The sequence below is a fragment of the Salvelinus namaycush genome, chromosome 1 (assembly GCF_016432855.1).
Source record: "Salvelinus namaycush isolate Seneca chromosome 1, SaNama_1.0, whole genome shotgun sequence".
Classification (NCBI taxonomy): Eukaryota; Metazoa; Chordata; class Actinopteri; order Salmoniformes; family Salmonidae; genus Salvelinus; species Salvelinus namaycush.
Genome location: NC_052307.1, coordinates 63,969,110 through 64,041,198, shown reverse-complemented (window position 1 = coordinate 64,041,198; position 72,089 = coordinate 63,969,110). Strand labels below are relative to the sequence as shown.

General features: G+C 45.4%; 1 protein-coding gene across 2 annotated transcripts; it reads right to left on the bottom strand.

The window, feature by feature from the left end:
- Positions 1-21,460: 21,460 nt before the first annotated feature.
- LOC120047065 (hepatocyte nuclear factor 4-beta-like) lies at positions 21,461-51,035 on the bottom strand. 2 transcript variants are annotated; one of them, XM_038992624.1, is made up of 10 exons: positions 50,335-51,035; positions 47,323-47,488; positions 37,819-37,913; positions 34,752-34,858; positions 33,813-33,968; positions 33,525-33,612; positions 33,146-33,298; positions 29,954-30,217; positions 22,475-22,597; positions 21,461-21,751 (listed from the first exon to the last, which is right to left on the bottom strand). In XM_038992624.1, exons 1-10 carry the CDS (start codon positions 50,447-50,449, stop codon positions 21,624-21,626), a joined length of 1,395 nt encoding a protein of 464 aa, XP_038848552.1. In that variant the 5' UTR covers positions 50,450-51,035; the 3' UTR covers positions 21,461-21,623. The 2 variants fall into 2 exon arrangements, with proteins under 2 accessions (XP_038848552.1, XP_038848545.1); XM_038992617.1 differs by lacking the exons at positions 21,461-21,751; positions 29,954-30,217; positions 33,146-33,298; ... (4 more) ...; positions 47,323-47,488; positions 50,335-51,035 and adding an exon at positions 23,080-26,545 and having other exon boundaries at positions 22,519-22,597.
- Positions 51,036-72,089: the final 21,054 nt, after the last annotated feature.

Genomic DNA, 72,089 nt, shown 5'->3' with positions numbered 1-72,089 from the left:
CACTCCGAGGGCCCTCACCTCCTCCCTGTAGGCCGTCTCGTCGTTGTTGGTAATCAAGCCTACCACTGTAGTGTCGTCCGCAAACTTGATGATTGAGTTGGAGGCGTGCATGGCCACGCAGTCGTGGGTGAACAGGGAGTACAGGAGAGGGCTCAGAACGCACCCTTGTGGGGCCCCAGTGTTGAGGATCAGCGGGGTGGAGATGTTGTTACCTACCCTCACCACCTGGGGGCGGCCCGTCAGGAAGTCCAGGACCCAGTTGCACAGGGCGGGGTCGAGACCCAGGGTCTCGAGCTTGATGACGAGTTTGGAGGGTACTATGGTGTTAAATGCTGAGCTGTAGTCGATGAACAGCATTCTCACATAGGTATTCCTCTTGTCCAGATGGGTTAGGGTAGTGTGCAGTGTGGTTGCGATTGCATCGTCTGTGGACCTATTGGGTCGGTAAGCAAATTGGAGTGGGTCTAGGGTGTCAGGTAGGGTGGAGGTGATATGGTCCTTGACTAGTCTCTCAAAGCACTTCATGATGACGGAAGTGAGTGCTACGGGGCGGTAGTCGTTTAGCTCAGTTACCTTAGCTTTCTTGGGAACAGGAACAATGGTGGCCCTCTTGAAGCATGTGGGAACAGCAGACTGGGATAAGGATTGATTGAATATGTCCTTAAACACACCAGCCAGCTGGTCTGCGCATGCTCTGAGGCCTGGGCCTGCAGCCTTGCGAGGGTTAACACGTTTAAATGTTTTACTCACCTCGGCTGCAGTGAAGGAGAGCCCGCAGGTTTTGGTAGCGGGCCGTGTCAGTGGCACTGTATTGTCCTCAAAGCGAGCAAAAAAGTTATTTAGTCTGTCTGGGAGCAAGACATCCTGGTCCGCGACGGGGCTGGTTTTCTTTTTGTAATCTGTGATTGACTGTAGACCCTGCCACATACCTCTTGTGTCTGAGCTGTTGAATTGCGACTCTACTTTGTCTCTATACTGGGACTTAGCTTGTTTGATTGCCTTGCGGAGGGAATAGCTACACTGTTTATATTCGGTCATGTTTCCGGTCACCTTGCCCTGGTTAAAAGCAGTGGTTCGCGCTTTCAGTTTAACGCGAATGCTGCCACCAATCCACGGTTTCTGGTTTGGGAATGTTTTAATCGTTGCTGTGGGTACGACATCGTCAATCCACTTTCTAATGAACTCGCTCACCGAATCAGCATATTCGTCAATGTTGTTGTTGGACGCAATGCGGAACATATCCCAATCCACGTGATCGAAGCAGTCTTGAAGCGTGGAATCAGATTGGTCGGACCAGCGTTGAACAGACCTGAGCGCGGGAGCTTGCTGTTTTAGTTTCTGTTTGTAGGCTGGAAGCAACAAAATGGAGTCGTGGTCAGCTTTTCTGAAAGGAGGGCGGGGGAGGGCCTTATATGCGTCGCAGAAGTTAGTATAACAATGATCCAAGGTTTTACCAGCCCTGGTAGCACAGTCGATATGCTGATAGAATTTAGGGAGTTTTGTTTTCAGATTAGCCTTGTTAAAATCCCCAGCTACGATGAATGCAGCCTCAGGATGTGTGGTTTCCAGTTTACAAAGAGTCAGATAAAGTTCGTTCAGGGCCATCGATGTGTCTGCTTGGGGGGGAATATATACGGCTGTGATTATAATCGAAGAGAATTCCCTTGGTAGATAATGCGGTCGACATTTGATTGTGAGGAATTCTAAATCTGGTGAACAGAATGACTTGAGTTCCTGTATGTTGTTATGATCACACCACGTCTCGTTGATCATAAGGCATACACCCCCGCCCCTCTTCTTACCAGAAAGATGTTTGTTTCTGTCGGCGCGATGCGTGAAGAAACCAGCTGGCTGCACCGACTCCGTTAGCATCTCTCGAGTGAGCCATGTTTCCGTGAAGCAAAGAACGTTACAATCCCTGATGTCTCTCTGGAATGCTACCCGTGCTCGGATTTCATCAACCTTATTGTCAAGAGACTGGACATTGGCGAGTAGTATGCTAGGGAGTGGAGCGCGATGTGCCCGTCTCCGAAGCCTGACCAGGAGACCGCCTCGTTTGCCCCTTTTACGGCGAGGTTGTTTAGGGTCACCGGCTGGGATCAGATCCATTGTATTGGGTGGAAGGCAAAACACAGGATCCGCTTCGGGAAAGTCATATTCCTGGTTGTAACGATGGTGAGTTGACGTTGCTCTTATATTCAGTAGTTCCTCCCGACTGTATGTAATGAAACCTAAGATTACCTGGGGTACCAATGTAAGGAATAACACATAAAACAACAAAATACTGCATAGTTTCCTAGGAACGCGAAGCGAGGCGGCCATCTCGGTCGGCGCCGGAAGTTACCGTTCCGGCGTACAATGTACAATGACTACTACTGCTTGGACTGTAACTGTAATGACTGTACAGTAGTCATCCCTGCCAATAACACAAATTCGCAGGAGAGGCGACAGACGGGTGGTGTCGCGCACACCTGGAGCCCCTGGCACTACCGCCTGGCACTACCGCCTGGCCTCGGGGCAGGCCTCTGAATCAGTTCCATGTGACGTTGTTCCGCTGTTTAGATAACGGGGATGTCAAAGCAGAGGAGTGGAATTGTGGGTCGAGGTGCAGGGCTGACTGATGACTCTGCTCAGTGGTTTGGTGTGTAGGGGCTTGGTTAAAAGAAAGTACTGTACCCTTGGCCCTCACAAAATCAATGATAAAATAAACATTTACATTTTAACCTGACTTTTTAGTCTCCAGCCTTGGTTTATAAATGCATTAGTGTTTCGAGGGACATTTCCATAAAGTGTGACTGCGCTCATGACAGAGAAATCCCAAATTTTTTCCAGGTGTCCTTGTGTTGTCAGCGGTTTAATATAGATGTGTTTTTCCTATTTTCCTAATGTAAGTCTACTATCTCTAGCGTGCTAGCTGAGCTGGGCCCCTCGGAGCTGAGGACCTCGTGTCATGCAGAGTACAATATGAATTGGATCATGGAAGGATTGGTAATAAATCGCCCCTCTGGCACCCTCCCTCTGTCTCTGTGTCTGTCAGATTCCTCGCAGGAGCTAAAAAAAAGTGGTTCAAATGGGGAGAGACGTCTCCACAAGGTAAAACTCTCTGGGAAAAACAACCGCAAAGCCCCTTACCCCTCTCACATTCAGAGAAAAAACACCCCTTACTCTGAAACCACTATCCTCCCCTTATATCACCACCATGAATTGTGAGAGTACTCAATAAAAGTCATTGCATAAATGTGTTGTTTCCATTACGTTAAAGGATAGGCTTTGAGTGATAAAGTTTACATGGCTTCTTATGTAACAGGTTGTGTTAAGATGTTGATGCACCCCTTATGATGGGCTAACCCTCTGGAATGGCAGTGGGGACCATTATGTTCCTTTTTTTCAAACCTGATCGTAAAATGCAACCCAATGTTTTCCACTCCAGATATGGGTTGTATTTAAACACTACCGGTGGGGCAAGTAATATGTTTAGATCTACGTTAGACCTCAACCACACAGGGTATATGTTTCACTGTCCTCTCATGGCAGATTAAATGTCAGTTGAAGGGGGCTGTGGATCCGTCTTCTGAGAAGTCTCATCAGGCTCCCAGCTTTGATGTTCTGTTTTGGACATCTCTCTGTTCTCTAAAGGTTGCTCCCATGCCAGTCAACCATTCCTGCGTTTCTTTTATTTGCCATACAAGGCAACATTTGAATTGTCTCTTGTAATTCACCCTTACATAGGAACACCAATTCAGAATAATGTATGAGGTACAGCACATGCAGTACAGACCAAGTCCCTCATGTATGCACAGTATATTGTTGATTACTAAATTTTCTCATTGAAGTAGACTTAAACATGTCTGAAGTGCCAGTATTGGCCCCCATAGACAAGTACAGCCTTTTGCTTATCTGAGTCTGTGCATGACAATACTGCTTTAAGGTCCATTTTTATCTCAATATCAAATAATTTCTGGGTAAAAATGAAGTATCTTACTGTGATTGTTTTCAATTGAAATGATCAAAAAGAAACACAAATGGTTTCTTAGCAAAGAGCAACGGAAAATGTGCTGTTATTGGCAGAAAGGTTTGGAACTCTCTTTCTTATTGGTCTCTTATCTAATTTACCGACTGGTGATGTCACCAGGCAGGCCAAAACTTCCTCCCACTAAAACAAGCTGAAATTTCAGGCGACCTTTTCAAACAGTTCTTACACTAAAAGGGCATTATCATAATTTTCACAATTTCTCAGTATTATTCCAACCTCATATTGTGAACATATACATAAAACACAGGAAATCACATTTTTGACTGCACTGGGCCTTTAATTCTCTATCTACACCTGCAGTATGAATCATGTCTGTGTGATTTGAGGGTTTAAGTTCTGGCCAAACTAGCCTTAACTCATAACTTTAACTAATAGTCAGGATATTACCACTTTAATGTGTTGTCATCTAAGTGTTTATTGGACTAGAGCTTTTATAAATCATGTCATATGTTATTTGAAGTTTTTTTTTTACCATGTGAACCAATGTTTATATATTTCGTCAGTCAGTTGAGACACTAACAGGCTGGTGTTGTATGTAATACTTACCTAACGGTACCATGACAGATTTAGTTCCTTAGCCTTGTTGTCTCATTAACGTAGGCCCTCATGGGAATGCCCCCTTATCAGCTTGGCTTAAGAAGGCTGATGGTAATCAGAATCAGAATGGGAGCAGTGAGGCCACATATCCCATATTACTCACTGAGGCCTGTGACACTGATGCCTGCGGAGTGTTGGCACTAGCTGCCCATGCCAACACAAAATGTCAGTCAGTCTGGGTCCCGCTGTCCCGTGGTATTTTAGTTAGCTTTGTGATGGATGTGTTATATCAAGCTCTGAAAATCCTTACTCTGACCTTGTAGCAGGGTCCCTTCCTGCTATCCAGGGGTGGGGCTCTGGGAAAGGTTGGGTTCCCAGGCAGAGAGGGACAGACTGGGTGTGAGACGTGTTTTCCAGGCCCGCTGGAGGCCTCGTCCCGGGAGCCTGGAGCAGCGGGACGATGGGAATGTGGGAGAGAGAGCGAGAGACCACCCTCTCTCCTGACTCTGGGCTAGCGGAGTGTTCCCATTCCTCTCTGTCTCTCTCCCTGGGCCACTTACCATGCTATATGTCCCAAAGCCTTTACAAGCAAACTGCAGCTCAGATGATGTCCTTGTGGTTCACAGGAGAATAGCACTGTCTGAAATGTCATGTTCTCATTGAGGTCTTACACTCTGACACATCTTCCCATCAGGGTGAATGTACGTCATTTATACAGTTGCCTGTGCAATTATGTCTGATTATTGTATATGGACAATTTTGAGTTTTCATCACAAAGAAAATGTTTTCCCAACTGATTTTGGACTATATAGGGTATCTGGATCAAATGTAAAATGTGCACTGTTTTTGTTGCTAGAGCGAGCCAATAAGTTATCATGGTATAAAACACAAACTGGATTTTTTTCTATTTTACCCGGACTGTAATTTACAATCACAAATCATGAAAGTGGTGGATGGCTTTATTTGCTCTACAGTACATAGTTATATATCAAATCAGCCCAAGACAACTGGAGCCTGAGGGGGAGGTGAAGAAACCCTTGTGTCTTTTGAGTCCGAACCATCAATTATATTTTGGGTTGGTGTGGTTGACTTTGACGTCTGAGCCCACTCACTGATGGTGGTAGCGGTTGTCTCCTCTAGCCGTTGAGGAGTTGTAGTGGCAAGCCAGTGTTGAATCATTTTATATTTCCTAGGGAGAGAAAAACACGGACTGACACGAGTGCAGAGGCGTCACGGCGGACTGCTGACGTAGGTCAACAGCACAGGACTGGTGGCTCCGGCTGCTTGTACTGCTTTGTTGCCACTACTACTGCAGCCAAGAGAGATGAGTGTTCCTGGAACAGACGGGTTCAGTTAGACAGACAGACAAAACAGAACTGTTACTGCTGAAGAGAGCTGCACATTCTGCTGCTCTGATTATGTGTCTACCGTCCTAGTACAGATCTATACACTCCAGATCTGGATAATACATTCTTACTGTTTGTCTCTTTTTTTAAATGTTCCCTTAATTTTCTTCTTCTCTGTCTCTCTCTCCACCTAATTTTCCCCCTCTCCCTCCCAATACGATCCACTGATCAGATTTGATTTACTCAAGCCTCACCTCCCTTTTCCATTTTCCTCTCTCCATAGTTCTCTCTGAAAAAGCCCATAACTTAAGCATTGTCCGCTCTTGCACATCATATCTCAGTGTCCGGAGGATGTTCTATGTATCAGCTCTATATAATGACCCTCTGCCATAATAAGACAATACACAGCTCAGGACAGATAACATACACTGAGTGTACAACACATTAAGAACACCTTCCTAATATTATGTTGCACCACGCATTTTGCCCTCAGAACAGCCTCAATTTGTCGGGGCATAGACTCTACAGTGTCGAAAGCGTTCCACAGGGATGCTGGCCCATGTTGACTCAAATGCTTCCCACAGTTGTGTCATGTTGGCTGCATGTCCTTTGGGTGGTGGACCATTCCTGATACACAGTGGAAACTGACGAGCTTGATAAAACCCAGCAGCGTTGTAGTTCTTGACACAAACCGGTGCACCTGGCTCCTACTACCATACCCTGTTCAAAGACACTTACATCTTTTGTCTTGCCCATTCACCCTCTGAATGGCACACATACACAATCCATGTTTCAATTATTTTAAGGCTTAAAAAGTATTATTTCACCTGTCTCCTCCCCTTCATCTACACTGATTGAAGTGGATTTAACAAGTGACATCAATAAGGGATCACAGCTTTCACCTGGATTCACCTGGTCAGTCTATGTCAGGGAAAGAGCAGGTGTTCATAATGTTTCGTACACTCAGTGCATATAACATAAGGATATAATATTTATCTTTTTGATTAATTTATATTTCCTCGCCAAAGAACCATTTGGTTGAATAATGGTTGTTGGCTTGTGTTGGAGCCAATATGTTCTATAGATCTGTATGAAATCTGGGTCGAAAGACTTCCCTTGTTCGCCGTAAAGAGCCTATAACTAAAGCATTGTTGGTTTTGGCACATAATGTACATGTGTGTTAGTGCCATATCAAATTCCTCTACCAAGTAGAAGAGTCTCATTAGTGATTCTGTCATAATATTTAGGTTGGCATTCACTAGCTGGCACAGCCACAAAGTCATAAAATCTGATTTTAAACATAAACAAAACCCTAACCTTAACCACACTGCTAACCTTATGCCTAACCCTAACCTTAACCACACTGCTAACTGTATGCCTAACCTTAAATTAAGAATAAAAAGCTAATGTTTGTTGTGTTTTCATGAAATGTTAGAATATATAATAAAGCCACTTTTGACTTTGCAGCTGGCCCATCTAGTGGAAATCACTCAGCTCTGCTTCCAGGACAAGATTCATCACAATAAACGTCAACCTGCATAAGACTGTTAACAGCTTGGGATGGCTTTGCCCCATCCAGGTAACATGTACACTTAAACTTCTATTGATTCATTAGAATGTTTTTTTTGACTTTCTTGCCAATGTCTGTCCAATAAATCTCACAGAAATCTGGGTCATGTGTCTTCCTATGTAGGGCGAACTAAGGAAATTACACTGACAGATTTTGAACGCAAGAAGATGAGACCTTTCCTTCCCTTTATGAATCAAATGTTTTCACTTGCCAAGATGCTCCACCGGCCATTAACTGTTAAATAATCAAAATCTAATTGGACTAGTTTTGCTGTACTTTCATAAGGAAACAGAGAACTGCATGAGAAGACTACAGTATTTAAGGTACTGTATTTCCACCTGGAATTCACTGGAGGCTGTTTCCTCTTGAAGGCACAGTTCTCTCCCCTGTGAGCTGCTCTGAGCCAAATGTGATCATCCTGTGTTGGCAGTGCTGGGTGCTGAGAAATGGTGAACAGTCGCCTGACTAAATCAGACCATTCAACGAATCAGGCCTTTCTGCCAGTCTGGGTCAGGGGAGGGTTATAGCCAAACCCTGAGGTTGACCAAGACACAATCTGATGCAGGGGGTGGTGTCTACATCTGACATGGTCATGGTATGGTAGGTCAAAGGTTACAGATTCATGTTATTTATGCTACTCTTAAAAACACCTGAATATAGTAGAGCTGAAACAGGATCATTTGTCATATCTGTTTTCTTGTATGAAGGTTGTTGTTTTGTAATGCTCATACATATACATGAATGCAAATCACAGCTTAAAGTTTGCTACAAAAAAAGACAGAAAAACCTAAATAAAAGACCATTATTATTCCCCTTCTCCACCTTTCCAGGGACTAATTTGACCCTTCTCTTCACTCCCAATGTGACTCCACGTCTGGTATCCAGCTGTACTGCTAATGAGCCCAAACCACACCGTTTTAATACTCTGCCATATTTGACATTAAAGAAACTCTGGGGGGGCTGACCAAAACGGAATGCCTGTTTAGCTTGACGTAAATATACATGTTAATTGATTTTAGGAAAGAGGAGTGTACATCGGAATACTTTATTCTACGTACTAAAGGGCACTTCTGCTCTATGTACCATACAGAAAAGGCCATGTTTCCTTTCCTCTGAGTTCTCCACAGCTATACTGTATAGTACAGTACCTGCCATAGAGCGCTTTCCATGAGTGGAAAAACCCTGTGCAGTGTGTGGACGGAGGCCTGCTGTGAGGAGTAGAGCTCAGCCTGTGTGGGTTTGTCCCTGTGGACAGTCTATGTGATCAGGTGCACAGAGGGCTCCCCCCTACAACACACCACACTGTCTCTGCTGCCAAGAGGCTGTCGCCGCGCAACTAGACTCCCCTTTTTATACTGCATTTCCACAGGTCTCTCTCTCTCTCTCTGTGTGTGGGTGTTTGTGTGGTAGTTTGTACGTGCAGACGTGTGTTTGTGTGAGGCAGGGAGTTTGGACTCCAAAGAGAGTTGACCCACTTCAGAGCTTTATTCTATTCACACACAGTAGTTACAGGGTCATCAACGTGGATCTGGAGACCTGCTGTATGAGCACTGTAAGGCAGAAGACCATGAAGACTATGTAAGTTCACCCAGTACTGTTGATAAGAGATGGACTCATGATTCAACTGGTTTACCTTTATCTGATCATGAAACTAAATCTGCAGTGTGGCCTAAGAATAGTGGCATGACATCAGTGAATAAAGCTAATAGTGGGATACCTCCTCCACCACCACCATCTCCACCACCATCTCCACCTCCACCACCTCCTCCACCACCATCTCCACCTCCACCACCTCCACCACGACCATCTCCATCTCCACCACCATCTTCACCTCTACCACCACCATCTCCACCTCTACCATCTCCACCACCACCACCCCCTTCACCTCCACCCCCACTACCACCATCTCCACCACCTCCAGCACCACCATCTCCACCACCATCTCCACCTCCACCACCTCCAACACCACCACCTCCATCTCCACCACCATCTCCACCTCCACCATCTCCACCACCACCACCCACTTCACCTCCACCCCCATCTTCACCACCACCCCCTTCACCTCCACCACCATCTCCACCACCACCCCCTTCACCTCCACCCCCATCTTCACCACCACCCCATTCACCTCCACTACCACCCCCATCTTCACCATCACCCCCTTCACCTCCACCATCATCTCCACCACCACAACCTACACCACCACCATCTACAACACCACCACCACCACCTCCACCACCTCCACAACTACCATCACAACAGACTATCTATTGATAGAGTATTCGCAGACTGACTTGTGGATGACATGATGATGCACTCACAGTACACTCTTAAAAAAAAGATGATATCTAGAAACCTAAAAGGGTTCTTTGTCTGTCCCTATAGGAGAACCCTATGAAGAACCCTTTTCGGTTCCAGGCAGAACCCTTTGGGGCTCCACATTGACCCTTTCCACAGGTGGTTCTCCTATGGGGGCAGCCAAAGAACCCTTTTGGAACCCTTTTTTGATGAGTATACAGTGCATTCATTGGTGGGATAAATAGCCTGTCTAAACCCTTGCATTTGTATTTGCATTTGGTTTTATTATGGATCCCCATTAGCTGCTGCCAAAGCAGCAGCTACTCTTCCTGGGGTCCAGCGAAATTAAGGCAGTTTATACAATTTTAAAAACATTACAATACATTCACAGATTTCACAACGCATTGTGTGCCCTACAGTACTACAGTACTAAATCCATGTGTATGTATAGTGTATTATATATTAGCTCTCTGTGTACAACCAAGGGCCAGCCGTGCTGCCCTGTTCTGAGCCAATTGCAATTTTCCTAAGTCCGTTTTTGTGGCACCTGACCACATGACTGAACAGTAGTCAAGGTGTGACAAAACTAGGGCCTGTAGGACCTGCTTTGTTGATAGTTTTGTTAAGAAGGCAGAGCATCGCTTTATTATAGACAGACTTCTCCCCATCTTAGCTACTAATGCATCAATATGTTTTGACCATGACAGTTTAGAATCCAGGGTACTCCAAGCAGTTTAGTCATCTCAACTTGCTCAATTTCCACATTATTTATAACAAGATTTAGTTGAGGTTTAGGGTTTAATGAGTGTTTTGTTCCAAATACAATGCTTTTAGTTTTAGAAATATTTGCTCAAGAGTAAAAGAGTAAATAAGGAAGAGGTCTGAACACACATCCCTGCCCTGTCTGATTAAACACCGCCACCGTGTCCCCATGTCACCTCTTCTAGTTTGGCTCTATTATGTTACCCCGGACAAACAAAAACTGGGACCGAGCCGAAATGCAGATTCCAGCAGCAGTCTTCATCTGATGCTAAACTGTGACGGACAGGTCAGTAATGCTTGTAAACAAAACAAAGATGCACACAGTGCCCTCTGTGGCATCTCGCCCCCAGAGTGAGAGATACTGATGCTCAGCCATGGACAGAGGGTACTAGAGCCCCCCTCAAAGGCACAGGGGGCACTATAAAGGGGGGACAAAGCCCTCTGTAGTGACTGATGTTGCCGCCCCGCTCTCCTCTCCTTCCTCTAGACCCAGAGATGCGTATTAATGAGCAGGGATTACACTGAGGGGCCGGGGCCCAGACTGGTTCCCTCCTGTTTCCAACCACAATGATTGATGAATGGTGACCACTAAAACACTGTGTTGCTCACTGTACACAAGGTCCTATTCATTATCTGCTTAATGACAGGTCCAAACCACTTTGACTAAAAGCATCTAATGCCTACAAAAGGCCTTGGTTTTATTGAAGCTTGGGTTTTAATAAATATTTTGTCTGCAATTACACAAGAGAGGAGGGGGAAATTCCCCTGTGAAATCTCAAACAATGTCTTTACAATGGGTAACCACTGACTCAGGGCTCAGTGATGGTGCTGTTGCTGTCGCTTCACCCTCTGTTGTTACTCAGAAATGAAACCATGACCCAAGAAACCACAACAAATCCCAATAGCAAGGAACGTGTCGTCTCCTTCAGTATTGCCTTTGGTTAAAGCAGGGAAAGGAAAAACATGAATACACGTGACAGAGTATATTATTATTTATTGTCACTATTATCTATTATTATCATGCATCATTTGCCCACAATCCTCTAGTCTGTGCTCCATAATAGTGACATTTAGTCCCCTAATGGAATTACCAGCAATATTAAAGGAGCTCATTGTAGTTATAGTGTTTCTCAGTCAAGCTTGAGAACATTATAAAAGTCACCTTCTCAGTACGTTAACTGAGGTGAGAGAAGATGACTGACATCTAACAGTACACACTCATCCTCTTACTCATGTCATTTTAATTACAGTGGCTGTGAAACAAAGTCACACCTTTTTTATATATTTTTCGAACTAGACCAATTTGTCGATGGCAGCAGCCTGTTCACTCTGAGCGCTACCTGTGGTCATCTCTCATTAAAAAGTTCCCTGATTGAAATTCAGGCCACGGAAAGAGAGGCCCTCTCCCTGGCTATATTTAGGTAGGCTGGTTTCCTGTCATAAATCCATAACACAGAAAAGACTGCTGTAGGTTAGCTAGCCTAGCACTACCTGAGAGAGCAGTAAAAACATCTGGATGGCTGACTGCTCTGCTCTGGCCTGACCAGAGAGAGGGAAAGAGGTGTTCTCTCTCTCTCTCTCTCTGGCTAAAGACTGGGTTTCTCTCTCTCTCTCTCTCTCTCTGGCTAAAGAATGGTGTTCTCTCTCTCTCTCTCTCTCTCTCTCTCTCTCTCTCTCTCTCTCTCTCTCTCTCTCTCTGGCTAAAGACTGGTGTTCTCTCTCTATCTCTCTCTGGCTAAAGACTGGTGTTCTCTCTCTCTGACTCTGGCTAAAGACTGGTGTTCTCTCTCTCTCTCTCTTTCTCTCTCTCTCTCTCTCTGGCTAAAGACTGGTGTTCTCTCTCTCTCTCTCTGGCTAAAGACTGGTGTTCTCTCTCTCTCTCTCTCTCTCTCTCTCTTTCTCTCTCTCTCTCTCTCTCTGGCTAAAGACTGGTGCTCTCTCTCTCTCTCTGGCTAAAGACTGGTGTTCTCTCTCTCTCTCTCTGGCTAAAGACTGGTGTTCTCTCTCTCTCTGGCTAACGACTGGTGTTCTCTCTCTCTCTGACTAAAGACTGGTGTTCTCTCTCTCTCTCTCTCTCTGGCTAAAGACTGGTGTTCTCTCTCTCTCTCTGGCTAACGACTGGTGTTCTCTCTCTCTCTCTCTCTGGCTAAAGACTGGTGTTCTCTCTCTCTCTGGCTAACGACTGGTGTTCTCTCTCTCTCTGACTAAAGACTGGTGTTCTCTCTCTCTCTCTCTCTGGCTAAAGACTGGTGTTCTCTCTCTCTCTCTGGCTAAAGACTGATGTTCTCTCTCTCTCTCTCTCTCTGGCTAGACTGGTGTTCTCTCTCTCTCTCTCTCTGGCTAAAGACTGGTGTTCTCTCTCTCTCTCTCTTTCTGGCTAAAGACTGATGTTCTCTCTCTCTCTCTCTCTCTGGCTAGACTGGTGTTCTCTCTCTCTCTCTCTCTCTGGCTAGACTGGTGTTCTCTCTCTCTCTTTCTCTGGCTAAAGACTGGTGTTCTCTCTCTCTCACTCTCTCTGGCTAAAGACTGGTGTTCTCTCTCTCTCTCTCTGGCTAAAGACTGGTGTTTACTGGCAGGAATATGGATGATTAATATCCTGTTATAACCTAAAAGCTTATTTGTTGGATTCATTCTGAATTTCCCCTCAATATGGCATCATGTGGACGGATGATGACTTGGTAAAAAGTCCCACAAAAGAATACATGTACGGCTAGTAAATTAGAGTTCCAGAGCAGCACCACTGATGATTTGGACCTAAATGTGCCAATCACAACCAGATGTTGTGTTGCCATGTTATCAGACTCTGGTAGCTAATTTTCGTCCTGCTTTGATATAGTTGGGCCTTCTCAGAGAGGGGTTGGGTTAGGGAGGGTGAGATGAAATGCCAGTGTGGAAAAAGCCTGATTCTGAAAGAGAGGGGAAGCTATTGATGCCATGGCTCAGCAGTGCTTAATTGAAGTCACGCAGCAGTAGGTCCTGCCCCACTGGCTTAGTGTTTGAAGTCCTGTGTCTGTGATGCTGTGCTCCCTGCCCTCCCAGGCGCCAGAGAAGCGCTGTCACACCGGCCAACTTTCTTTGATTCCATCTTGGTTTCTGGGGTTTTCAGTCGCCTGGCTGCCAATTGTTGACCCACCCTTATTCTCCACCCTTCTCATCCTCTTCCCTCATTCTCCCTCTCTCTTGTTTTCTTTATCCATCCCTCTCTCTCGCTCTCTCTTTCTCCTAGTCTGTTTCTGTTTGTCTGTTTCATCACTCTCTCCTAGTTTCTCCAGTCTTACTTTCTCTTTTTCCCGTTCCCGTTCCTGCTTGGCTGTGGTAGGATTACAGTCTCCTCTCCCATTGGCTAACTCTTCTGTCTCTGTGTTTACTGCTGTTACTGTGGGATACAGGGGATTTGCTCACTCCTTCCCATGATTAGAAAATGAGACCCATCTTAATGATGATTTTTCATTTTTAGAAAGGCGTCTTATGGCTTTACAAGTCATTTGTATGGTATTTATATGGGGTTGAAATGTTTTTTTTTTTGGTGCATATAATGGTGTAATGACTTCCTCTATTTAGGTTTGTCTTTATGCCACAAATGTAAAGCATCTGGAGAGGTTTCATAACTTGAGAGGGGGGTCATTTGAGATGAATCATTCCTGACTTGTTCGGGACAATGTTGATGTCCGGGATCATCCTGTCTAGTGACGCTCTTTGTTTTTCCACTTCTTCTGCATACTCCCTGTCACTTGGCATCCAAGCTCAGTCAGAGTGCACTATAGTAGTAAGGCCTTGGATGTTTGTGATTCATGAATCAGCTGAAGGAGCTGCTAACCTATTGCACAACAGTTGTGCAATACTAAATTGCTGAGAGTGGGCCTGGTCCAAAATGTCTGTCTGGTCGTGGTTCCAAACGGCATAGTACTAGACAGCTGGTCTGAGTTGTTGCAGGAGTGATTGACATAAAGAGTGTGTCTAGTTTTGAAGAACTGCTCCACATCCTGGCTTCTTGGAACAGGTTCTGGACTTTGCCTGAATCCACATAACCCAGAACCCTGTCTTAAGTAAAACCAGAACAGCGGGAGAGGACAGCCCAAGTGTCTGCTCTGGGTTTGATCTCCACTGTGATGCATTGCGATGGGCTGAGGTGCTTTGCCACGTGCTGTTGGTTTATGCATCCCTCCCGTCAGAACCTTCTGGCTCTGGTCTTTTCACACTGAAGAGCTGGGCTATTGATTGCTGAGCGTGACGGTTCACTTTAACACAGATCAATGTGCTGGCTGGCTGACTGACTGGACAGATCAATAGACTCACTGCAGTCAGAGTGGGCCCCTAGGAGAAGAGGATATAGCAGTATAGTAGTAATGTCACTTTGCTGAACAGGAGGATCTGTCCTCTCCTCCTGCTGCTGAACAGTGACAATGAAACTTGAGGAGAAGAGGGAACCTATTAGGGCCTGTCTCCTGGGCCCTGTTTAAATGAATAGTCTCGTTTAATAGGCTGAGTGAGTGGATGTACTGCTCTATCTCTGGTCTGAGGGCTTTATCAGTGTAGGACACTAGTCATGTCTTCTCAATGGACTGAAGATGACCTTAGTGCTATGGAGCTTTCTGGAAACTCATCCCAGAACTAGTGTTTCAGTGGAAGTAACACAGTGGATCATGGGATTATCGTCCCCAAATAAGTATTTATTAGTTCACAAGATTGGGGTTTCCATGTGTGTGAGTGTGTGTGTGTGTGTGTGTGTGTGTGTGTGTGTCTGAGAAAGAGCCTCTGTGAACTGCAAGTTTGTTTACATAAGGGATGCTCGTTATGAAATCTTTCCAGTCATTGCTATTTCCCTGAATCCCATCACTGCGGAAATAGTGGAGTTAACTCCTCAATCCTTCTCTCTCCCACTGGAGATTAATCCAGGTCCTCCCAAATAACTTCACCTGGAGGTGAGACGCAGAGCCAAGTCTGGAGCAGCAGGAGGGTACAGGGGGGCCTGACTATCTGTACAGGGCCTGGAAAGGAAAGGAGAGGCAGGCTTTGGGTCAGCAAGCTGAAAGACCCAATTTGTGCTGTGTGGGCTGCCTGATGGTTTGATGTCTCCCTCTCTTTTTCCCAATAGGACAGGTTTGAGGACAGGGCTGAAGGGGTGTGGAAAAGCCCAGCTGTAACACATTGGGCAGGCAGGCAGGCTGCAGGGTCGGGGCTGAGGAGCCAGCTGGAAGAGAGAGAGCTGCTCTAAAACGTCTCCTAGCACGCTGAAAAATGGCTTTTCTTCACCAGTCAACAGTCCCGTCATGAAGGAAAATATGGAAACACAAAATACTAAGCCCTTTTACTGAGAAAATCGACATCCATCTAACAATTCACACCAACACTGAAATTTGCTGTGACTTGTTTTGAGAATTCTGTTTATGATGACCTACCTTGGTCTCAGTCTCAGTCGTAGTCCCAAAATATTTTCTATAATTTAATTAGTTTACCATTAGTCATATTTTTGAGGCCTTTGTACTTTCATATTGCCACTGTAAAACAATATTACCAAGAATTATGCATCATTCATTTGTAGTCTTAACTTTGAAGGGAACCACCATTCCCAATGCCCCCCTAGCTATGCTCCCCTCCTCAGCAGTTAGGCTGGTCCAATGTACTCCGTGGCTGCTAGCTACATCAACAAACGAATGGTTTATTATTGAAATGAATCATACGGAGTTATAGTGGCTTACTAGAGCACAGGTGTAACACATACATATTCTGTCGCTGAAATGTAAACTCCATGTCACACCCTGACCTTAGAGATCCTTTTTATGTCTCTATTTGGTTTGGTCAGGGTGTGATTTGGGGTGGGTATTCTATGTTCTTTCGTTCTATTATTTGTATTTCTATGTTTTGGCCGGGTAAGGTTCTCAATCAGGGACAGCTGTCTATCGTTGTCTCTGATTGAGAACCATACTTAGGTAGCCCTTTTTCCCACCAGTCTTGGTGGGAAGTTGACTTTGTTTGTGGCACATAGCCTTATGCTTCACGGTTTGTTTTGTAGTGTTTATTGTTTTGTTCGGCGTCTTTTCTAATAAAAAGAACATGGAAGCTCACCACGCTGCACCTTGGTCTCCTTCATTCAACGGCCGTGACAGAACTTCCCAACACCAAGGGAACAAGCAGCGTGGTAAGGGGGAGCAGCGCTATCTGGAGAAATGGACATGGGAGGAGATACTGGACAGTAATGGACCCTGGAGGCAGGCTGGGGAGTATCGCTGTCCACGGGAGGAACTGGAGGCAGCGAAAGCAGAGCGGCAGCGTTACGAGGGAACACGGCTAGCAAGGAAGCCCGAGAGGCAGCCCCCAATTTTTTTTGGGGGGGAGGCACACGGGGAGTTTGGCTGAGTCAGGTTGGAGACCTGAGCCAACTCCCCGTGCTACCGTGGCGAGCGTCGTACTGGTCAGGCACCGTGTTATGCGGTGGAGCGCACAGTGTCTCCAGTGCATGTTCTTAGCCCAGTGCGCTACATTCCAGCTCCCCGCATCTGCCGGGCTAGGGTGAGCATCCAGCCAGGACGGGTTGTGCCAGCCCTGCTCTCCAGACCTCTAGTGCGCCTCCTCGGCCCAGTATATCCTGCGCCGGCTCTGCGCACTGTGTCTCCGGTACGTCTGCACAGCCCAGTGCGTCCTGTGCCAGCGCCCCGCATTTGCAGGGTGAAGATAACCACCCAGCCAGGACGGGTTGTGCAGGCTCTAAGCTCGAGACCTCCAGTGCGCCTCCACGGCCCAGTGTATCCGGTGCCTCTGCCAAGGACAAGGCCTCCTGTATGTCGCTCCAGCCTGGTGAGTCCTGTGCCTGCACCCAGAACTAATCCTCCTGTATGTCTCCCCAGCCTGGTGAGCCCTGTTGCAGCTCCACGTACCAGACTGCCCATACGTCTCCTCACTCCAGTGATGATCCATGGCACGAAGCCTCCAGTGATGATCCATGGCACGAAGCCTCCAGTGATGATCCATGGCAAGAAGCCTCCAGTGATGATCCATGGCAAGAAGCCTCCAGTGATGATCCATGGCACGAAGCCTCCAGTGATGATCCATGGCACGAAGCCTCCAGTGATTATCCATGGCAAGAAGCCTCCAGTGATTATCCATGACAAGAAGCCTCCAGTGATGATCCATGGCAAGAAGCCTCCAGTGATGATCCATGGCACGAAGCCTCCAGTGATGATCCATTAGAGATCCTTTTTATGTCTCTATTTGGTTTGGTCAGGGTGTGATTTGGGGTGGGTATTCTATGTTCTTTCGTTCTATTATTTGTATTTCTATGTTTTGGCCGGGTAGGGTTCTCAATCAGGGACAGCTGTCTATCGTTGTGTCTGATTGAGAACCATACTTAGGTAGCCCTTTTTCCCACCAGTCTTGGTGGGAAGTTGAATTTGTTTGTGACACATAGCCTTATGCTTCACGGTTTGTTTTGTAGTGTTTATTGTTTTAGTTCGGCGTCTTTTCTAATAAAATGAACATGTACGCTCACCACACTGCACCTTGGTCTCCTTCATTCAATGGCTGTGACACTCCATGAAAACTTCCACCCTCTGTGAGGAAATGGCTGTTTCATGTTTCCTATTACAGCATATTGGGTAACAAGCACTGATAGACATCAAATGGAACGAATATTATATAATCTTGTATAAGTGTGAATAACAGTCTTACAGGGTTTAATGTCAGCCCCAGGTGGGCATACAGGGCGGCATTGTGTGTGCTGCTGACTTTGGCCCTGCCGCACATGGAGAGAGATTACCCATCAGCCATTAAGCGCCTCAATAATAACTCCTGTGTGTGTGTGTGTGTGTGTAAAACAGGTAAATGGGTCTTTTGAATGAGGGGTTAACTACCAATAAAGATCTGTTTAGATTATACCTCCTGTAGTAATGGGTGCTGTTGTCCCCAGAGAGATGTAGAAGATACTGTGTGCTCTATTTCTGTATTGATTTTGTATTTTGGGTTAGAAAATAAACACGCAGGCTGGGGACTGTTAGGGAGCGGGCCTTTCGTTCTACTATTCCTCTCCCTCGGCTCTGATGAGTAATAATATCCCCTCTGAGCCCCTCTCCTGTGCCCACTCTTCATCATCACCCATCTGACCAGGCCACTGTGCCCATTAACTTTAACTGGCATCCAGGGCCGGTCGTAGCCAAGACTTATGCCATGTAAATGATATCTGAGTGAGAGTGACTAACAAAATCAGTGGGGGCCCCATGGAGGTCAGGGCTCCTGGGCACATGCCCTACATGCCCGGTTGGTATTTGGCCATGATTACTACAAGTTTAGATAGCTATTTTACCAATCTAAAAAGTGTGAGCTGACATGGCTATGAGTGACTCTCAGTGACTGATGAACAAGAGGAAAACTGCTGATGCACAGATAAATTTCAAAATGGCACCTTGTGTATTCTACTATTCTAACTCCCAACAGAAAAAATACAGTGGGTATAGAGTCACCACCACCTTTCAAAACGTTCATCTTTTTTTGCCTTACAGCCTGAAATAAAAACACATACAATTAGCCTTTTACCAGCTCTATTTACACACAGTAACCCACAATATTCACGTGAAACTCTGAAAATTAATTAAAAGTAAAACAGTAAAATACCGTATTTGGATAAGTGAACACTCCCCTTCTAGAATTTCAATTGCAAACTTTCTGAGGTATAACCAACCACCTTCCAGATCACAAATCAAGCTAATTGGCTTCCATCTGTGATCAATTGTAGTGAATTTAACTAGATCAGAATAAAACCAGTTGTTCATATAGGACTCCACTGCTTAGTAGTGCAATTCAAAGCAAAAAATCCACTATGGGCGGAAAGGTACTTTCAAAAGATCTACGAGATAAAGATTTCAAAGGCTTTGTCTATCCCATCGGAGCACAGTTAAGACCATTATTAAGAATTGGAAGGCGTATGGCACCACCCAGACCCTGCATAGATCAGGCCGTCCCTCCAAACTGGATGACTGGGCAAGGAGGAGACTGATCAGAGAGACTACCAAGCCAATGGCGACTTTGAAGGAGCTTCAGGCCTTTATGGCAAAGACTGATCAATGTGTGCATGTGACCACAATATCACAAGCGCTCCACAAATCTGGCCTCTATGGGAGGTTGGCAAGAAAAAAACTACTCCTCAAAAAAAGCCACATCAAGTCTCGTTTGACCTTTGCCAAAAAGCACATTGTAGATTCCGAGGCCAAGTGGCAAAAGGTGCTGTGGTCAGATGAGACCAAAATTGAACTTTTTAGCCAGAACGCCAAACGATATGTCTGGCGAAAACCCAATACATCTTTCCACCCAAAGAACACCATGTCTCCAGTAAAGCACGGTGGTGGCAGCATCCTGTTGTGGGGGTGTTTCTCTTCAGCAGGGACTGGAGCACAGCGGACAGTGCAAAATACAGACAGATTATTGAGGAAAACCTGCAGCCCTCTGCCAGGAAGTTGAAAATAGGAAGATGGTTCACGTTTCAACATCACAATGCACAATGCACACAAAGCACACCGCCAAAGCAATGGTACAGTGGCTGAAGGACAAGAAGATGAATGTCCTTCAGTGGCCTAGTCAGAGCCCCGATTTAAATCCCATCGAGAATCTGTGGAATGACTTGAAGAGTGCAGTCCATGAGTGGTCACCATGCAATTTGACTCAGCTTGAACAATTCTGCAAGGAAGAATGGGCAAATATTGAACAGTCTAGGTGTGTAAAGGTAGTAGAGACATATTCAAAGAGACTCATGGTTGTAATTCAAGCAAAAGGTGGTTCCACCATGTTCACCATAGACATGCAAGACACATAGCACTCAGACATACATTACATACCAACCTGGAAAGCATAGCTTACAGATTACTTGACCTTGGGGTCAATAGGTGTCCCTACTTCACGCTGACATGCATACTTTCTCATGTACAGAGAGATATGAAAATAACTCCAAAAACACCACTTCAAGTCTGGGTGAGGGAAGAGAAAGTCTCTAAAAGATGTTCCTCCTTTCACCATTTCTGTCTATACCCCATGCAATATCTGACCCTGGACAGTCAGTGAGTGACCCTGGATAACCTGCCAAGAGTTGGTCATCTCAGTCTGAGAAGGTTTGCCTCAAGTGCTCAAAGGGGAAGGGGAACAGTCAGATTTCCTGAACAGGCTAAGTGCGCCCTCTGCAGTTATGTTACATATCCTACACTCACAGTCATCCCTGAATTATCAGTATGTAGCATGTTACAAAGTATCACTTCACACATTAGGCCTACACCCCTACAGAATAAAACCTAACATATATCCAAAGCAAGAGACACACAACACATTTAACAGTCTCTACAAATGTATTTTTCATTTATTTCCTTTAAAAAAAAAAAAAACATTTTTACGAGTAACTTTAACATGTTTAACAGTACCAACATCTGCATGGACTTTGATCCTGAAGATAAAAAACATGAAATTGTTCTTACTTCACCACTGCCACATTACTGTCATTAATTAACATGCCAACACAACTCACTCACCCAACCATGATCTAATAAAGATAACATACTATTGAGCTGTGGTCTTTATTGATTTGATGATTTTAATTGACATAAAGAACAATTCCTGATCAATTATTAATTGTCTGCATCATATTCCCTGTGTGTAATGTGCAGTGTGCAAAGGTGGATAAGGGAGAGTATCGGCTGGCTGAGTCAAAGTCCCTTTTTGGGTTACTAGTGTCCATGTAACAGCCTCTACTTCATGTTGTGTTCATATAGTAGTACGGCCTGGATGCACCAACACCAGGTCAGGTGTGTCAAACTCATTTTGCCCCAGGTGCCGCATTCGGTCTTCACTAAGGCTCGGAGGGCTGCACTGAAAATGTGTTGTATTTCCTCGCAGTGGTTATTAGGGACCCCCCCCCCCCCCCCCCCCCCCCCCCCCCCCCCCCCCCCCAAAAAAGCTATTTTATTCAAACCAAACGCGGGCCGGATTAGATGTGTGTGTATGTGTGTGTGTGTGTGTGTGTGTGTGTGTGTGTGTGCGTGCATGTTTAGACCACCCAGCTTTTTTCTCCTCTCTGTATAGTAGCTGCTGCTGCTTGGCCTGCTTCTCAGAGGCAGGTGTGGACAGGAGCCATGGGCATGCTGTGGGCAGACTCTATGGGCATGTCTGCCCCCTCTCCATGTCTGTACACCTCAGTGCCAGTCTGTGTGGGCACCAGCGGCACCACTGGCAGAGCTGTTGGAGAGAGACAGGCATCAGACTGGCATTACACACACTGAGACTGAAATTGCATGGCTTTTACTACAGGTCCGTAACAGTACTCTTTCAGGACATTAAGTTACCATTGGTGAGCTAATCCCCTAAAAAAAGACACTAAGGTGGTAATTATAGGAATATTAATGATGGGAGACAGACATCAACATCCCTCAGGTGAGCTCAGAGCTGTAGGGACTGAGCCTGACGACCAGGGCTGGTGAGAGGGCCCAGGTTCCTGTGAAGCGAGGCTGGGTTAGAGGGCCTGAAACAAGGGGAGCAGTCTGGGCCATGTGCCCCCTGTGGGGCCAGGCTGGCTCTGTGAGGGTGATAAAACTCTGGGGACGGTGAGATCACTGTGTGTTATTCCTCTGTTTGACAGCGTGGGGGCATTACTCAGGTAGTCTCTTCCCACAGCTACTGTGGAGCACCATGAGGCTGGCGAGACAGACTTTTACTTAGGAGCACCATGCTGCTTGGTGAATCTCAGTGAAGCAAACCTGTTGACTCAGTCTGTGACACAGGTAGGAAACCAGCGTCTGAGGTTTCACGCACCTGCTGCACCGCTAAATACAGGTGTGCGTGTGTGTGTATAAAGGTGTCATGAAAGGTGATTATGATGTATTTGTTTGCTCTAGCTAGCTAAATGCATACTAGCACACAATGTATATTGACTTGTCCATGGATGCATTTGGGGGTACTCACAGCTAGGGACAGGTAGTATGACTGATGTGAAGTTGCTAGGCAACCCGACATGGCCTCCTAGTAGGTCCTGAGACAGGGTGTGATCTTGGGGTTGGGGGAACGCCATTACATTTGAGTTAGAACCTGAGGAGGACCAGAGAAGAGAATAGCTGTATACTACTACACTACTACACTGATCCAGTTACCACAACAGCTCAAAGGTTACCCTCATTAAGAATACTCTCAAGTCAGTAATGAGAGTTCACCATGAAACAGTATGATAACAACATAAGTGAAGACACAATGCACAGTGGACAGATTCCAAGAACACAGGATGAGATGTTACTATCCTTTGTGCAAGCACTTCCAAGAGTTCATGAACAGTGAGACTGGTGAAATTTGGGGAGCGCATCGTCAGTAGTGTACCTTTGGTTCCTAGGGTGTTTCGGCCTTTCACACTATACACCCTCCCCAAAGGCGGCCAGCGACAGGGTGATCAATCCTACGCTTGCGTCCCATTCCCAATTAGTCAAAGGAGTTGCCTTGTTGTTGATAGCCAACATCCCATGGGACTATGCATGGCAGGGGCGTCTTCCTCCCTGAGTCAAGCATTGTTGACCGCATACCTCCTGGCCCTCTCACTTCGGGGCCCAGCTGGGGTCTTTCCTCTTCATCCAGAGCCATTGACTGCTGCCTTCTGCCACCTCTGATACAGCTTTGATTGCCGAACGCTGGCTCTGGCCCTTAATTCCCAGGTCTCTAAGCAGTCTGGTTGTAGATGTTGCCACAAAACCTCTGCAGCCCACCTCCACTGGTCGGACTTCTGTGTTCCAGCCATGATGCCGTGCTTCGGCAGCTAGATCGGCATAGCGCAGATGTTTTCGCTCATAAGCCTCATCTACTGAGTCCTCCCAGGGTACTGTGAGCTCAATGATGAAGACCTTCTTGAGCGAACGGGACCAGAGCACTATGTCAGGTCTTAGGGTGGTGGTTGCGATCTCCGGAGGAAACACAAGTTGCCGGCCAATGTCAGCTAGCATTTTCCAGTCGCGGGCCAAGCGCAGCTGGTCTCGCTCTAATGGTGTAGAGCCGCTCTTCGGTGGTTTAGCCCCTTCGCGGACAAAAGTCGTCCGTAAGGGGTGTGATGCTGCTGGGGGTGGTAGGGAGTTGGTGGCAGCTCGCTTGTCCTCCAGGGCGGAAGCAAGGTTTTTAAGGACTTGGTTGTGACGCCAAGTGTAGCGTCCTTGGGTGAGGCTTGTTTTACACCCTGTGAGAATGTGCCTGAGGTTGGCTGGCATGGAACAGAGGGCACAGTCCGGATCTTCACCATACCATTGGTGAAGATTAACTGGTGTTGGAAGGACGTCATATGTTGCTCTGATGGAAAAGCTCAACCGCCTCGCTTCCATGGCCCACAGATCCTTCCAGCTGATCTTCCTCTTCTCCACACTGTCCCATCGAGTCCACTGTCCTTGTTTGGCAAGAGAGACTGCCTTGGCCCACCTTGCAGCCTCCTCCTGATGGCGTACTTCCTGCACTACCATCTTCCGCCGCTCTGGTGCAGTGGCCTTACTCCAAGCAGCACGGCTAGTTAGCCCAAGGCCTCCTCTCCCTTGCTGAACATGACCCACAATGTCAGCATGTCTGAGGGCTGCTGTTGCCTCCTGGACTGCTTTTCCTGGCCTCCATTTGCGCCCAGTTGCCAAGGTCGGCGCGTTGTTGCTCACCACTGGGTCTCGAGATTCATTCAGTGTCATCTGGAGCCTGGTTTTTGCACACTTGAATTCCTCTGTTAGACTGGTGAGGGGCAGCTTGAGGACACCATCTCCATAGAGGCCTATGGTGGTAAGGCATCGTGGAACCCCGAGCCACTTCTTTAAGTAGCCTGTGACTCCTCTTTCCATCTTCTCCACTGTTGAGATTGGAACCTCATACACTGCTAGGGGCCACAACACCCGGGGTAGGAGACCAAACTGCAGACACCAGGCCTTTAACTTTCCAGGTAGCTGGGTGTTGTCGATGGACTGTAGGCTACTACTGATGTCTTTGCGCAGCTGTTGCACCTGGTCTTTGTCCTTCAGGCTTGCATCATACCACCTTCCAAGGCTTTTTACCGGCTGCTCAGACACTGTTGGGATTTGGTCATCTCCGATGAAGAATTTCAGGTCAGAGAGTACTCCCTTCACAATCGAGATGCTGCGTGACTTGGATGGTTTAATCTTCATACGGGCCCAGCTGATGTTCTCCTCGAGTTTTCTGAGCAGTCTCCTGGTGCATGGGACAGTGGTGGTCAATGTTGTAATGTCGTCCATGTAGGCTCTGAGTGGAGGGAGGCGGAAACCAGAGTCGACTCGCTGTCCACCAGCAACCCATTTTGAGGATCTGATGATAACCTCCATTGCCATTATGAATGCCAACGGAGAAATGGTACATCCCGCCATTATTCCTACATTCAGGCACTGCCATGAGGTCGTGAACTCTGAGGTGGTGAAGCAGAACTGCAGATCCTGGAAGTACGACTTCACCAGGGTTGTGATGGTGTCCGGTATGTGGAAAAATCTGAAGGCAGACCACAGGAGTTCATGGGGCACAGAGCCAAATGCATTGGCGAGGTCGAGGAAGACTACATGAAGGTCCCTTTTCTCCACCTTGGCCATTTGGATCTGGTGCCAGATCATGCTGGAGTGTTCCAAGCAGCCAGAGAACCCTGATATTCCTGCCTTCTGTACAGATGTATCGACGTACGCATTCCTTTGCAGGTACTCGGACATCCTCTGGGCAATGACCCTAAAGAAGATTTTACCCTCGACATTCAGTAAGGAGATTGGGCGGAATTGGCTGATGTTCACTGCATCCTTCTCCTTAGGGATCAGGACCCCGCCTGCCCTACGCCACACTTTGGGTATTATCTTCTTTTGCCAAGCTGTTCTCATAAGCCTCCAGAGGACCCTCAGGACGTCTGGTGCGTTCTTATACACTTTGTACGGGACTCCATTTGGCCCCGGGGCTGATGCTGTTCTTGCCCGTCGAACTGTGTTTTCCACCTCTTTCCATGTCGGAGGGCTGGTCTCAATATGATGTTCCGGGGGTTCAATGGGTGGGATATCTGATGGGATGGCCAGATGTTCATGTCGCTTTGAGTCAAAGTTTGTTGTTATCAGGTGCTCCTCTAGGTCTTTCTTTGTTGTTTTTAGAGCTCCACTTTTTTCCTTCGTGAAGAGACTTTTAAGGAACTTGAAGGGATCTTTATAGAATCGAGTTCTAGTTTGTTCTTTCTTCCTTCTGCGTTTCCGTAGGTTCTCTGCTCTACGGAGGGATGCCAACCGGGTTTTAATGTCAGCCTGAAGTGCCTCTATGCCCTCCTTTTCCACTTCCGAGGCCTTCTTCCACTGTTTCTTAAGCTGTCTCCTTTCTTGAACGAGGCGCTTGATTTCTTGTTGCCTCCTGGAAACTGGTGGGGTTGGAACCTTTCTCCCGCCTTTTGCCTCTTGCACTCCAAAGCTTTCTGCCCCGTACTCATAGATGATGTCCCCCATCCTCTCCAACTTCTTCTCCACTGTGCCTCGAAGTTTCTCGAGGGTCAAGGTAAGGTCAGTATTCACTGCTTCCCACAACTTCTTGTCACTGGCGCCAGGCCACTTCACATACGGTCTGTGCCCTGGTAGTCTCCTCTCGACTGCAGGTCTGGGAGGCTGGGTGAGTTCCACTCCTGTTGTTGGTTCCACCTCAGGTGTTACTTCGGTGCTTGAGTTTACGTCCTCCATGACAGTGGTACTGATGCACTGCAAACTATGGTTTGCGTCCAGTTGCTGTGCTTCATTCGACTGATTTGATCGCTTTCGCAGAAAGTGATCAATGCGGGGCCTCTGTCTCTCTTTACCCAAACACCCCTTCTTCCCCTGGTGGATCCTCAACCCATGGTGTGATGTAACTTTCCTCCAACCACAGACACATACCTGCATCTGTTTGTGGCCCGCTGTTGCAGCGGAACTTGTGACAGTTGCTGTGGTGTTCTCTTGTGCTGTGCTCTCATTACTCGTAGTCGTTTCCGGTCCAGTCGTTACCATGTTGTCAGCCGATGAGTCATCTTCCGCCCCCGCTCTCGCAGACTCTAGGGGTATTCTCGTATGTTGACTTTCTGTAGCTAAAAGCGGGTGTTTCCAACATACTGCGAAGCATGGGAAACTACAGAAATGGGAAGCTACCCCATGACTGTCCCAGTGGGGTCTATTCCCTCCTGTCAGCCGTCTCTCCGTGCCGCCACAAGGACTTTCCCCTGTTGTCAGCTGATCTTTCTCAGCAGTCACTGGACTAGTCCAGATATTCAGATTCCAAGAACACAGGATGAGATGTTACTATCCTTTGTGCAAGCACTTCCAAGAGTTCATGAACAGTGAGACTGGTGAAATTTGGGGAGCGCATCGTCAGTAGTGTACCTTTGGTTCCTAGGGTGTTTCGGCCTTTCACACTATACACCCTCCCCAAAGGCGGCCAGCGACAGGGTGATCAATCCTACGCTTGCGTCCCATTCCCAATTAGTCAAAGGAGTTGCCTTGTTGTTGATAGCCAACATCCCATGGGACTATGCATGGCAGGGGCGTCTTCCTCCCTGAGTCAAGCATTGTTGACCGCATACCTCCTGGCCCTCTCACTTCGGGGCCCAGCTGGGGTCTTTCCTCTTCATCCAGAGCCATTGACTGCTGCCTTCTGCCACCTCTGATACAGCTTTGATTGCCGAACGCTGGCTCTGGCCCTTAATTCCCAGGTCTCTAAGCAGTCTGGTTGTAGATGTTGCCACAAAACCTCTGCAGCCCACCTCCACTGGTCGGACTTCTGTGTTCCAGCCATGATGCCGTGCTTCGGCAGCTAGATCGGCATAGCGCAGATGTTTTCGCTCATAAGCCTCATCTACTGAGTCCTCCCAGGGTACTGTGAGCTCAATGATGAAGACCTTCTTGAGCGAACGGGACCAGAGCACTATGTCAGGTCTTAGGGTGGTGGTTGCGATCTCCGGAGGAAACACAAGTTGCCGGCCAATGTCAGCTAGCATTTTCCAGTCGCGGGCCAAGCGCAGCTGGTCTCGCTCTAATGGTGTAGAGCCGCTCTTCGGTGGTTTAGCCCCTTCGCGGACAAAAGTCGTCCGTAAGGGGTGTGATGCTGCTGGGGGTGGTAGGGAGTTGGTGGCAGCTCGCTTGTCCTCCAGGGCGGAAGCAAGGTTTTTAAGGACTTGGTTGTGACGCCAAGTGTAGCGTCCTTGGGTGAGGCTTGTTTTACACCCTGTGAGAATGTGCCTGAGGTTGGCTGGCATGGAACAGAGGGCACAGTCCGGATCTTCACCATACCATTGGTGAAGATTAACTGGTGTTGGAAGGACGTCATATGTTGCTCTGATGGAAAAGCTCAACCGCCTCGCTTCCATGGCCCACAGATCCTTCCAGCTGATCTTCCTCTTCTCCACACTGTCCCATCGAGTCCACTGTCCTTGTTTGGCAAGAGAGACTGCCTTGGCCCACCTTGCAGCCTCCTCCTGATGGCGTACTTCCTGCACTACCATCTTCCGCCGCTCTGGTGCAGTGGCCTTACTCCAAGCAGCACGGCTAGTTAGCCCAAGGCCTCCTCTCCCTTGCTGAACATGACCCACAATGTCAGCATGTCTGAGGGCTGCTGTTGCCTCCTGGACTGCTTTTCCTGGCCTCCATTTGCGCCCAGTTGCCAAGGTCGGCGCGTTGTTGCTCACCACTGGGTCTCGAGATTCATTCAGTGTCATCTGGAGCCTGGTTTTTGCACACTTGAATTCCTCTGTTAGACTGGTGAGGGGCAGCTTGAGGACACCATCTCCATAGAGGCCTATGGTGGTAAGGCATCGTGGAACCCCGAGCCACTTCTTTAAGTAGCCTGTGACTCCTCTTTCCATCTTCTCCACTGTTGAGATTGGAACCTCATACACTGCTAGGGGCCACAACACCCGGGGTAGGAGACCAAACTGCAGACACCAGGCCTTTAACTTTCCAGGTAGCTGGGTGTTGTCGATGGACTGTAGGCTACTACTGATGTCTTTGCGCAGCTGTTGCACCTGGTCTTTGTCCTTCAGGCTTGCATCATACCACCTTCCAAGGCTTTTTACCGGCTGCTCAGACACTGTTGGGATTTGGTCATCTCCGATGAAGAATTTCAGGTCAGAGAGTACTCCCTTCACAATCGAGATGCTGCGTGACTTGGATGGTTTAATCTTCATACGGGCCCAGCTGATGTTCTCCTCGAGTTTTCTGAGCAGTCTCCTGGTGCATGGGACAGTGGTGGTCAATGTTGTAATGTCGTCCATGTAGGCTCTGAGTGGAGGGAGGCGGAAACCAGAGTCGACTCGCTGTCCACCAGCAACCCATTTTGAGGATCTGATGATAACCTCCATTGCCATTATGAATGCCAACGGAGAAATGGTACATCCCGCCATTATTCCTACATTCAGGCACTGCCATGAGGTCGTGAACTCTGAGGTGGTGAAGCAGAACTGCAGATCCTGGAAGTACGACTTCACCAGGGTTGTGATGGTGTCCGGTATGTGGAAAAATCTGAAGGCAGACCACAGGAGTTCATGGGGCACAGAGCCAAATGCATTGGCGAGGTCGAGGAAGACTACATGAAGGTCCCTTTTCTCCACCTTGGCCATTTGGATCTGGTGCCAGATCATGCTGGAGTGTTCCAAGCAGCCAGAGAACCCTGATATTCCTGCCTTCTGTACAGATGTATCGACGTACGCATTCCTTTGCAGGTACTCGGACATCCTCTGGGCAATGACCCTAAAGAAGATTTTACCCTCGACATTCAGTAAGGAGATTGGGCGGAATTGGCTGATGTTCACTGCATCCTTCTCCTTAGGGATCAGGACCCCGCCTGCCCTACGCCACACTTTGGGTATTATCTTCTTTTGCCAAGCTGTTCTCATAAGCCTCCAGAGGACCCTCAGGACGTCTGGTGCGTTCTTATACACTTTGTACGGGACTCCATTTGGCCCCGGGGCTGATGCTGTTCTTGCCCGTCGAACTGTGTTTTCCACCTCTTTCCATGTCGGAGGGCTGGTCTCAATATGATGTTCCGGGGGTTCAATGGGTGGGATATCTGATGGGATGGCCAGATGTTCATGTCGCTTTGAGTCAAAGTTTGTTGTTATCAGGTGCTCCTCTAGGTCTTTCTTTGTTGTTTTTAGAGCTCCACTTTTTTCCTTCGTGAAGAGACTTTTAAGGAACTTGAAGGGATCTTTATAGAATCGAGTTCTAGTTTGTTCTTTCTTCCTTCTGCGTTTCCGTAGGTTCTCTGCTCTGCGGAGGGATGCCAACCGGGTTTTAATTATTAGATTGATTAGATTGTGGGAATTGAAAGTTGACCTATTTTAGGTTTTAATTGTTATTGACCTCTGTTGTTGATCTGTAAGGCAACCCAGTGAAAGTTAGTGGTATTCAGTTTGAGGGTTTTTACTGTAAGTATCGCTCCTCTGGAGCGTACCGTGCCCTGTGCGTTGTCTCAGGCCCCCAGTGGCCCCCTCCCCCAGCAGCATCTCCTGCAGCAGGCTGTCCACGCTGGGCTCCCCCAGGAGCCTGGCCAGCTGCAGGGTCTCCACCATCTGCCAGGCCACACTCTGCAGGGGGGGCAGCATCAGCAGCAGCTCCCCAAAACGCCCCCGCTGCTCACAGGTGGCCTCGTCCAGCAGCACCTGGGCCTGGAAACGCAGCCGCCGCACTGTCTGAGGGGCCTCCAGCCCTGGGCAGTCTGAGAGACAGGGGGAGAGAGACAGAGAGACAGAGAGACAGGGGGGGAGAGAGAGAGAGAGAGACAGAGAGAGAGAGAGAGAGAGAGAGAGAGAGCGAGAGAGAGAGAGAGAGAGAGAGAGAGAGAGAGAGAGAGAGAGAGAGAGAGAGATCAATCTATACACAATACCCCATAGTGACAAAGCAAAAATAGGTTGAAGTCGGAAGTTAAAATACACTTAGGTTGGAGTCATTAAAACTCGTTTTTCAACCACTCAACATATTTCTTGTTAACAAACTACAGTTTTGGCAAGTCGGTTAGGACATCTACTTTGTGCATGACGCAAGTAATGTTTCCAACAATTGTTTACAGACAGATTATTTCACTTATAATTCACTGTACCAAAATTCCAGTGGGTCAGAAGTTTACATACATTGACTGCCTTTAAACAGCTTGGAAAATTACAGAAAATTATGTCATGGCTTTAGAAGCTTCTGATATGCTAATTGACATCATTTGAGTCAATTGGAGGTGTACCTGTGGATGTATTTCAAGGATTACCTTCAAACTCAGTGCCTCTTTGCTTGACATCAATGACGGTCATTATGGCCAAACAGTTCTATTTTTGTTTCATCAGACCATAGGACATTTCTCCGAAAAGTACGGTCTTTGTCCCCATGTGCAGTTGCAAACCGTAGTCTGGCTTTTTTATGGCGGTTTTGGAGCAGTGGCTTCTTCCTTGCTGAGCGACCTTTCAGGTTATGTCGATATAGGACTTGTTTTACTGTGGATATAGATACTTTTGTACCTGTTTCCTCCAGCATCTTCACAAGGTCCTTTGCTGTTCTTCTGGGATTGATTTGCACTTTTTGCACCAAAGTACGTTCATCTCTAGGAGACAGAACGTGTCTCCTTCCTGAGCGGTATGACGGCTGCGTGGTCCCATGGTGTTTATACTTGCGTGCTATTGTTCGTACAGATGAACGTGGTACCTTGAGGCATTTGAAAATTTCTCCCAAGGATGAACCAGACTTGTGGAGGTCTACAATTTTTTTCTGAGGTCTTGGCTGACTCATTTGATTTTCCCATGATGTCAAGCAAAGAGGCACTGAGTTTGAAGGTAGGCCTTGAAATATATCCACAGCTACACCTCCAATTGACTCAAATTATGTCAATCAGAAGCTTCTAAAGCCATTACATAATTTTCTGGAATTTTCCAAGCTGTTTAAAGGCACAGTCAACTTAGTGTATGTAAACTTCTGACCCACTGGAATTGTGATACAGTGAATTATAAGTGAAATAATCTGTCTGTAAACAATTGTTGGAAAAATTACTTGTGTCATGCACGAAGTAGATGTCCTAACCGACTTGCCAAAACTATAGTTTGTTAACATAAATTTGTGGAGTGGTTGAAAAACAAGTTTTAATGACTCTGACCTCCTCCCTGTAGGCTGTCTCAGGGCTGTTGGTGATCAGGCCTACCACCGTCGTGTCATCGGACAAACTTGATGATGGAGCTGGAGTCGTGCGTGGCCACGCAATCATGGGAGAACAGGGAGTATAAGCACACACCGCTGGGGGGCCCATGTGTTGAGAGTCTGCTTGGTGGGTTGAGTAACAGTGGTCTAGGACTTTAACGCCCCTAGTGGCGAAGGAGACGTGTTGATAGAAGTTGAGCATCACCTGTCTTAGTGATGCGGAATTAAAATCACTGGCAACAAGAAAAGCAGCCTCCGGGTGCATTGTTTCTTGCTTGTTTATAATCTTGTACAATTCGTCAAGTGCCAGCTTGATGTTGTTGTTGTCCTGAGGTGGAATATACCCAGAGTGTACAAAACATTAATAACACCTGCTCTTTCCATGACATAGACTGACCAGGTGAATCCAGGTGGAACCTATGATCCCCTATTGACGTCACTTGTTAAATCCACTTCCATCAGTGCAACTCAATAGCAGGAAGGTGTTCTTAATGTTTTGTACACTTAGTGTATTCAGCAGTCACGATAACAGTTGTAGGTACACAAAGAGCCCAGGGCAGATGAATCGAAGTCGACGTTGAAGTCGGAATTAAGGTTATTAACTACCGATCTGATGTCCAAAAGATTCCGTCGATCATAGGACAATGATAAACGCCAAAATAATCACAAAATAGCAAAGTTGGGTCAGAGCACGTAAGATGGCAGCCATACAGTACGGCGCCATCTTTACATAGAGTACATGAGAGACACATACATGTACAGTATGCTTATACTGAGAGACAGAGTGAAGCCACTGTGAGATAAACAATTCCTATAACACAGCCCTGAGACAAATGGGAGATTAAGAGAGACAAATCCTCAAGCTGCGGCCCTATGAGAATAGAGAGAGATGGGATTGCTGTGGGGACATTATACAATATACATCATTACTAATTGAAATGCATTATGTGTAATAAACTAAACAGAAATGATTAGAGAAAGGTTAGGTAAAGGTAGTAGGGCAGGGTCACACAGGACAGAGCTGAGCACACGTTCGGTGTGTTTATTTCTGTAGGTAGTCAGTCATCTGTGTCAGACTTGGCCTGATGCTGCTGTCTACTGCTGTGCACTGCTGTGCCTGTTTGGCCAGTCAGTCTGTCAGACCGGTGGCCTGGCTCTGCTGCTGTAATCACTGCCTCAGACCAACAGGCTGTAAAGTCCAGCAGCCAGTCACCTCTCCCTGCCAGGACCTCGCCCAGATATGAATAGTTTCTTCCCAGAACACGATGAAACCAGACCGCCAGGCCAAGACAAACCAACAGGGTGCCAAGGACAGAGCACAGAGAGAGCAGAGAGAGTCCCAGGAGAGAACTACTGTGAAATAATAAGATTCCTGGCGAAAGTCTCTTCCTTTGTCTGAGGACAGAGGAGAGGTGAGAAGAGGTGAGGAGGGGCAGGGGGGTGGCTGGTGGCAACCAAAGGACTGACTGACCAGGACTGAAGAAGACTATGGTCTTAAGGCAGGCAAACTCGCTGTCGGTGATGTCCAGCTCTCTCAGAGGCTTGACCAGCTCCTCCAGGATCCGGGCAGCCACCCTGGACACCTCCACCTCAGGACCGCTCACTGGGATCACAAAGAAATTACCTGCAAACACAATCCACATATGAAATACTTATAATATAAGTTAAGTAAAACTGTAAGTATAACTTTATACATTAGGTAAGTCTGCTTCCTTTATCAATATACACATATGGTAAAAGCAGCATAGCTTGTCGACATTACTAGTATCAAACATTGGGTAAATTATTTTTTCATTCTATAACAAAGATGAGAGCACATCCCAGACTCAGCTGAGATCTATATATTTTACCCAGAAGGATAATGTCATTGTAAGGCAGGGAGCGTCGAGCCACCCCTAGGATGAGGTGTTCAGCAGAGTGGGCTCGTAACAGGGATACCTGCACACAGACAAGACACAGCACAGAGACAACACACAGCAGCCATTACACAGACAGCCCTCCCTGCAACGTGAGTATTCCAACAGCTAGTGATCCAAAACCCAACACAAAGACAGCTGAATGTGACCGCCTGCTTAGACAGGTGCAGCTCACATGTTCATACAGACACGTTAAGTAGGATAACATCCAAAGTTCCATACCCTGTCGTCAACGGGGAGGCTGCAGAACTCGGGGATGCGCTTGGCCCACTGCACCAGCAGGAGGAGCTGCTGCTTCATGGACTCACACACATCCCCCACGCGCGCTATCTTCTTGGTGTTGATGTCACAGCTCATAGGGGAGGTCAGGGCTGGAAACTGAGAGTGACACACAATAATGAGAGGTTCCACATTGGCCCTAGGTGTCGGTGTAATGTGAGAATGAAGAGAGGGTTGGAGGAGATGGATGGGGCAGAGTGCAGGGGTGAGATGATGGGTGCTTGGACAATCGTGAAGGGCAGAGCAAGCAGAGGCAGGTAGGGTATTGGGTGGGGGAAAGGTCACTTCAGAGAATGGTGGTAATAGAGAATATAAGGGTGTAAGATGAGAAATGGATTTTGGATGTGTGTTGTTGGTGGGTCTGTCTCTGGAACGATGCTGTTGGATGGTGATCAGAGCCCCTTCAGCACACAGCTCACATTGAGGAGACATTGCATGAAAACTTGACCCAAATGGAAAACAGCCTGGCCAAATTTTGTGGTTCATTTGTCAATCATCCAATTAATTTCTGCCGCATTCCTTTCGCATACAAAGAGGATATCTGGTTGTTATTATGTATTTGAAGCCAATTGAACGCTGGCACACAATCCAAGCCCAGGCACTGCCATTACATAGGACTGCTGTGATCAAATGTGAGTCTCTCTGGGCAATTTGGCCATTTCTAAGAAGTAACTGAATCCAGCCTGCAGCTAGAATCTCCAGGGGACCTTAATGGCCGGCTGTCTAAAGTGCAGCCTGTATCCTCTACATCTCTAGCCCTGCCACTGCTGTGTTTCTGAGAAACAGATAAGGGGCTCTACTCTGGGCTGGATGGGAAATGGAAGCCTCTGGAGCACTTTGTGGCTGTGAATAGGGAGAGGTTTTATAGTGACAATCTCTTACCTGATGCATGCTGGCCTCTGCCTGTAGCAGTACACTGATTGACAGAGTGCCCAGCCCCTGTCCCTCTCCTCTGCGGCTGCTAATGCGGTCCCGCTCGTTCTGCACAGCTGGAAATAAAAGAATAGGAAGGAGGGAGAGTCCCTGGATTTCTTGTGTTAACTGTTTCACTTTGACAAAGTATACTCAATGGAGGGGTAATGTTGTAATTATAGCATACACCTACACTGAACAAAAATCTAAATGCAACACGTAAAGTGTTGTTCCCATGTTTCATGAGCTGAAATAAAAGATCCCAGGAAGTTTCCATTCGCACAAAAGCTTATTTCTCTCAAATGTTGTCCACAAATTTGTTTACATCCCTGTTAGTGAGCGTTTCTCCTTTGCCAAGATAATCCATTCACCTGACAGGTGTGGCATATCAAGAAGCTGATTAAACAGCATAATCGATTCATTACACAGGTGCACCTTGTGCTGAGGACAATAAAAGGCAACTTTAAAATGTGCAGTTTTATCACACAACACAATGCCACAGATGTCTCAAGTTTTGAGGAAGCGTGCAATTGGCATACTGACTGCAGGAATGTCCACCAGAGCTGTTGGCAGAGAATTTAATGTTAATTTCTCTACCGTAAGCCACCAACGTTGTTTTAGAGAATTTGGTAGTACGTCCAACTGGCCTCACAACCGCAGACAACATGTATGGCGTCATGTGGGCGAGCGGTTTGCTGATGTCAACGTTGTGAGCAGAGTGCCCCATGATGGCGGTGGGGTTATGGTATGGGCAGGCATAAGGTACGGACATCGAACATAATTCCATTTTATCGATGGCAATTTGAATGTACAGAGATACCGTGACGAGATCCTGAGGCACATTGTGAGGCAATTTATTTGGGGTATCTGTGACCAACAGATGTATATACGTATACCCAGGCATGTGAAATCCATAAATTAGGGCCTAATGAATTTATTTCAATTGACTACTTCCTTATATGAACTGTAACTCAGTAAAATATTTGAAATTGTTGTATCTGGCGTTAATAATTTTTGTTATACATTTAATTTTGACACTCTTTCAGTGCATTATTTCAGTGCAAATTCAATTTCCAAATTCCCCATTGTATGAAAAGTAACATCTCTAATTTTGATTCTGATTTTGCCAACGTATTAAACCTGACTATGTAATTAGGCAAAGGAAGGCATGACGGGAGGCTGACAGTACAGGGCCTGATGATTGGGATTGTGTCTGACAGAGGAGACTGTCTCATAGTGACCTCTGTGCCTGTGTCATTAAAATGGATGACCTCAGCCTGATTTCAGTCTGCTCCACAAAGTCAGACAACAAGCCCCAGTCTGAGAGCAATCAGTCACCACAGCTGACCTCTCAGCAGGCAATCAGGACCCTATTAATCAAACTGGAGCTGCAGAGACAGAGAGAGAGAGACCTCTGCCTTGGAGACATGGCCGTGGGTGATGATGTCACAAATTAGTACTCCACGGAGCATAAGTGAAGTGATAGATTGAAAGTAGCTGTGGACATTCAGCAAGGAGAATAGGAGGAGTACAATTAATGATAGTTGTCAAAAATGGTTTGTTAGAATTTGTTGTCCGGATTAATGTACAATTGAAACACATTAAACCAAAGGCTTATACAAATTTTCAAAATGGCATGTTCTGATATTTTCTGGCATAGCTTTGCTGTTTCTTAAATGCTATTTGAGTGGTCTGCAAAATGAATACGGCAAATGTTTGAATCTTACTCCCTGACCATCACTAAGGGGGCTCAGCTCAGCTTCAGTTTCTCGCTTACGTAACATTCCTCTGGAATGAGGGCTCAGCAAAGAGAAGTATTTCTCTCTTGAAAAAGCCAGAGCAAATATTTGTCCATGCTCAGCCATGTTAATTATTCATGTGAGGGGCCATTCATGGATCCTCTAATCCCGTCTCTCTCTCTCCTGGTTATCTGCGGCAGCCAGTGGAAGATAAGGTCTACAGTGCACACTGCAAACAGCCACTCACTCAGTATTGCTCAAGAGAGCGGCATGTTGATCTTGTTGCTTTTCCCTCACAGTAAGAGGCGCATACACTCTTAGAAAAAAGGGTTCCAAAAGGGTTCTTCGGGCTGTCCCCATAGGAGAACCCTTTTTGGTTCCATGTAGAGGGATCTACCAGGGACCAAAAAGTTTTCTTCAAAGAGTTCTCCTATGGGATAGCCAAAGAACCCTTTTAGGTTCAAGATACCCCTGCACATCGACTCAGTACTGTCACGATCATCGTAATGTGGAAGAGAGGAGGACCAAGGTGCAGCGTGAAGTGAATACATTCTTCTATTTATTTAAGAAGAAAACCTAACCAAACTAATACAAACAACAAAACGAACGTGACGCTATATATAATAGTGCAGACACAAGCAACTAACACATAGACAATAACCCACAACCCACAATACAAAACAGGCTACCTAAATATGGTTCCCAATCAGAGACAACGCAAAACACCTGTCTCTGATTGAGAACCATATCAGGTCAAAAACATAGAAATAGACAAACCAGACATACAACATAGAATGCCCACTCAGATCACACCCTGACCAAACAAAACATAAAACATACAAAGCAAACTATGGTCAGGGCGTGACAAGTACTGTTACCCCGTGTATTTATTCTTTGTGTTATTAGCTTTCTAATATTCTGTTGTTTATGAAGCATGTGACAAATAAAATTTGATTTGATTTGGAATAGCACCTTGTAGACTATACCCCACTCACTACCCCTGCCTGAGCCTCCACTACCCACCCCCGTCTGGCGTGCCTGCCAACCCCAATTCCACCCGTGGCGTTGGACATGGTTATGTAATGTGGGTAAATATTGTGATTTGTCAACTTGCATATATGCTTATGGCTTTAAAAACAAAATGCTGTGTGTGTATGTGCGTGTGTGTGCTGGTATGCTTTAAAAATATATATTTTGAATTAATAATGTGGCAATGAATTGTGTAATTACTTTGTAGTATGGTGCCATACAGTATGTAAAATCTATGTCATGATTAAACAAAAAAACATCTCTCTCACCTTCCTTTCTCATGCCTGCTCGGAAACATTTCCGAAGCCTGCAGTAACGGCATTGGTTCCTCTTGTCTTTGTCCACAACACATTGCCTGCTGAACCTGCCCACACACACACACACACACACACACACACACACACACACACACACACACACACACACACGCACGCACACACGCACACACGCACACACACACACACACACACACACACACACACACACACACACACACACACACACACACACACACACACACACACACACACACACACACACACACACACACATAATTAGATACACTTCAATACAAGACAACAGTTGTAAGATTCTGTAACGCACAATCAAACATAAGTCTCACACTATGGGCTTCTGTAATTATGATGGCGTCAGAGACTATGACACAGAAGTTAGCTTTCTATTCTTGGCCAATGCAACTCTCATACTTTTCACTTCACAATGGATGTGGTTGAGAACTGAACCACCAGAAAAAGTAATCAGTTATTGAGATGGGGGTTGAACACTGTAAAAGAAAGTACTTTACCAGAATTTAATAAAAAAAAATTGACCAGCTGCCCTTGTCGTTGGCAGTAAATTTGTCTCTGTATTGTCATGTGGGTCGGAGGTGGACAATAGTGAGCATAATAATAATTCCAATGATCTGCAGTTCTAACAGAACCTTGGTGGTATCTCAAATGCAGTCTTCTGAGAATCCGTAGGCGAGCGAGTAAACTCCCACTACCATCTGTTCTTCTTGCTAACGTGCAATCATTGGAAAATAAAATTGATGACCTACGATTAAGATTATCCTAACAACGGGACATCAAAAACTGTAACATCTTATGATTCACCAAGACGTGGCTGAACGATGATACGGACAATATAGAGCTAGAAGGATTTTTCATGCATCGGCAGAACAGAGACGCTACCTCTGGTAAGACGGGGGGTGGGGGTGTGTGTCTATTTGTCAATAACAGCTGGTGCACAATGTCTAATATTAAAGAAGTCTCGAGGTATTGCTCGCCTGAGGTAGAGTACCTTATGATAAGCTGTAGACCACACTATCTACCAAGAGAGTTCTCATCTATATTATTCGTAGCCATCTATTTACCACCACAGAACGAAGCTGGCACTAAGACCGTTCTCAACCAACTGTATAAGGAAGAAGAAAATGCTCACCCAGAAGCGGCACTCCAAGTGGCCGGGGACTTTAATGCAGGCAAACCTAAATCAGTTTTACCAATTTTTTACCAGCATGTCACATGCGCAACCAGAGAAAAAAATTCCTAGACCATCTTTACGCCACACACAGAGATGCATACAGAGCTCTTCCCCGCCCTCCATTTGGCAAATCTGACCATAATTCTATCCTCCTGATTCCTGCTTACAAGCAAAAACTAAAGCAGGAAGTACCAGTGACTCGCTTAATATGGAAGTGGTCAGATGATGCGGATGCTACACTACAGGACTGTTTTGCTAGCACAGACTGGAACATGTTCTGGGATTCATCCAATGGCATTGAGGAGTACACCACCTCAGTCATCGGTTTCATCAATAAGTGCATCGACGACGTCATCCCCACAGTGACTGTACGTACATATCCCAACCAGAAGCGATGGATTACAGGCAACATCTGCATCGAGCTAAAGGCTAGAGCTGCCGCTTTCAAGGAGCGGGACTCTAACCCGGACGCTTATAAGAAATCCCGCTATGCCCTCAGACAAACCATCAAACAAGCAAAGCGTCAATAAAGGATTAAGACTGAATCCTACTACACCGGCTCTGACGCTCGTCGGATGTGGCAGGGCTTGAAAACTATTACGGATTTCAAAGGAAAACCCAGACGTGAGCTGCCCAGTGACGCAAGCCTACCAGACGAGCTAAATGCCTTTTATGCTCGCTTCGAGGCAAGCAACACTGAAGCATGCACGAGAGCATCAGCTGTTCTGGATGACTGTGTGATAACGCTCTCGGTAGCCGATGTGAACAAAACCTTTAAACAGGTCAACATTCACAAAGCCGCTGGGCCAGACAGATTACCAGGACGTGTACTCAAAGCATGCGCGGACCAACTGTCAAGTGTCTTCACTGACATTTTCAACCTCTCCCTGACCGAGTCTGTAATACCTACATGTTTCAAGCAGACCACCATAGTCCCTGTGCCCAAGCAAGTGAAGGTAACCTGCCTAAATGATTACCACCCCACCAACGTGTCCAGAGATGCAACCTCTCTTATCATCACTTAGTGCCTGGGCTTACCTCCACTGTACCCGCACCCCACCATACCCCTGTCTGCACATTATGCCCTGAATCTAGTCTACCACGCCCAGAAATCTGCTCCTTTTATTCTCTGTCCCCAACGCACTAGACTACCAGTTTTCATAGCCTTTAGCCGTACCCTCATCCTACTCCTCCTCTGTTCCTCGGGTGATGTGGAGGTTAACCCAGGCCCTGCGTGTCCCCAGGCACTCTCATTTGTTGACTTCTGTAATCGAAAAAGCCTTGGTTTCATGCATGTTAACATCAGAAGCCTCCTCCCTAAGTTTGTTTTACTCACTGCTTTAGCACACTCCGCCAACCCTGATGTCCTTGTCGTGTCTGAATCCTGGCTTAGGAAGGCCACCAAAGATTCTGAGATTTCCATACCCAACTACAACATTTTCCATCAAGATAGAACTGCCAAAGGGGGAGGAGGTACAATATACTGCATAGATAGCTTGCAAAGTTCTGTCATACTTTCCAGGTCTATGCCCAAACAGTCTGAGCTTCTAATTTAAAAATTAATCTCTCCAGAAATAAGTCTCTCACTGTTGCCGTCTGTTATAGACCCCCCTCAGCTCCCAGCTGTGCCCTGGACACCAAATGTGAATTGATTGCCCCTCATCTATCTTCAGACTTCATTCTGTTAAGTGACCTAAACTGGGATATGCTTAACACCCCAGCACTCCTACAATCTAAGCTAGATGCCCTCAATCGCACACAAATTATCAAGGAATTCACCAGGTACAACCCTAAATCCGTAAACATGGGCACCCTCATAGATATTATCCTGACCAACTTGCCCTCCAAATACACCTCTGCTGTTTTCAATCAGGATCTCAGCGATCACTGCCTCATTGCCTGCATCCGCGACCACTCCTCATCACTGTCAAACGCTCCCTCAAACACTTCTGCGAGCAGGCCTTTCTAATCGACCTGGCCCGGGTATCCTGGAAGGATATTGACCTCATCCCGTCAGTCGAGGATGCCTGGTCTTTCTTTAAAAGTAATTTCCTCACCATCTTAAATAAGCATGCCCCTTTCAAAAAATGTAGAACTAAGAATAGATATAGCCCTTAGTTCACTCCAGACCTGACTGCCCTTGACCAGCACAAAAACATCCTGTGGCGGACTGCAATAGCATGGAATAGTCCCCATGATATGCAACTGTTCAGGAACCAATACACACAGTCAGTCAGGGAAGCAAAGGCTAGCTTTTTCAAACAGAAATTTGCATCCTGTAGCTCTAACTCCAAAAAGTTTTGGGACATTGTAAAGTCCATGGAGAACAAGTGCACATCCTCCCAGCTGCCCACTGCACTGAGGCTAGGTAACACGGTCACCACCGATAAATACATGATCATCTAAAATTTCAATAAGTATTTATCTACGGCTGGCCATGCTTTCCTCCTGGCTACCCCAACCCCGGCCAACAGCTCCACACACCCCGCAGCTACTTGCCCGAGCCTCCCCAGCTTCTCCTTCACCCAAATCCAGATAGCAGATGTTCTGAAAGAGCTGCAAAACTTGGACCCATACAAATCAGCTGGGCTAGACAATCTGGACCCTCTCTTTCTAAAATTATCCGCCGCCATTGTTGCAACCCCTATTACCAGTCTGTCCCTCTCTTTCGTATCGTCCGAGATCCCTAAAGATTGGAAAGCTGCTGTGGTCATCCCCCTCTTCAAAGGGGGTGACCTATATCCATCCTGCTCTGCCTTTCTAAAGTCTTTGAAAGCCAAGTTCATAAGCAGATCACTGACCATTTTGAATCCCACCGTACCTTCTCCGCTGTGCAATCCGGTTTTCGAGCTGGTCACGGGTGAACCTCAGCCACGCTCAAGGTACTAAACGATATCATAACTGCCATCGATAAAAGACAGTACTGTGCAGCCGTCTTCATCGACCTGGCCAAGGCTTTCGACTCTGTCAATCACCGTATTCTTATCGGCAGACTCAATAGCCTTGGTTTCTCAAATTACTGCCTCGCCTGGTTCACCAACTACTTCGCAGACTGAGTTCAATGTGTCAAATCGGAGGGCCTGTTGTCCGGACCTCTGGCAGTCTCTATGGGGGTACCACAGGGTTCAATTCTCGGGCCGACTCTTTTCTCTGTATATATCAACGATGTCGCTCTTGCTGCGGGTGATTCCCTGATCCACCTCTACGCATACGACACCATTCTGTATACATCTGGCCCTTCTTTGGACACTGTGTTAACTAACCTCCAAACGAGATTCAATGCTATACAACACTCCTTCCCTGGCCTCCAACTGCTCTTAAACGCTAGTAAAACCAAATGCATGCTTTTCAACCGTTCACTGCATGCACCTGCCCGCCCGACTAGCATCACTACTCTGGACGGTTCTGACCTAGAATATGTGGACAACTACAAATACCTAGGTGTCTGGCTAGACTGTAAACTCTCCTTCCAGACTCATATCAAACATCTCCAATCCAAAATCAAATCTAGAATCGGCTTTCTATTTCGCAACAAAGCCTCCTTCACTCACGCCGCCAAACTTATCCTAGTAAAACTGACTATCCTACCGATCCTCGACTTCGGCGATGTCATCTACAAAATAGCTTCCAATACTCTACTCAGCAAACTGGATGCAGTCTATCACAGTGCCATCCGTTTTGTTACCAAAGCCCCTTATACCACCCACCACTGCGACCTGTATGCTTTAGTCGGCTGGCCCTCGCTACATATTCGTCGCCAGACCCACTGGCTCCAGGTCATCTATAAGTCTATGCTAGGTAAAGCTCCGCCTTATCTCAGCTCACTGGTCATGATAACAACACCCACCCGTAGCACACGCTCCAGCAGGTATATCTCACTGGTCATCCCCAAAGCCAACACCTACTTTGGCATCCTTTCCTTCCAGTTCTCTGCTGCCAGTGACTGGAACGAATTGCAAAAATCGCTGAAGTTGGAGACTTATATTTCCCTCACTAACTTTAAAAATAGCCCACCCAATCTACCTACCTCATCCCCATATTGTTTTTAATTATTTTTCTGCTCTTTTGCACACCAGTATCACTACTTGCACATCATCATCTGCTCATCTATCACTCCAGTGTTAGTCTGCTAAATTGTAATTACTTCGCTACTATGGCCTATTTATTGCCTTACCTACTCACGCTATTTGCACACACTGTGTATAGACTTTCTTTTTTTTCTACTGTGTTATTGACTGTACACTTGTTTATTCCATGTGTAACTCTGTGTTATTGTTTGTGTCGCACTGCTTTGCTTTATCTTGGCCAGGTCGCAGTTGTAAATGAGAACTTGTTCTCAACTAGCCTACCTGGTTAAATAAAGGTGAAATATATATATATATTTTTTAAACACTGTGGCACTGACGTCGGTAGCCATAAAGTGCTTTGAAAGGCTGGTCATGGCTCACATCAACAGCATCCTCCCGGACACCCTAGACCCACTCCAATTCGCATACCGCCCCAACAGATCCACAGATGACGCAATCTCTTTCGCACTCCACACTGCACTTTCTCACCTGGACAAAAGGAACACCTACATATGTGAGAATGTAGTTCATTGACTACAGCTCAGCGTTCAACACCATAGTGCCCATGAAGCTCATCACCAAGCTAAGAACCCTGGGACTAAACACCTCCCTCTGCAACTGGATCCTGTACTTCCTGACGGGCCACCCCCAGGTGGTAAGAGTAGGCAACAACACATCTGCCACGCTGATCCTTAACACTGGGGCCCCTCAGGGGTGTGTACTTAGTCCCCTCCTGTATTCCCTGTTCACCCACGACTGCGTGGCTAAACACGACTCCAACACCATCATTACGTTTGCTGACGACACAACAGTGGTAGGCCTGATCACCGACAATGATGAGACGGCCTATAGGAAGGAGGTCAGAGAACTGGCAGTGTGGTGCCAGGACAACAACCTCTCCCTCAATGTGAGCAAGACAAAGGAGCTGATCGTGGACTACAGGAAAAGGCAGGCCGAACAGGCCCCCATTAACATCGACCGGGCTGTAGCGGAGCGGGTCGAGAGTTTCAAGTTCCTTGGTGTTCACATCACCAACGAACTATCATGGTCCAAACATAACAATACAGTCATGAAGAGGGCACGACAAAACCTTTTCCCCCTCAGGAGACTGAAAAGATTTGGCATGGGTCCCCAGATCCTCAAAAGGTTCTACAGCTGCACCATCGAGAGCATCCTGACCGGTTGCATCGCCGCCTGGTATGCCACTGCTCGGCATCTGACCGTAAGGCGCTACAGAGGGTGGTGCGAACGGCCCAGAACTCCACTGGGGCCAAGCTTTCTGCCATTCAGGACCTATACAATAGGCGGTGTCAGGGGAAAGCCCATAAAATTGTCAGGGACTCCAGTCACCCAAGTTATAGACTGTTTTCCCTGCTACCGCACGGCAAGTGGTACAGGAGCACCAAGTCTAGGACCAAAAGGCTCCTCAACAGCTTCTACCCCCAAGCCATTAGACTGCTGAACAATTAATAAAATCGCCACCGGATAATTTTCATTGACCCCCCCCCCCTGTACACTGCTGCTACTCGCTGTTTGTTTGTTACCTATGCATAGTCACTTCGCCCCCACCTACATGTACAGATTACCTCAACTAACCTGTACCCCCGCACACTGACTCGATACCGGTGCCCCCTGTATATAGCCCCGTTATTGTTATTCTTATTGTGTTACTTTTTATTATTACTTTTTATTTTAGTCTACTTGGTAAATATTTTCTTAACTCTTCTTGAACTGCACTCTTGGTTAAGTAAGCATTTCACGGTAAAGTCTACACTTGTTGTATTCGGCGCATGTGACAAATAAAGTTTGATTTGATTTGAAATGACATCCTATTTCCATTTAGTCTCAGGTCAAAATAGCGCACTATATCGGGATCCAGCCTGGTCTCATAGACTAGACGTAACAGAGTAATTGTAAATCCGGGACACTGAAATTAGTATGATATAGTATGATACATTTGGTATGGTTACATAAGACAGATGGTTACTTAAAGTAGGGTGGTTGGTTGAGGTGTATGGGTGGGTGTATAACGCAAATGTCTAGAAACCAATAGATTGCGAGTTTGAATCTCATCACGGACAACTTGATCATTTTAGCTAATTAGGAACTTTTCAACTACTTTTTAGCTACTTTGCAACTACTTAGCATGTTGGCGAACCCTTCCCCTAACCCTTTTAGCTAACATTTCCCCTAACCCTAACCTTCACCCTTTTAGCTAACCCTTCCCCTAAACATAGCCCTTTAACCTAGTCCTAAACTTAAACTTAACCTTAACCCTAACCACCAAGTTGTAATTGGCCCGTGCAACCCAAGGCTTGATACCAGCATAAACAGAAACCCTCTTAAACCTAACCACCAACCCCTAGCTTATGCTAACGTTAGCCACCTAGCCACCTAGCTAGAATTCATAACATCTCATATATTTAGCAAATTCGTAACATATTGCACGTTTTGCAAATTCGTAACATATAATATGAATTGTAATTCGTAACATATAATACTAAATGGGTGATGGACATCCACAAATGAATACATACAGTTGAAGTCGGAAGATACATACACTTAGGTTGAGTCATTAAAACTCGTTTTTCAACCACTCCACAAATTTCTTGTTAACAAACTATAGTTTTGGCAAGTCGGTTGGGACATCTACTTTGTGCATGACACAAGTAATTTTTTCAACAATTGTTTACATTATTTCACATGTAATTCACTGTATCACAATTCCAGTGGGTCAGATGTTTACATACACTAAGTTGACTGTACCTTTAAACAGCTTGGAAAATTCCAGAAAATTATGTCATGGCTTTAGAAGCTCCTGATAGGCTAATTGACATCATTTGAGTCAATTGGAGGTGTACCTGTGGATGTATTTCAAGGCCTACCTTCTAGCGGTAGACCTCCACAAGTCTGGTTTATCCTTGGGAGCAATTTCCAAATGCCTGAAGGTACCACGTTCATCTGTACAAACAATAGTACGCAAGTATAAACACCATGGGACCACGCGGCCGTCATACCGCTCAGGAAGGAGACACGTTCTGTCTCCTAGAGAGGAACGTACTTTGGTGCGAAAAGTGCAAATCAATCCCAGAACAACAGCAAAGGCCCTTGTGAAGATGCTGGAGGAAACAGGTACAAAAGTATCTATATCCACACTAAAACGAGTCCTATATCGACATAACCTGATAGGCCGCTCAGCAAGGAAGAAGCCACTGCTCCAAAACCGCCATAAAAAAGCCAGACTACGGTTTGCAACTGCACATGGGGACAAAGATCGTACTTTTTGGAGAAATGTCCTCTGGTCTGATGAAACAAAAATAGAACTGTTTGGCCATAATGACCATTGTTATGTTTGGAGGAAAAAGGGGAGGCTTGCACGCCGGAGAACACCAAGCATGAAGCACGGGGGTCGCAGCATCATGTTGTGATGCATCATGATGGCATCATGAGGAGGAAAATGATGTGGATATATTGAAGCAACATCTCAAGACATCAGTCAGGAAGTTAAAGCTTGGTCGCAAATGGGTCTTCCAAATGGACAATGACCCCAAGCATACTTCCAAAGTTGTGGCAAAATGGCTTAAGGACAACAAAGTCAAGGTATTGGAGTGGCCACCACAAAGCCCTGACCTCAATCCCATAGACAATTTGTGGGCAGAACTGAAAAAGCGTGTCTGAGCAAGGAGGCCTACAAACCTGACTCAGTTACACCAGCTCTGTCAGGAGGAAAGGGCCAAAATTCACCCAACCTATTGTGGGAAGCTTGTGGAAGGCTCCCCGAAATGTTTGACCCAAGTTAAACAATTTAAAGGCAATGCTACCAAATACTAATTGAGTGTATGTAAACTTCTGACCCACTGGGAATGTGATGACAGAAATAAAAGCTGAAATAAATCATTCTCTCTACTATTATTCTGACATGTCACATTCTTAAAATAAAGTGGTGATCCTAACTAACCTAAGACAGGACATTTTTACTAGGATTAAAATCAGGAATTGTGAAAAACTGAGTTTAAATGTATTTGGCTAAGGTGTATGTAAACTTCCGACTTCAACTGTACCATACGAACCGAACCATAACATATCATATTAAATGGAGTGTTGCGGATTTATTTACAGAATAATACGAAATGCTCTGAGAACAGGTTGGATCAGATAAAAAATAGGGCAATATATTGTAAATAGGGTGTCATTTTCAGTGACCTGTGTGGTGATGAGTCTCACCTGCAGGTGTAGGCGTGGTTCTTCCTGACGCTCCTCCTGAAGAAGCCCTTGCAACCGTCACAGCTGGAAGCACCGTAGTGTTTACCTGTGGCCCTGTCTGCACATATGGAACACACGCTTCCATTGGTCTGTGGCAGCAGAGGGGCAGGCTCCGGCATCATCAACTCTGTCAGTCAATCACAAGAAAATTATTGAGATTCATACACTACAGCACACTGGAGGTCTGGTGTGTCTCTACTGCATGTGTTGAATTGACTCTTGACACTTGGGGACAGACATGCGAGGATATATATTACTGATGACCTCAGGCTAACATTAGAAAGCTTTGGAGATGCACAATGAAATATGGGTCTTGTAGGACACTGTTCTACTTTTACAGAGCAGCCCCCATTGCTGATGAATAAGTAAACATCTCCGAGCCTTGCTAATAAGCCCCAACAGCGTCTACAGAGAGCGGATCACTCAGCTGAGAGATTGTCAATGCTGTGTGACAGCAGATAAGCACGATTACAGAGCGAATAATTAATCAACGGCATCATCAGCTAAGGTGATTAATGAATCCCTGTTCATTCCACCTCTGTGAAGGGAAATAACCTTGTGCTGCACATAGAAATGCACAACTTTCAAAGGCAGAAATGTGTTGATTGTGAGCTTATAGGGCTGTAAGTTGTGTTGTGTTGTTCCCCAGGTCTGATGAGGTTTGGAGGGGGTAATAAAAGCAGGGTTATAGTTAGAGATATCACTGCTGTATGTTGCTGCCAGACTCACAGGCCCTTGGAGGACCACTGCTGCTTATTACTCAGAGGAAGAGGAAACTCCACATTTAATTAAAGCAGATTCAGGTCAGTGGCAAAGACAAAGTCCACTGGCTAATTTTACACTGGGAGCTCTGTTTTAATTCAATCTCCCTCAGTGTTGCTCTAAATTGTGTCCTGTCAGTGTTCGATCGCTGAAGGATTGTCTCTCTTAAAACCACTGACCGTCAAATATACTTTGTTGGTGTAGTGTTTGTGCAGTCACAGGGACAATGCCCCCAGGCTGTAATGTATTTAAATTGCACACTTAGAGTTGGGAGACTGAGCAGCCAGGGATAACAATTTAACATGGAGAATGCTTTCTTTGGTCAAAGATCAGTTCAATTGAATTAAGAGATTAGAATACATCTGCCACACAACTATCTGCATTGGAGAGCAGTCTGCTGGTAAAGCATCTCCTTAAAAGTGCCAAAGAAAGGACCTGATTCAGCAGAACAGACGCCTAATGATGATAATGATAAGTTCAAATTAGATTATAAGGGAAAGCAGAAGAGGAGGGAGGTCTTTAGATCACTCTCAGTATTGCCGGGAGTAATGGCCGTTGTATTCACAGCATTTTGTGGAATGAGAGCTGATGTCATTGTATCCATGCCATGAGAAAATGGTCTTACAAATTCCTGTGTGCATGAGAGCTACAGTGGCAAGAAAAAGTATGTGAACCCTTTGAAATTACCTGGATTTCTGCATAAATTTGTCATACAATTTGATCTGATCTTCATCTTAGTCACAATAGACAAACACAGTGTGCTTAAACTAATAACACACAAATTATTGTATTTTTCTTGTCTATATTGAATACATAATTTAACATACACAGTGTAGGGTGGGAAAAGTATGTGAAACCCTAGGCTAATGACTTTTCCAAAAGCTAATTTAAGTCAGGAGTCAGCTAACCTGGAGTCCAAACAAAGTTATGAGATTGGAGATGATGGTTAAAGCTGCCCTGCCCTATAAAAAACACTCACAAAATGTGAGTTTGCTATTCACAAGAAGCATTGCCTGATGTGAACCATTGCCTGATGTGAACCATGCCTTGAACAAAAGAGATCTCAGAAGACCTAAGATTAAGAATTAATCAAAATAACACCTGGATTTTCCACAGCCCTTCTGGCAAAATATTCTGTGGACAGATGAAACTAAAGTTGAGTTGTTTGGAAGGAACACACAACACCGTGTGGAGAAAAAAAGGCACAGCACACCAACATCAAAACCTCATCCCAACTGTAAATTATGGTGGAGGGAGCATCATGGTTTGGGGCTGCTTTGCTGCCTCAGGGCCTGGACAGCTTGCTATCATCAACGGAAAAATGAATTCCCAAGTTTATCAAGTTGTTTTGCAGGAGAATGTTAGGCTATCTGTCCGCCAATTGAAGCTCAACAGAAGTTGGGTGATGCAACAGAACAACGACCCAAAACACAGAAGTAAATCAACAACAGAAGGGCTTCAACAGAAGAAAATATGTCTTTTGGAGTGGCCCAGTCAGAGTCCTGACCTTAACCCGATTTAAAATGCTGTGGCATGACCTCGAGTGGTTCACACCAGACATCCTAAGAATATTGCTGAACTGAAAGTTTTGTAAAGACGAATGTTCCAAAATTTCTCCTGACCATTGTGCAGGTCTGATCCGCAATTACAGAAAACGTTTGGTTGAGGTTATTGCTGCCAAAGGAGGGTCAACCAGTTATTAAATCCAAGGGTTCACATACTTTTCCCACCCTATACTGTAAATGTTTACACGTTGTGTTCAATAAAGACATGAAAACGTATAATTGTTTGTGTGTTATTTGTTTAAGCAGACTGTGTTTGTCTATTGTTGTGACTCAGATCAAATTTTATGACCAATTTATGCTGAAATCCAGGTAATTCCAAAGGGTTCACATACTTTTTCTTGCCACTGTACATTGTAAAGTGCTGAGAGTACTTTTTAAAACCATGTTCTTCCAAGGGCACTGTGTCTTTTATGCAAGCCCTTTTTCCCCCATCTGAATGGAAAGAACAGGTTTTAAAAAGTTACCAAGATCTACTCATGAATTTGAACCTATAAAAATTAATGGATATTCAATATTTTATATTATTTGAATGTCCTTTGAATATCATACAAAAACCCTCAAATGTGAGACCAGTGTTTTGGTATTGTTGTGCACCAGTCTATGAGTGAAGGACAGACAGGTAAAGGTGTCATTATACCAGACGTACCTGTCTCTACAGGAAACACCCTGAGGTTGTCAAACTCCAGCATGGTGTAGGAGGGATCAAGGGTGGTGCTGTAGTCTGTGGAGTCCAGATCCAGCACGTTCCCTGACAGCTTCATGGTTCTGGTCACTGCTTCAGGAGGCCACACTAGGCCCAAACAAAAGTCTGATTTATATGAGAAAAGGAACCAGAACAGGCTGCTGCACGACCTTCTTCTTCAGTTCACCACTCTGTTCCAAAATTACCCACTTTTTCAGCGCAATCACTTAATAATTCCTCTGTGTCTTCCTGATTGTCTAGCTCAGGTAAATCAATGTGTTGTCATTCTGTGTGACGCCGCTATTCCTCCACTCGTCACAGGCCTCCAAAGTCCTGGTTCCTGTCCTGTGCTGATGTTTTCCTTGGCCCAGTGAATCATGTGTACCTTTTAGATTCTTCCTTTTCTCATCCCAGTATTCCTGGCAGGCAGTTCTTACTCAGGTTGTATAACAGAACAAGTTATCCAGTATGTATTTAGCTGGTAGCTAATGTTCCAGACCAGTGTGACAGATCCCAAACGGCCTTCTAAAGGAGGGAAAGAGAGAGACACTGAGATTTGGCCCACTGTCTGTTTGCGACTCTCTTATCAGAGTAGAGTATAATAAAGGTGAGGGTTCAGATGTAGGCAGGTAAACATGACTCACTGGGAAGAGAAAAAACAGCCGATACAGTCAAGGAGCTACCTTATCTTAATCACTTTTACGGCTGAGGAAAAAAGGACAGCAAAAACTAAAGTATATGACCAGATCAAAGGTCATCATGACAGTGTGTTATCAGTTACTGCAGGTCAGTTGAGAATTCAAGGTATTTCAGTACCGCTGATCAATATTTGATATTTGTAATTCCAGTAGACTTCTATGGACAAAAGATGCCAGATTCTCAAGTTTGAGTGTTATTGTAACTGGATGAGAGAGAGTGCCATATTTCACCACTGGGGGCAGAGTTTGCTAGTTTAACCGGTCTGCACTCTCCTCTGTTTCACAACGGGGAGGGGCTTCATTCTTCACCTTTGCCCATGTGGAGAGCATGCCATCAGCTGTTTGGAGGTATTGATCAGAGGTAGAGTGATAACGTGTTTGCAAATAAAACTATACCTCCCCTGGGCCCCTTTATACAGATAGTGAATGCACTGTAGATAGCCTTTCTCTGACTTGTCTCTACATAAAACACAGGTTCAAAGCAGTGGAGGGTCATCTATGTCAAGCTACAATAAAGTGACATTAGTATCTTCACAAAGACACTTTGTGGTCTATCTACTGTTCTAGTAATGGAGTAACATAATAATATAAAGCATCATATTAACAATCATATCATATTGTTTTTAGATTAGGAAAAAAATGCCTATTGAGTTTATAATGTGAAACAAAGCAGTGGGCAGTAAAGTCCAACATGTATTTTTTAGTTTGAGCATCCCAAAATGGACAGAGATCTCATATTAATGTCCTTCATTTTTAATAGAGTAAATTCCCAGACAACGATAAAAATGGACGTCTGGGTTGAAGAACAAAAATATATATATATATAAGCCAAATCCTTTGTGTGCAAGAAATCAATAGTCTGTCTTATATTATAACTGAACAATAATCAATAGTCTGTCTTATATTATAACTGAACAATAATCAATAGTCTGTCTTATATTATAACTGAACAAATTGAGCATGCTAATGTTAACATTACCTCTACATCAGTAGAGGCTGCTGAGGGGAGGATGGCTCATAATAATAGTTGGAATTGAATAAATCAAATGGTATCAACCACATGGAAACCAAGTCGTTGATGTGTTTGATACCATTCCATTGACTCCATTCCAGACATTATTATGAGCCATCCTCCCCTCAGCAGCCTCCACTGCTCCACATGGCAGGGACGATATGATGATGACAAGTTCATACAGTTTACAGTGCATTCAATACACTAGCAAACTTCTCAGCTCCCCCACTGACATACCATAGTCATACTGGGGCCATTTTACCCTTCCTGGGCTGGGACACTTCCTGGCCATCTGCAGAGGAGTCAGATGTGCAGGATCTGCAGAATATTCTGGACCTTCAGTATGTGAGACATTGTGTGTAGGCTAAAGTATAGGAGAGAGTGAGGAGTTTGGAAAGAATGAAAGACATAGAGAAATGTGAACGTGGCCATATGATTTTTACAAATTATAACAAATTATATGTCAGACCACATATGAGCCTACCCAGGAGCGATATCCATCATGCTTTTGTGTAATGGGATTTCCTGGGTGAGCAGCTCTCTTTCCCTGAAAGTCACGCTAGGCCGCAGGTCAGACCTCCCCTGGCAGTGGCTCTCTCTCTCTCATGCTGCAGCTTTGTTAAGGTGATTGATAGCTCATAAAAACCTGTCAGTCACGGCAGGACGACGGCAGAATGGTCCTTGGTGCCCTGTAAAATTATATCAGGTCCATATTAAAAATTATACTTCAATTTAGATTATCTTGCTAAAGCATTGTAGTGTTCACAACTTGTATTACACAAAACAAATCACACCACCTTGACTTTTCCCACATTTTGTTGTGTTACAGCCTGAATGAAAAATTTATCAAATGTAGGTTATTTTTCACAATACCCGATCATGTCAAAGTGTAATTATGACTTTCAAAATGTTTACTAATGTATAAAACATTTAAATCTGAAATGTTTTGAGTCAATAAAATGAAACAAAAATAGAACTGTTTGGTCATAATGACCATTGTTATGTTTGGAGGAAAAAGGGGGTGCTTGCAAACCGAAGAACACCATCCCAACCGTGAAGTACGGGGTGGCAGCATCATGTTGTGGGGGTGCTTTGCTGCAGGAGGGACTGGTGCACTTCACAAAATAGATGGCATCATGAGGAGAAAAATTATGTGGATATATTGAAGCAACATCTCAAGATATCAGTCAGGAAGTTAAAACTTGGTCGCAAATGGGTCTTCCAAATGGACAATGACTCCAAGCATGCTTCCAAAGTTGTGGCAAAATGGCTTAAGGACAACAAAGTCAAGGTATTGGAGTGGCCATCACAAAGCCCTGACCTCAATCCTATTGAATATTTGTGGGCAGAACTGAAAAAGCGTGTGCGAGCAAGGAGGCCTACAAACCTGACTCAGTTACACCAGCTCTGTCAGGAGGAAAGGGCCGGAATTCACCAAACTTATTGTGGAAAGTTTGTGGAAGGCTCCCCGAAATGTTTGACCCAAGTTAAACAATTTTAAGGCAATGCTACCGAATACTAATTGAGTGTATGTAAACTTCTGATCCACTGGGAATGTGATGACAGAAATAAAAGCTGAAATAAATCATTCCCTCTACTATTATTCTGACATTTCACATTCTTAAAATAAAGTGTTGATCCTAACTGACCGAAGACAGGAAATTTTTACTAGGATTAAATGTCAGGAATTGTGAAAAACTGAGTTTAAATGTATTTGGCTAAGGTGTATGTAAACTTCTGACTTCGACTGTATATATACAGTACAGTTGAAGTCGGAAGATTACATACACCTTGGCCAAATTCATTTAAACTCAGTTTTTCACAATTTCTGTATATATATATATATATATATATAGTTAATTCGGGAATTATTCAGACCCCCTTGACTTTTTCGACATTTTGTTAAGTTACAGCCTTATTCTAAAATTGATTAAATATTTTTTCCCCTCATCAATCTACACAAAAATAGGTTTTTAGAAATTTTTGCAAATGTATACAAAATAAAAAACAGAAATATCTTATTTACATGAGAATTCAGACCCTTTGCTATGAGACTCGAAATTTAGCTCAGGTGCATCCTGTTTCCATTGATCATCCTTGAGATGTTTCTACAACTTGATTGGAGTCCACCTGTGGTAAATTCAATTGATTAGGAAATTTGGAAAGGCACACACCTGTCTCTATAAGGTCCCACAGTTGACAGTGCATGTCAGAGCAAAAACCAAGCCATGAGGTCGAAGGAATTGTCCTTAGAGCTCCGAGACAGGATTGTGTTGAGGCACAGATCTCGGGAAGGGTAACAAAACATGTATGCAGCATGGAAGGTCCCCAAGAACACAGTGGGCTCCATCATTCTTAAATGGAAGAAGTTTGGAACCACCTAGACTCTTCTTAGAGCTGGCCGCCCAGCCAAACGGAGCGGTCGGAGGAGAAGAGCCTTGGTCAGGGAGGTGACCAAGAAGCCGATGGTCACTCTGAAAGAGCTCCAGAGTTCCTCTGTGGAGATGGGAGAACCTTCCAGAAGGACAACCACCTCTGCAGCACTCCACCAATCAGGCCTTTATGGTAGAGAGGCCAGACGGAAGCCACATGACAGTTTGCCAAAAGGCACCTAAAGACTCTCAGACCATGAGAAACAAGATTCTCTGGTCTGAAGAAACCAAGATTGAACTCTTTGTCTGGAATGCCAAGCGTCAAGTCTGGAGGAAACCTGGCACCATCCCTACAGTGAAGCACGGTGGTGGCAGCATCATGCTGTGGGGATGTTTTTCAGCGGCAGGGACTTGGAGACTAGTCAGGATCGAGGGAAGGATGAACAAAGCAAAATACAGAGAAATCCTTAGTGAAAACCTGCTCCAGAGTGCTCATGACCTCAGACTGGGGCGAAGGTTCACCTTCCAACAGGACAACGACCCTAAACACACAGCCAAGACAACGCAGGATTGGCTTTGGGACAAGTGTCTGAATGTCCTTGAGTGGCCCAGCCAGAGCCCGGACTCGAACATCTCTGGAAAGACCGAACATCTCTGGAGAGACCTGAAAATAGCTGTGCAGCAAAGCTCCCCATCCAACCTGACAGTGCTTGAGAGGATCTGCAGAGAAGAATGGGAGAAACTCCCCACATACAGGTGTACCAAGCTTGTAGAGTCATACCCAAGAATACGAGGCTGTAGTCGCTGCTAAAGGTGCTTCAACCATGTACTGAGTAAAGGGTCTGAATATTTATGTAAATGTAATATTTCATTTTTTAATTATTTTTTATACATTTGCAAAAATGAATAAAAATGTGTTTTTGATTTGTCATTATGGGGTATTGTGTGTAGTTTGAGGGGGAAAAACAATTTAATCAATTTTATAATAAGGCTGTAACCTAACAAAATGTGGAAAAAGTCAAGGGGTCTGAATACTTTCTGAATGCATGTATGTATGTATGTATGTATGTATGTATGTATGTATGTATGTATGTATGTATGTATGTATGTATGTATGTATGTATGTATGTATGTATGTGTGTATGTGTGTATGTGTGTATGTGTGTATGTGTGTATGTGTGTATGTATGTATGTGTGTATGTGTGTGTGTGTGTGTGTGTGTATGTGTGTATGTATGTGTGTGTAATCCCACTGGGCATTGTCTACTCCACGTTGGTAATTTCATCACAACAACCCAATGTCACAAACAGAAATGTTTTACTATAAAGAGAATGAATGCAGTTTAAGATTTTTTATTGGAACTCAACTCAGCCCAATGGTCCGATTGAGCGCAGGAGACTAAAAAAGGCTGCTCCTCACTCTGACCAGCAGGGAGAGACAGAGTACAGAGTATCAGTCAAGACTCAGCTCTATACAGAGGCCACTGAGACACAGGCTGAATCTAAAGCTGAATCAGACTGACACTCACTGGCTCACACACTTTTGGTTTTGAGGCTTTATACAGCACAGAGAACTATGTCTAAGAGAAAGCGTCTTTACGTGAAGACCAAAGTGACTTAGGATCCTTGTTCAACATACTCCCGTTATATTAGAGAGAATTAGGTATTGCGGACTGTGCTGATCTATGAGGTTAAACTCTTGTCAAAATCTGTGAATTTACTCTTTACAGGTATGTTGGAGGTAGTTCTGCTATCCGTCTCTCTGGAGAGAGGTCTGATTGATGAACGATAGGCAGCAACATTTCAGGCCTGTGATTTGGGAGGGTAAAGTGTGGAGAGCAGCAGAATTGGTCTTGGCCACAACTCTGCACAGTCAGTCACACTGTTGAAGAGTAATGCAGGTTGGACTATTAAGCTAACATAAATAAATAATGGCACCTGCACCTCTAAGTGAGTGGGAGTCAGAAACTTTTAGCAGTGCATTTCTAATTTCCTTGTCAGGGTGAGTCAAATGAAATCAACTTTTGATCTGAATCATTTGCTTGGATGGCTGGCTAAGATGTACAATAAACACACACACACACACAGGCACGGCAGGGCACTTGGCTGGAAAGTGTACCTACGTCTCCTGGGTGAGACAGGGTCAGAGGACTCTAAATCAATGAGGTCTCTCTCTCTCCAGCTGGCCTTAGCTTCCCCCGAAACAGGGAAGGGATTTACACTGACCTGTAGGGAACGGCTGTTACAGTCAAATCTGTGTCTGGACTGTGACCAGGTGACAATTCAAAGGATCGGCAAGATAGTCATATAGATAGACAAAGACATCAGCCATATAATACGTTCAGAATTACTGAATTTGAAATGTAAAACATTTGGACATTCATTTCTACCATATTTTTAAACTAAGTAAGGGCTAATATTATATTTCTTTGCACACAGCAACATTCCTACTGAAGCCTTCTAATAGGAGCAGAATAACTGGACTATATGAGAGATGGGAGCAGGTGCAGGTACCGAGGTAGGGACTCCGGTATTCATAAGCACTGTGACATTCCCTTGCCATTCATTACAGCTAGGGGAAAAAAATACCGCTATCCCCCGGCCCCAATCACTCGTTGCCCCCCCTCTAACCCACTCCACAACTTTCACTCGTCACTGTCTGCATGTCACTGCCACTGTGACCTCTGTTCCCTGAGCAATGCCCGGTCTGACCCGCACTCGCCTAAATAATTAATGTTATTCTTGAATTACAATGGAGTTATTCCTGTACTTATTACCCCATAGCAGAGAGAGGGGCCATGCAGCAGGCCAGGTATGACTGGTTCAAATGTCAGCTATGTTGATGCATTCTGAAGACCAATTTCAATGGGGCGTGAAAAAAACAAATCTATAAAAAATGCTGTTTTAAATGATGGTAGGATTTCAGTGGTTTGTCCAGCTAAAGGTTGAGATGTTTGTCTAAGTGGACCTGCCTGTACTGATAAGAACCCATCCCCTCATCTGAATACCAACCCCATGCAGAAATACCCCCAGAGACGAGCATGTTCCCCATTAGAAAAAAATGAAAGTACAGTCTTTGTAGTTTTATTCCAAAAAGGGGGGTGAAATAAAAAAACAGCAAAAATTGGTTATAAAAGCATGGCAGGCATATGATTTAGTGAGGCAATAAAAATGAAAAGGTGGTCATTCATCATAGCGGCTAGCTCACCGGGAGAGGGGCTGTCACAGACACGCCAAGTCCGGGAGCCGGTTCCGACAGAGCCTCCAATCACCCCCAAAACCTGCTTGGCCCGATGGCTTTTCCAGATGAGTACAGATGGACGGAGGGTGGAGAGTGCTGGGTCCCTGGCCCTGTTCGCCATCACCCCTGTGCTGAGAGAGGAGAGGAGGCAGGGAGAGGAGGGGCAGATGTAATGCATTGTGATAATACAGTGGTGGGCCGTCAGGGCCTGCAAGGCCTTCTCTGCTGGCCTAAACATCATCAGAATATATATATTTTTTAAATATATTTTCCCACAAATATGTATTAAATTATTCCCCAGAGTAAGAGTTATACTCTTCATTTCATAGCTTTCCTCTTGGTTGCACTGCTTCCAGCCCCAGGTTGAGATTTTGAGGGCTGGTCTTTATGTTAGATCTTTTATCCAATCATATTCAGCCATCATGTGTTGCCAGGGGTCTAAAATCTGCCCTCAGGCCTTCAGAATCAACAGTGCGGGCGCTTGTGTTGATGTCACAAGTTTACTGGAGAACTGAGACGAAGTAGAGACTCTGGACAGGGTGGATATTCGTATAATAAAAAGCAGTTTATTCAGAGGTAAAGATATCTGATACAAGCGTGCACGGACTCGTTCATTCAGCTCGTAAGGAACCTGCAGACAGAGCCCCGAAAACACAGTGCACAGACATTATATACAGCAAATAATGTAGGTTGAGTCTAGTAGGTCTGGTCTTCTGATTGGTCCTGTCGATCTGGGTGTCGTCCTTCAGGGCCTGGTAGTAGAGTTCTGTGTTTCCAAATGTTCAGCTAAAACAGGAGATTTGGTGTGTGCGTAGATGTTCCTATTTTGACATATCTGTGTGTCTCTGTAAAATGTTCAGCTAAAACAGGAGATTTTGTGTGTGCGTAGATGTTCCTGTTTTAATCAGTGTTTATGAAAGGTTTACGTCAGCCCTCTGTCCTTGGGTGTGTGTGTGTCTCAGTATCTCGTGAAATGCAGACCCAAGCACCCTTTTGATCAAGGCCTTTCCGGCCTTATCAGTGTTTATGAAAGGTCTGTGCCAGCCCTCTGTCCTTGGGTGTGTGTGGGTCTCAGTATCTGCTTATGAGTTTGTGAGAAACCCTGTTTTGAAAGAAGTTAGTTATAACAACGTAATAGCAATATGCTTGTGTTATTTTAAATGGTATTTATTACAAATCCCCCTCTTCACGTCTCATAAGAGACGTGACAAAAGCTAGGACAAAAGCTATAAATGGCAAAAATAGAGTAAACTTTATCAGAAGATAAAGTTTTGATTCCCCCTCTTCACGTCTCACAAGAGACGTGACAAAAGCTATAAATGGCAGAATAGGGCAAACTTTATCAGAAGATAAAGTTTTAATTCCCCCTCTTCACGTCTCACCAGAGACGTGACAATAGTAGAGCAAGATCTGGTTCGTCTGCCGCAAGCAAAGAAAAAATAAGGATATAATGAAAACAATAAGCCCCCTCAAGTATGGGTAAATGAGTAAGGACAAAAAGGAGACCACTCCAAGTGCTACACCTGGAGTGGCCAATCACACATTAGTAACCAAAAAAGCGAGAACATGTTAAACCCTCAGGTCCATCCCTCTATACAACCTGTACCAGGTGGGCTCGTCTCCACCCGGGAACTTCAAACCTTCACAACAGGGAGGACAAACATCACTTTTTATTCATTCGACAACATCAACTACAGCAAACCAAGGGTCCTCCTCTGTCAGGCACACTCTCCTGCGAAAGCTTGATTCCGTATCAGCCTCTCCTACTGGAGCATCAAGCAGCGGCATCATACCAGAGGCCCTTGCCACATCTGTAACAGACTTCTTCAAACAAGGTATGATACAGGCAGCACAGCACAGTAATCATCATTGCAGTGTACTTACCAAACCAACCACCCAGCCAAGGGAACAGTCCACTCTCCTCCACACCTGCAAGACCCTTCATCTCCACTGATAACCTTGCCAACCTACTCAGAGCTTTTGAAATGCTCCCATCCGGACTAGTATTGTTAGGGACAAACGTGCAACACTGTTCTCCAAACATTTTACATACACCTCCCTGGTTGGCCAGAATCATGTCCAGTGCTAGTCTATTTTGTCTACTGGTTTGTGAGGTAGCATCCAATTGTTCAGCCATTCCCGTAAGTGCTGTGTGGGTGTATTTAACAAATCATTATTAATTATAGTAGATATAATTGATCCAGACATTTTGTTTAGCATCAACAATAGCTGGGCCAATGATGGGCATCAGATGCCACAGGCCATCTTTCCTGTTTAATGTCTGGAATTCGTGGGGGACCCCTATTGGGACCCCCAACAGGTTGGTGTGAATGTTATCTGTACCCTCGGACCAAGGAGCGTCACGTTTCTGCCGTCTCCTGGGTTGGTCTCAAGCCTCTGTGTCATGTGCAGCTCCCAGAAGTTAGTTAGCTGTAACCTCAATAATAGGCAATGGTGTTTATCAAACTGGCCAAAGCACATGTGCCCTGACAATCTCCTTTCAAAATGGGGTCAACCGCCTGGCAGGTCCACACATCCACCATACATCAGCAACACCTCTAGTTAATAGTGACATTAGTGATGCAGGCAGCAGTAGGGAACCTCCCATAGTCCATACCTCTACCTGTACCAGTGATACAGCTGTAATATCCCCCATATGCCTTAACTCCCCACGGTGCCTTCTGGGGAGGGACTTCTGGGAACACAAGACTCAGAGTTTTCCACAGGGTTAAATTTGGCTTATTATAATAAAAACTTTCCAATATGCACATCCAACCTTCCCACTGCTTAGGGCAAATGGGTGAGCAGCCAGAATAGGTCTGGCATGTCCACATACGACACAGTCCTTTCTATTAAGTGTTTTGTAGGCCAACCACATATTCTCCCTTCCCTCATAACCAGTTTCAGTCCCCAATTGGTCACTATCTGAGATGTCTTTTACATTTATTACCTGTACCAGATTGGAGAGCTTAGGTGATGGCGTGGGACTTGGTCTTGAAGTGGTGGAGGAGGCCGGCTGAACCCCGGTCCGTTGAAACTGGTGGTGGTTCTAGCAGTACTGTGATGGTAACATCCCCATCGTATCCTAAACAGACAGCTCAGGACTACAAGTAGTCCTGTAAAGCCCCATCCTCTCCCAGAGAACACATCATCAGCCAGAGATCAAGCAACACTTTCACTTCTATGAACGTACACAGTGAGGAAAGGTCGGGGGCAGGGAATTTTCATTAAGGAGTTGACCCCCGAACTCTATTAGTAACGGTTCTTCTCCTTAACTCTGTGATCATTCGGCAGTGTCAGTGTGTCTCACCCTCCAAGTGCGATATGCCCCCAGGTCGAGTGAATCACCTTCTCCTTTAATTCACCTGTAATGCATAAAATCTTGGACATACAGGTTTGGTTAACAAACAGTTTCTCATTTGTTCTATCTGATTATATATTTAACTTCTATGCCTATTTTTTAGCTAGAAATTTTTAATTTTAAATAAGTTTATTATCCAATAGGCCCCATCCTATCCTAGACCACAATGTACCCCTCCCCCGTTTGATACCTGGCCCTGGCCAGGTAACAACCTTACCTACTCTAAATAATGACTTAGTACATTATAATATAGGAACGTCCCTTTCATTCGCCGCATATCCAATTGTCCCTTGAGTTTGGGTGTCCATTCATATCTATCCTTTACCAATTATCTGTCAAGTGACTTATCTACTTTAAAATGTATCTGTGCTGCTTATATGTGTTAACCCCCTTCTGTCCTATCTTATTTCACAGCCTACCTTGCTCATTTCCTGGTCCACCCTCCCCACTCTGCTCTCAAACCTTCAAGGTCTCAACAGTGCGGGGTAGACCCCTCTTCTGCCTTTTTTCTTTTTAATAATAGTCAATAACAACTATGTGTTCCTTTGCAATATTAACTAAGTGTCTCACTTTTTGACTTTATCTGAAATCATGGATTTAAAAATAACAACATGTCTTATAGTGTCAATCTCTAAAGTCCTTACATAACCTTAATAAACCTATCTCTATCTTCTAATGGCCAAAACAAATGCTAACCTTATGGTCAAGAGTTATAAACTCTATTATAATCAATTTACCTCAAAACTAGTATCCCAAATGACACAAATTCATTATTCCCACTACATCCCCCCGTGAGTGATCAAGTCACAGGAAAATGCAATGAAAATAGGTCAAAAGGTTACACCTACATTTGTGTTCCATACCATATCTAGACATACCAAAAGAACCCTTTATCTTAGCAAAGTCCCTTGCCTAAATAAAACTCAGAAAGTAAAACTCCTATTCCAATATGAGTGTATTCTTTTAAGATATCTTGTCTCTGGGAACACGGAAAACCCCTTAACCCAAACGTTTACCACAAAAACAAAACCTAATAATTATGATAATACCCTTAAATCATTCGTTTTAAATTTCCCCGATGTTTCATGTAACACAACTGTGATAAACGTGTACTGTCCCTTTAAAAACTCCCTGCCAGCCATACCAGGTTGCGAGTCGTTCATTGTTCCCCATAATGAAAACAGATCACGTTTAGAATACGTTTACTTATTGTTCGAATTCTCTGGTGTTACCTAAACAAAAACCAATAACTTTCAGCAACTTTTGAAAAGTATCTCAAAGCTATAATGTACACATTTTCCCTCTAAATGACACAACCAATTTTCTCTAGCATAATTCAATACGGCCACACCCGGTGGGGAAAGTACAAATTGTATCCCGTTCCTCCTATAATACCCAATGCTAAATTCAAAGTTGTGGTTAAATATATGGATTCGCCAATCATTATCAATTGTTAAATATACAGGTTTAGTACTTTTATCAAATAGATTAGTATAGTTCAAATAAAGATATGCATTTACTAGCGCTCAACCTGTGTTCAGAACGCAGCAACTAGCCAATACAATACCAAAAATAACTGTCTTATTCATGCCTCTAGGCAAAACATCTAGTTACTCCAACTGAGTTTAGCAGCAAAACTATCGTATAAGTAAAATCAACTTCTCAACTTTCTCCATTCCAAAGTGTAAACTTACCATATACTTCGCTAAATTTATATCGGATGTCAGCCAATCCATAACAATAATATCATTAGTCTGTAAATTTAACCTAAATAAGTTATTAAATGTATTCTCTCTACTCCGAATTGGTTTTAAGTTTTTCTCTGTCCCCAGCATTCAAACAGGCTCCCCGTTTGCTGGGAGACCGTTGAGTGCTGCAATACTGCCATCTTCTGTCCATTCTCTGTACAGCTCTCCACCCCCATATTATTCTAAGAGTTATGAGTGTGTGGAGGAATATCACAAATAAGGGGCCAAATATCCCTAGCCTCGCCCAGGGAGGGAGAAATGTCCCTCTAACTGGGTGAGGTTCCTTTTTCAGGGGAGGCGGAGTTTGATGCCGCATCACCTGAGTCAGGAGTATCTTCATTTGGAATCGAATTTAGGCCGCTCAAATCAGCTCTGACTTCTGTCAGTGTTCTGGAAGGAATTGGAGCTGGAGTGCAATGTGTGAGGTGGTGCCAAGGTGCGCCTGATTTACCTTTGACCTGGACTGAGTGTGAAGTAACCTCCTTCACTTCGTACGGTCCAGTCCACCTGGGTTCTAGCCACTTTCTCTTGTGGACTTTCACCCTCACCCAGTCACCATTTTACATTCATCGGTGCCGGATCTCCTGTCAGCTCCCCCTCTCGGACCTTGTGAATCTGTTTGGAGAGAGCTGCAGAAAGTTCCGTCAGTTTTTTCACATAATAACATCAAGAGCGGGCATATGACCTCCCTCTCTTGGTGGACCAGGCATGACTCTTCCAGTCATTATCTCATGAGGAGAGAGATGGGTGCCTGCCCCTGGAGAGGCTCTCATGGCCATCAACGCCAGAGGCAGGGCTTCAACCCATGTCAACTTCGAACCTGCACATACCTTGGCTATCTTAGCCTTCAAAGTTTGATTGGCGCGTTACACGAGACCCTGAGATCGGATTTGTCGTGGGATACCATACCTAGGTATGAGTTCTGTTCGCAGCCACTTAATGACTGACCTAGCATCCTCCCCCGCCGTTGGTACTGCCCCAACCCATGATTCTTTGGTCTAAAAATTCATTTAACTTAAGTTTTGAGACGGTAGTGGCGGCCATGGCTATATTAGCAAAAATTAGGGTCTGGTTCGACTATCTTAGTGCACTTAGCCCGTCACTGGCCGAGACCAGCAATGTATCCTCGGCGCTGACACCGACTTATCTCTGGTGCCCCACCCTCGTACACAAAGAATTATTTACAGCAGTTATTACTGTTAATCAGTTTTTCGAGTTATTATATATCTTCCCAAAAGGTATCAGAATCGCCCTTCCGGAACAATATATTAACAAACTCAAGCGCTCCTAAAATAATTATCAATTCAATTTTAAGAATTATTTTGCAAAAGTTATTATCGTTTTTCAGTTTTTCGAGCTGTTATATATTTTCCCAGAAGGTATCAGAATCGCCCTTCCGGAACAATATATTAACAAACTCAAGCGCTTCTAAAATAATTATCAATTCAATTTTAAGAATTATTTTGCAATAGTTATTATCGTTTTTCAGTTTTTCGAGTTGTTATATATTTTCCCAGAAGGTATCAGAATCGCCCTTCCGGAACAATATATTAACAAACTCAAGCGCTTCTAAAATAATTATCAATTCAATTTTAGGAATTATGGAAATACCAACATCACAATAGAGGAAAAATACAAGTCAGTTTTCAGCTCGGCGGCTGTACCACGGGCCAAAAGAAGACTCAGCTGTCCTCCCAAAAGTTATCAACTAGTGAGTCTCGTGAAAAGGCCAATCTTACACAACATTCAAATTAACATTTCCACATTTGTATTTTATTACATAACAACATTAACTTCTTATGGCTGCAAGGCAAAGTGTTGAGTAGCCAGTGAAATCGTGCCCATTTCAAACGGCCTCCTACTCAAATCTTGCTCGTACAATATGAATATTATTATTCTTTTTGGATAGAAAACACTTTCTAGTTTCTAAAACAGTTGGAATTATTTCTCTGAGTGAAACAGAAGTCCTTCTGCAGCACTTTTCCTGACCAGGAAGTGAAATGTCAGAAATCTATGCTCTTTTCAACTTGATGCCTATACATGGTCTTGACACTTAGGAGTCTGCTGACACTCTATACGCCTTCCTATTGGTGTAAAGAGGATGTCAGAGACGAAATTTTTGTGCTCATCTTGTCTGTGGTGGAAAAAAACCTATTTCTTTGACGTGAGCGTCCACTTCCGGTACTCTGAAGGAAGTGGGATTGACTTCTGTTTTGCCTTCGTAACGAACGGCTAACATCTCCGGCTCGAATTTTTTTTGATACATGTGACCATATCATCGTAATGTATGTTTTTTCAATATAGTTTAATCAGATTATTGAAACTTTATTCGGGAGTTTTGCCGTGTTCCGTCGTATGACTGTGTTTACGTTGGAGAAATTTATGCCACTCGGCTCGTGCCAATGCTAATTGAAGAGGGAAATTTGCCATTCTGAATCGAAACAACGACTCATCTGGACAGAGGACACCTGTTTCAACATTCTGATGAAAGATCAGCCAAAGTAAGACTCATTTTATGATGTTATTTCATATATCTGTCGTGCATGTGAACGGGTCGTGGGCGCCCAAATGTGTCTCTCTATTGTGGCTACGCTAATATAGCGATACATTTTGTTTTCGCTGTAAAACATTTAATAAATCGGAAATATTGTTTGGAATCACAAGTTGCCTATCTTTCAATTGCTGCAAACTATATATTTTTCGGAAATGTTTTATGATGAGTAATTAGCTATTTGACGTTGGTGTCTGTTGGTGTCTGTAAATATTATGGCTGCTTTCGGTGCACTTTCTGATTTGTAGCTGAAATGTAAAATATGATTTATACCTGAAATATGCACATTTTTCGAACAAAACCTATCCTATACAATAAATATGTTATCAGACTGTCATCTGATGAATTTGTTTCTTGGTTAGTGGCTATTTATATCTTTATTTGGTCGAATTTGTGATAGCACCTGATGGAGTAAGAAACTGATGGAGTTAGAAAAGTGGTGTCATTTGCTAACGTGGTTAGCTAATAGATTTACATATTTTGTCTTCCCTGTAAAACATTTTAAAAATCGGACATGTTGGTTTGATTCACAAGAAGTTTATCTTTCATCTGGTGTCTTGGACTTGTTAATGTGTGAAAGTTAAATATTTTAAAAAAATAGCTTTTGAATTTCGCGCCCTGCACTTGAGCTGGATGTTGTCATAATTGTACCGGTGTCGGGCTTGCAGCCCAAACAGGTTAATACATTGATCGCAGGTTAAGTTCTTCACAGTGCATCTAGTTAAGTGCCAAGTCAACCATTTGCCCGCTATCTGAACTTGTATTTTTATTTTTATTTTGTTGATTCCCCCTAGGTAACTTCCAAGTGTTTTAACCAATCAAATGTTGTTAAGTCTGGGGAACCTTTTCTAGACTTGGATTCTCACGGAATTCTCACTCAACCCGACTATCTGAATCTTTTTATCAAGTCAGTTACAATTATAACACAATTTCTTGGATTCTCACGGCTTCTACCCGACTATGTGAATCTTTTTACAACACACATTTACTTAGATTCTCACGGCTTCTACCCGACTATGTGAATCTGAGTCTCACGGCTTCTACCCGACTATGTGACTCTCTATAAGTTATTTGGATTCTCACGGCTTCTACCCGACTATGTGAATCTCTTTTTAATTACTTTAGAGTCTCACGGCTTCTACCCGACTATGTGACTCTGAGTCTCACGGCTTCTACCCGACTATGTGACTCTCTATATCTCAGATATCTTTACATGTTTACTTTTACATTTACAATAGACATTTATCATAAATTTAACAGTAACCCATACTCAACCTCAGTACTTCTGATCTTTAATTTGGATTTTCCTAATATATAATATGCAGATTTTTGATTTAACAGGTACTGCTTACCTTTGTTTTGACGGCCGTCTAGATCAGTTTCCTGAGGCGAGCTGGATTCCCGGCTGCTCCTTCGGACAGGTCACCCTTCCTTTCTGATCCGTCTCTCACTTGTCTCTTTTCTCTATCAACTTTTATGGACCGAATTCAGAGAAGAAAACCATCCTCTGCTACCAATTTGTTGATGTCACAAGTTTACTGGAGAACTGAGACGAAGTAGAGACTCTGGACAGGGTGGATATTCGTATAATAAAAAGCAGTTTATTCAGAGGTAAAGATATCTGATACAAGCGTGCACGGACTCGTTCATTCAGCTCGTAAGGAACCTGCAGACAGAGCCCCGAAAACACAGTGCACAGACATTATATACAGCAAATAATGTAGGTTGAGTCTAGTAGGTCTGGTCTTCTGATTGGTCCTGTCGATCTGGGTGTCGTCCTTCAGGGCCTGGTAGTAGAGTTCTGTGTTTCCAAATGTTCAGCTAAAACAGGAGATTTGGTGTGTGCGTAGATGTTCCTATTTTGACATATCTGTGTGTCTCTGTAAAATGTTCAGCTAAAACAGGAGATTTTGTGTGTGCGTAGATGTTCCTGTTTTAATCAGTGTTTATGAAAGGTTTACGTCAGCCCTCTGTCCTTGGGTGTGTGTGTGTCTCAGTATCTCGTGAAATGCAGACCCAAGCACCCTTTTGATCAAGGCCTTTCCGGCCTTATCAGTGTTTATGAAAGGTCTGTGCCAGCCCTCTGTCCTTGGGTGTGTGTGGGTCTCAGTATCTGCTTATGAGTTTGTGAGAAACCCTGTTTTGAAAGAAGTTAGTTATAACAACGTAATAGCAATATGCTTGTGTTATTTTAAATGGTATTTATTACACTTGTAGCTTATAGTGAATGGAAATGAAAATTTAGTGTCAACCAATCAGCTTTAGAGTTGGCTATTGTACGCCTTCTGGCTGGCTCCAGTGTTACACAGGAGCCAGCTAGCAGGCGTAGTGCGTGCACGTCTTTTGATTGGATTACCAATATTGAGAGGCAGGTCCTATGGAGATCTAGGAAACTGAATTTGATAAACGAATTAATTCGCGTACTACTAAGCTGTTTTTTCAACCCACAATGGCGGAAGGAGGAGAAGATATCGATTTGGTCGAGGATATAATTATAACGCCATTCTCAAGACGAACTTTTCAAGAAAAGTTAGACATTGTAAGGAGAGGTCGCCCGACGCCACAAAGCCTGTCACAGGCGGGAAAGTGCTTCGTTCGCTCGCCACTTTCAAAGTTTCAACTACGAGCGCTGTCAATGGCTCCAGGCTCCTTGGCTCCGAGAAGCACTGCAAACTGTACTGCTGGGAATGCCTATTATTTGCAAGTGATCGATTTGGTGTTTGGAGCCACACTGGCTTTGCAAACTTGAGTTGTCTAACCAAGGCAGCAACGAGACACCAAAGTACGGCTGGGCACTAACAAGCAATGGTGCTTTTGAAAACTTTTGGGGACACCGGAGTGGATCGACAGCTCAAAGAACAAACGCGCAGGGCAACGGAGCTGCACAATGAAAAGGTGAAGGGAAATATTGAAAAGACTCATTGATTGTGTCATGTTTTTGGGTAAACACTGTTTACCCAAAAATGTCAATTTGTCAATTTCAAGGTGACGCAACGCCTGGTTATACTGCGTTTCTGTCTAAATGTATAGTTTCTAGAGCCATGGCATCATAATGAGGTGGATTAATTCGGGTGGGACTGTGTAGTACCTCACTGAAGGCCCAGGCCCCAGGCCCACGGCACGCCACTGTGATAATATAACCAAACAACACAAGGAACAACGCCAGCAGTGGGAGAATGGGGGAAAGGCCCTCTGCTGGCAAGATCAGAGCTGTACCCCCTGATTAAACCCGGGATAGGGTTGGAGCCTGGAGTGTTTTGGTGATCTAAACGTTTGAGTGAGGGCTTCTGAGAGGACAGAATATATATATTATTTAGATGAACCTACCTACTGCCTGTCTCACTCTAATCCAGTAAACCTATCAATGTAAACTGCTGTGCACATGGGCGAAAATACAGAAGTGTGGCCTAATGCATGTTCAATAATGGATCTCCTTACAAGTGAATTCCCAGAAAAATATTTGATTGAAATCAAACCTGAGAATGTATTGCCAGGTCTAGCGCTTCTATCAGAGTAGAATCAACCAAATTTGGAAAACCTTCTAACCTGGTTTCTCCCTTGATCATTCTTAACATCAGGCCTATCTAAAATTCTAACGACAGAGGCATTGTGCAATCTATCGATAATTAACAAGATAATTAACACATGACTCAACTCAACGATTCTCTTTAGCTCCACAACATCCATGTAAAATTACTACTGAACAATCAACAGCGCCTGGAGCGTTTATCAAATGCGTGCATGCACCTTCTTTTTTATTTTTCCCGCGCTTAGGCATTGCCTTGCGCTGTAATCACCTGACGGCAATAAAATGAATTCAGTAGTGATGGGCAGTCCCAGTTGTAACGGTATTCCTCCTCCTCTTCATACGAAGAGGAGGAGTAGTGATTCGACCAAGGCGCAGCGTTGTGATATGACATGATATTTATTTAAACAAGACGAAAACAAACTATACTTGAATAACTAACAAAACAATAAACGATGTAGACTGACCTGAACGTAAGAACTTACATGTAACACGAAGAACGCACGAACCGGGAAAACAGACTACACAAAAACCAAACGAACAAACATACCGAAAACAGTCCCGTGTGGCGCAACATACACAGACACGGAAGACAACCACCCACAACAAACAGTGTGAAAACACCTACCTTAATATGACTCTCAATCAGAGGAAATGAAAACCACCTGCCTCTAATTGAGAGCCATATCAGGTCACCCTTTAAACCAACATAGAAACAGAAAACATAGACTGCCCACCCAAACTCACGTCCTGACCAACTAACACATACAAAACTAACAGAAAACAGGTCAGGAACGTGACATAACCCCCCCCTCAAGGTGCGAACTCCGGGCGCACCAGCACAAAGTCTAGGGGAGGGTCTGGGTGGGCATCTGACCACGGTGGTGGCTCAGGCTCTGGGCGAGGTCCCCACCCCACCATAGTCAATCCCAGCTTACGTATCCCCCTTAGAATGACCACCCTCATCTTACACCCACTTAATTTTAATGGTAACCTTAATATAAGGGGCAGCACCGGGACAAGGGGCAGCACCGGGATAAGGTAGCTCAGGACAGAGATATAGCACAGGACAGAGAGGTAGGTCAGGATAGAGAGGTAGCTCAGGATAGAGGGGCAACTCCGGACTGAAGGGCAGCTCCGGACAGAGAGACAGCTCTGGACTGAGGGGCAGTTCTGGATAAATGGCCGCTCTGGGCTGAGGGGCAGCTCATGACTGGCTGACGGCTCTGGACGCTCATGGCTGGCTGACGGCTCTGGACGCTCATGGCTGGCTGACGGCTCTGGACGCTCATGGCTGGCTGACGGCTCTGGACGCTCATGGCTGGCTGACGGCTCTGGACGCTCATGGCTGGCTGACGGCTCTGGACGCTCATGGCTGGCTGACGGCTCTGGACGCTCATGGCTCGCTGGCGGCTCTGGCAGATCCTGTCTGGTTGGCGGCTCTGGCAGATCCTGTCTGGTTGGCGGCTCTGGCAGATCCTGTCTGGTTGGCGGCTCTGGCAGATCCTGTCTGGTTGGCGGCTCTGGCAGATCCTGTCTGGTTGGCGGCTCTGGCAGATCCTGACTGACGAATGGCTTTAGCGGCTCCTGACTGACTAACGGCTCTGACGGCTCGGGACAGACGGGCGGCTCTAATGGCTCGGGACAGACGGATGGCTCAGACGGCGCTGGGGAGACGGATGGCTCAGACGGCGCTGGGGAGACGGATGGCTCAGACGGCGCTGAGGAGACGGATGGCTCAGACGGCGCTGAGGAGACGGATGGCTCAGACGGCGCTGAGGAGACGGATGGCTCAGATGGCGCTGCGGAGACGGATGGCTCTGGCTGATCCTGTCTGGCGGAAGGCTTTGGCTGCTCCTGTCTGGCGGAAGGCTCTAGCGGCTCCTGTCTGGCGGAAGGCTCTAGCGGCTCCTGTCTGGCGGAAGGCTCTGTAGGCTCATGGCAGACGGGCGGCTTTGCAGGCTCATGGCAGACGGGCGGCTTTGCAGGCTCAATACAGACGGGCAGTTCATGCGGCGCTTGGCAGACGGACAGTTCAGGCGCCGTTGGGCAGACGGCAGACTCTGGCCGGCTGAGACGCACTGTAGGCCTGGTACGTGGTGCCGGAACTGGAGGCACCGGACTGGAGACACGCACTTCAAGCCTAGTGCGGGGAGCAGGGACAGGGCACACTGACCTCTCGAAGCGCACTATAGGCCTGGTGCGTGGTATCGGCACTGGTGGCACCGGGCTGAGGGCACGCACATCAGGACGAGTACGGGGAGAAGGAACAGTGTGTACAGGGCTCTGGAGACGCACAGGTGGCTTAGTGCGTGGTGCCGGAACTGGAGGCACTGGGCTGGAGACACGCACCATAGGGAGAGTGCGTGGAGGAGGAACAGGGCTCTGGAAACGCACTGGAAGCCTGGTGCGTGGAGTAGGCACTGGTGGTACTGGGCTGGGGCGGGGAGGTAGCGCCGGAAATACCGGACCGTGCAAGCGTACTGGCTCCCTTGAGCATTGAGCCTGCCCAACCTTACCTGGTTGAATGCTCCCCGTCGCCCGACCAGTGCGGGGAGGTGGAATAACCCGCACCGGGCTATGTAGGCGAACCGGGGACACCATGCGTAAGGCTGGTGCCATGTAAGCCGGCCCGAGGAGACGTACTGGTGGCCAGATATGTAGGGCCGGCTTCATGACATCCGGCTCAACGCTCAATCTAGCCCTACCAGTGCGGGGAGGTGGAATAACCCGCACCGGGCTATGCACACGTACAGGAGACACCGTGCGCTCTACTGCGTAACACGGTGTCTGCCCGTACTCCCGCTCTCCACGGTTAGCCTGGGAAGTGGGCGCAGGTCTCCTACCTGCCCTTGGCCCACTACCTCTTAGCCCCCCCCCAAGAAATTTTTGGGGTTTCTTCTCGGGCTTCCTTGCTAGCCGCGTACCTTCATATCTCCGGTCCGGCTTCCAGCCACGTCTCCTTGCTGCCTCCTCATACCACCGCTCTTGGGCTCTCGCTGCCTCCATCTCCTCACGAGCGCGGCGATATTCCCCAATATGTGCCCAGTGTCCTTTTCCCTCCAAGACTTCTTCCCAAGTCCACGAGTCCTGATTGTTTGGTCGCTGCTCGTAGTCACACTGCTTGGTTCTGGTAATTTGGTGGGTAGTTCTGTAACGGTATTCCTCCTCCTCTTCATACGAAGAGGAGGAGTAGTGATTTGACCAAGGC

Excerpts from the sequence above, each read along its gene's own strand:
- LOC120047065 (XM_038992617.1), bottom strand. The coding sequence starts at position 26,520 with ATGGTAACGACTGGACCGGAAACGACTACGAGTAATGAGAGCACAGCA.